The sequence below is a fragment of the Lissotriton vulgaris genome, chromosome 4_1, assembly GCF_964263255.1.
Source record: "Lissotriton vulgaris chromosome 4_1, aLisVul1.2, whole genome shotgun sequence".
NCBI lineage: Eukaryota > Metazoa > Chordata > Amphibia > Caudata > Salamandridae > Lissotriton > Lissotriton vulgaris.
The window spans coordinates 825,330,829-825,402,917 of NC_141691.1; positions in this window are offsets into that span (position 1 = coordinate 825,330,829).

The window sequence follows — 72,089 nt, forward strand, 5'->3', positions numbered from 1 at the left end:
GGACACATTCCTATCTTGGCGCGAATGGCACTGTGATAATCCTACGCTTAAAGACTTTGATAGAAAAACAGACATTTGAGGTGAGTGTTGCTGGTGTTGACGGTGCCCTATACAGGAGCTGCTTTACACCTAAACGTGAGAACTAGCCAGAGTAATCTGCTTCATGTGTGTGTGTGTGTGTGTAAACTCCAACTCCAGTCTCCATCAGACACCGACACAGGGGCACAAACCAATTTTTCGAAATCTCCATATATTTCATCTAGTTGTTATGCCAAAACGCATAACAACTAGATGAAATAAACAGAGATTTTGAAAAATGTGTTTGTGCCCCTGTGTCCGTGTCTGATGGAGACTGGAGTTGGAGTTTATGTTTAAGCCGCTGTTGCTGGAAAGCGGCGAAACCGACATGCCCTTGATCAGGTACTTCCTGGTATCCGGCAAGATGGTGTGATATGTGTGTGTATGTATGTGTATGTGTATATATATATATATATATATATATATATATATATATATATATATATATAGCTCCTGGGCCTTTGCTGTACAACACACACATATATATATATATACACGCACACACATATATATATATATATGTATATATATATATATATATATATATATATATATGATCTCTACATATGTGTGTGCCGCCGGGCATCACCAAATGACACCTTGGGCCCTTTATCCTGCTGAAACTGCAGCTGTACCTTCGCCAACCACCGCCCAACAGCCTCACCCACTGCACGCACAACCGACAAATACAGGACCCCACGACTCAGCTGTATTGTGCTCAGCACACGCTCCCTCCACAAAAACGCAGTGGAAATCTGGGACATACTCTACTCCATCGACTCCAACATCACTTTCCTCATGGAAACCTGGATGAACTCCACCTCTGCCCTGGAAATCACCATCACCATCCCAGATGGCTACAAGATCATTCACAAGGACTGCATCAACAAACTGAGTGGAGGCATCCCCATCGTACACAAAAGTACCCTCCGCCTCAATACCCACTCGGATGACCTCTCGACCAACATGGAGCACCTCCACTTCCAGGTCCAGACCAACCCGAACACCACCCTCTGCAGCACCCTCACCTACAGACCCCCGGGACCGTCCATGCTTTGGCGACTCCATCATCGACTTTATCACACCACACGCTCTGGCCTCCACAGAATACATCCTCCTCGGCGATTTCAACTTTCACCTGGACAACCTCAATGACAAGAACACATCATCCCTGCTGGCGAACCTCCCCACCATCGGATTCAAACAATGGGTCTCTTCCCCCAACCCACTCAGCAGGACACACGCTCAACCCCATCTTCTCTGCCAGCGGCAACATCACCTTCAGCCACACCTCTGAGCTCCTTTGGATCGACCCCCCCTGCGTCCAAACCCACCATACACCACTGCGGCCAACGCTACCCTTGCAGAAGTTGGAACAAGGTCACTGAAGAACACCTCACCACCTCCCTCAGCAAAACCCCACCTCTGACATCTGCAGACACTAATACCTCAGCATGCAACCACCATTGATGGATCTCTAACTGCGCCAACACACTAGCTCCCCTAAAAAAACCCAGGCAAGCTGCATTCCAAAAAAGGCGGCTGGTTTTCTCCCATCCTTCATGAGTTCAGATGCAACTGTAGATGGCTCGAGAAGAGATGGAGGCGCAGCAAGACCCCAGAGGACCACTCAGCCTTCAAAACCCGCTATCATCGCATACCACCATAGAATAAAGACAGCGGCCCTACAAGATAGGATCAACACCAACGTACTCAATAGCAAAGAACTTTTCACCAAACCCAGCACAGAGACAGGAGACAACCCACCCTCCCAAGTCCTCTGCAACAACCGCAGCACCTTCTTCCACTACAAGATTAAGGAGATATATGACAGCTTCAATACACTCTCCCCCATCCGCAACCAACGCACCCAGTGACACTGGACCCCAGCGGACCCTGCTCAATTGGACTCCCCTCATTGCTGACAACACCCTCAAGACCATGAAGAGCATTCTTTCTGGAGCCCCCTCGGGCCCCTGCCCGAACCACATCTTCAACTGAGCCGCCACCTCCATTGCTCCAAACTCTGCTGCACCATCCACTGCTCCATCAACTCCGACACCTTCCTGAAAGACTGGAAACATGCAGAGATCAATCCATTGCTGAGGAAACCCTCTGCCAACCCGAAGGAGCTCAAAAACTTCAGACCCATCTCTCTGCTCCGTTTCCCAGCCAATGTAATCGAGAAGGCAATCAACGTCCAACTTTCTGAGTTCATTGAAGCGAACCACATCCTGGACCTCTCCCAATAATGCTTCTGAAGCAACCACAGCACGAGGCTGCCCTACTTGCAGCCACAGATGACGTCTGCACCCTCCTCGACCGAGGTGAAACTGCAGCCCTCATCCTCCTGTACCTCTCTGCTTCCTTCAACACCATCTCCCACCGCACCCTATGCACAAGACTCCACAGAGCTGACATCCGCGACAAAGCCCTGGAATGGATCCACTCCTTCCTCACTGGCCAAACACAGAGAATCAGACTACCACAGTAGCACTCTGAACCCACAGAGACCACAGAGCTCCTCCCTGAGCCCCACTCTCCCTGAGCCCCACTCAACACATTCAACATCTTCGCCTATGCCAATGATACCCAGCTGATCCTCTCCCTCACCAACAAACCCACTCCGCCTGGGACAACTCCTGGTGGCCCACAGACCTTGGATCCCCCCATACTCACAGACCTTGAAACCACCCACGCCCACAAACCTTGGATCCCCCATACCTACAGACCTTGAATCCCCCCACGCCCACAAACCTTGGATTCCCCCATACTCACAGACCACGCATGAAACCTCGGCATCATTCTGGACTCCAGATCAACGTAGTCTCATCATCCTGCTTCCACATGCTACATTTGCTCTGAAGGATCTTCAAGAGGATCCCCACCGAGTCCAGAAAGATGGTCACTCACACACTCATCAGCAGCAGACTCAACTACGGCAATGCACTCTACGCCGGCATCAATCAGAAACTCCTTTGCAGAACATTCAGAATGCCTCCGCCAGACTCACCCTCAATATCCCCCGCCACGACCACATCACTGGTCACATGAGAACTCCACTGGCTCCCAGTCAACGAAAGAATCTGCTTCAAGCTCCTCCTACAAAGCCCTACACGACATGGGACCTGCGTACCTCAACCACCGCCTCGCATTACACTCACCCACCAGACTCCTCTGCTCTGCCCAACTGGCCCTGGCAACGTTTCCGCAAGACCACGGCCGGAGGACGATCCTTCTACTACCTCGCAGCAAAGACCTGGAACACCCTGCATTTCCACCTCAGGTAATAATCATCACTGCCTCAATTCAGAAAGGACCTCAAGACTTGGGTGTTCGACTGAACTACAGTGCCTTCTACGGATCAGCAGTCCCCCTAAGAGCGACTTGAGACCCTTACGGGTGAGTAGTCGCACTGTACAAGTCACATGAATGATTGATTGACTCATGTGTCAAGGGTTGCTTTTGTTCAATTCAAAGCTGTGATACAGTGCCTGGAATGGTACAACACTTTGGTTATTTTATTTCTTGGCATGGATGGTACTGGCTAATCCTGTGTGTAAAGACTTTGCTGTAAAAATGACAGAAGACTTAGGGCCTGATTACAAATTCCATGTGGCAATGCGTCTACCGGCAGTCCTACTGCCATATTATGAGTTTGATGGTCAGACCGCCGTCGGACCGCTGTTACCACAGGGTAACAAGATCCCTGTCAGTCTTGCAGCGTCTGAGGCCCGCAATATGCTGGTGGTACCTCTGCGGCACCACCAAGCATATAACGGGTTTCCTGACCGCTACAGTTTTCATGGCGGTAAGCCCACTATGAAAAGTGTGGTGGTGAGGAAACTAAGGGGGCCCTATGTGTTTGATTGATTCAGATGCTCCGTCCATCACCACCCCCTTTTGTACCGCTTTTGGCCGCCATAAGTGTGGCAGGGTATGCTCAGACGTGAGTCCCTTGCTCACTTTGCCACTGGATTCAAGCAAGCCGGGCTGAAGACGGCTGGAATGCCAGAAACCGGTCTTCGGAAGCTTGTTTCCGGTCCAGGGAAGACATGGCTTGGCAGTTCGGGCTGGACTGTTCCCATGAGGCACAGGGTCAGACTGATTTGCATATAGCCATGTCTGAACTGGGGTGGCTGAGTGGGCTAAAGAATGGTGATGGATTAAACCCAGATCTTTTGACTGGGTGTGAGTGTTTGATTGATTCAGATGCTCCGTCCATCACCACACCCTTTTGTACAGTTTTCATGGCGTAAAGCCCACTATGAAAAGTGGGGTGGTGAGGAAACTAAGGGGGCCCTACGTGGCCCTCTGTTGCCTCTGGGCCAGGAGACACATGCAGGGGGGCACATGGTTTGCACCCCTGTCTGTATGCACCCCGTGTTCCAGCACAGCATGGACTTCACAGTCCATGCCATGCTGGAAAATGCTGTGGTGGTTGCATGCTGCCTCCTTTCTAAGGCTCACATATGACTCTTTGATAGGCACCGCCATGGGCCGGCTAGCTGCCGAAGGACTGCCTGACATGTATTTCAATCAGAATATGGCGGACTGCTAGACTACATGTTTTGTGGTCTTGGAGTAAGGCGCTGGCGTGGCAGCCCACTCCAAGACCGAAAACTTGTAATGAGGCCCTTAGTCACTTTATAGCTTGGAGTGGATGGAACTGTACAAATCCTATACTTAAAAACTTTGCTAGAAAAATGGACATTTGAGGTGAGCAGATTTGGGGGTGTTATAGAGTGCTCCATAGAAAGGAACTGCACTCCATGTAAACTTGGGAACTACCCAGAGTTCCCTACTTCCTCTTTTGCATAATTTAGACATCCTGAAACCCTAAAGATATATACATATGTGTGCACGTCCATGTATATGGATTTATATGTCTGTGTGTTTTCTTTTTATTTTGTACATGAGAACCCCCTTTTTTATTCCTCCCTCCCTTTACGTCATCTACTCCCTTCCTAAACCCTGAAATCACCATTACCTCCCTTTATCTCTACCCACCTCTTAAACCAAAAATTATTCTTACCTCCCTTTACCTCTAACCACCTTTAAACCCTAAAATCATCCTTACCTCCCTTTATCTCTACACACACATAAAATATTATGTTATTTACAAAAATACTTACCTATGTGATAAGTACGGTGTGACAAATTAGAAATACTTACCTGCATTGCAAATAGATGCATGTAATGGATGCATGATAAAGACTGGTTCCTTGTTTTATATTCTGTTAAATTTCTGTTATTAATTGTAGTTGATTCAATGTAGTCCTCATCATATCATTTCAGGCACTGTAATATTCATTTCAATATGTAATATTAATTTTAAAGCAAATCAACATAAGCTCACTGCAAGCCATATTCATTTGGACAGGGGTCCTATTCATTTAAATATGGCTTGTGTTCATTTCGATATGTGGTTATTAATTCCAAAGCATGTTACATTTATCTCAAATAGTTTCATATTCCTTTTAATGTGGACATATTCATTTTAACAAGTGCCATACTCATTTCAAAGTGGTTCATATTCATCTTAACATGTGTCATATTCCTTTCAACGAATGTCATATTCATTTCATTGGATGTCAGATTCACCTTAACACTTGTCATAATCATTTTAACATAACCCACATCCATTTCAACATAGGTCATATTCATTTCAATACATGAAACATCCATTTTGATGTATATCATATTCATTTCAAAGCATAACATATTCATTTTGACAAGTTTAATTTTATTTTCACTGTTGGTCATATTCATTTTAAGACATTTTAAATCATTTTCAATGGGGCTCATAGTCATCTCAATGCATGTCCTATTCATCTTAGCATATATCATATTGCTTTCAATGGATGTCTCATTCAAAATAACAAATCTTATATTAATTTTAACATGAATGATATCCATTTCAACACATATCATAATCATGTCAATGTGTATGAAATTACTTTTAAAGCAAGCTGTATTCATTTTGATTTTACTCTTATTCATTTTAAAACATGGCAAATTAATTTCAATAGACCTCATATTCATTTCAACGTATTTCATATTCATTTTAACATGTATCATATTCATTTGAATATGTAGCATATTATTTTCAATGTATGTCATGTTAATTTTGACAAAGGTCATGAGAATTTCAGCTTTGATCATACTCATTTTAAGGCATGTTAAATTCAGTTCAATGGAGCTTATATTCATTTCAACACAAGCCATATTCATTTGAAATCATCTCCTTTTCATTTCTGTATATCTCATATTCATTGCAATCTAGGTAATATCCCTTTCAATTTAATTTATATTCATTGCACTATGTGTTACATTCATTTCAGTGTATGTTATTACAATTTCAATATGCATTATATTCTTTTCAGAATATAATATATTCATTTCAGTAACTTATATTCATTTCAATCTGTCATTTTCATTTTATTGTATGTCATATTCCTCTTGGCATATGTTAGGCATTTCAAGGAATGTCCCATTCTTTTTGATGCATATTGTATTTCTTTCACTGTTTGCTATATTGTTTATAGTGAGGGCCATATTGATTAAAGTATCATTGATGTATATTTCAATATATCTCTTATTCATTTCAGAGTGTGTGTTATTCATATTAATCACTAAGTAGTAAATTCACCCTGCAAGGTTTCATATTTATTTTGGTTCAAGTCAGATTCACTCTGCCAGGTGTCATATTTACCTTGACATATTTTATATTCATTCTGGTGTGTGTCATAATCATTTTGCATCACAATAAGCATTTCAGAAGGTGTCGTATATGGGGATCTGTAATTTTGACGTGAACGGCTTCCCATATGTGCACTTATATAAAATATGCATAACGATGCAAATTACAAAACATAGTCAAAACAGAACACGATACAACTACTGCAGTATACTGCAATAAACTCATTCTGCAATAATACAGCACAAAAACAAAACAGAAAAAAAACAACAGACATTATCGTGACTACAACAAAATTCCACACAGCCAAAGTATAAATATTCTTGTCATATATCACCACCTCCAGAATCCTATTTGTATATTACGGTGGTAATATATGTTTGGGGCACGCACTGCTTTAATTTACCTCTAGGGACATGAAAAACACCAATCAAAAATGTTTTGTGATCTAGCACACCAGGGGGCAGATGTACAAGCCCCTTGTATCACTTTTGCGCCGGTGTTGTGCCACTTTTGGGACGCAGCGGTGGCGTAAAAGTTACGGCCCATTTACAACGTGACGCTTCTAGGGAGAGGCGTCACGTTGTAAAGCCCTGCGTGACATTATACCTGCGTCAGGTTTAATGTATGCATGGTGAGCATTCCCACGCAGGAAATCCTCATAAAAGTGATGCCGTGAAATCTACAAGATTTCACTGCGTGACTTTTAGGACGTCACTGCGTCAAAATCTTACGCCTGCTTGATAGGAACATGCATTCCTGACCATTACTGGAGTTGCATTGTGCTTGCGACACGACTCCAGCAATGCGTGACTTTTCTGTCAATCCTTGTGCCATGGTGCGCCGTATTGTAAATACGCCCGCATCCATGGAGACGCAAGGGTTTTGCATGGTGGCACAGGGAAAATGACACATCTCTTCAGATGTGTCACTGTCTTGTAAATCTGCCCCCAAGAACTTTAGGAAGAGTGCTGCACAAGGAAGAAGACACAGAGTTAAGTTGTCTATGCACCTCTGTTTTTTTTCCTACTGAGATTATCGAGGATGAGACACGATTTCGGGGCATTGGAGCAGAATCAACTTGAACAATGTGCAGGCCAGTGTAACTGTAATTTGGCTACAATCGAGAACCAGTGTGGACCTAGAAAAATGGCGTCACTTGATAAAACCTTTTTCTGTTTGGGAGTTCTTTTGTCTATGCATTCAGGTCGCATAAACAATGGTTTCAAATAAAATGAGTTATACACATTAAACTAATTGGCAGGAGACTTTGTACACAATAACAGCTGTGCAAAGAAATAAAGGTTTCGGGAAAGGATAAGCACAAACGACTGCATAAGTTCCCTGAGTGAGGAAGCAGGCAACCTTGCGCTATTGAAAAGGTATAACAAATTGATGTTAAACTTTAAGGTAGCGTTATTGACACCTTGTTTAAATTGCTGGTCGACCGTACATAGAACAGTCCATATTTACATTATGGGGCATATTTACTTTTATTTCATTTATGGGTACTCTCTATTTTATTGATTGATTTAATTACTGTAACCATACTGTGCTCGGGTAATTATTAGGTCAATAATACCTCATGCAATTTAATAGAAATAAAGGTAGGTAGATTTTCAGGATAGAGTTCGTTGATTTTACTGGTATAATTTTGCTATTACATTTCCGGAACATATAAATTGCAGTTATGCAAAAGAAAGTTCAAATCCTCATTTCCTTTATTTTTTTTAACTGATTCATTTTTTAAGAATGTTTCTATTGATTTTAATTGAAATTCAGTGCACGTCTTCCATACAACATATACAGGGCGCTGCACTTAGGTGAGTTTCCTACATGAAAACAGTCAAAGGAAAAGAGAATAGCATACACAAGTCACATGGAAGCTGTCAACGTAAAGTGTGGTGGACAGAGAGTAATACACTGTCTTTGTGTGTTTCCTCATTGAGAACTTTGGGGCATATTATCAAGGGGGTTTATCTCCGCTTTTTTGGCTTTAAAAGCCAAGAAAGCGGAGATAAAATTATCTCCCTATTACCTAGCTGTCGCTAACACCAGTTAGCGACAGCTAGTAGGAGATAGCGACCATCTTGGGCCCCACATTGCATGTCAGTGACATTTATCACTCATGACATGCAAAGTGGGCGTGCCAAGATGTTAGCGACTGGAAACAGTTGCTAACATCGCTATCTCCTATTACGAACTTTTGGAGATATTTGCGCTAAGCGCGAATATCTCCAAGAGCTAACACCTGCCCTGAGCAGTTCTTAGCCATGTTATCCAATAGGAGGTGGATAACATGGCTAAGAGCATTAGCTCGGTAATGCATGAATATCACAGACTTTTCAGCGATGTTCATGCATTGCAGCCGATTTTTATCGCCTTTGCGATAAACCTTGTTAATACCAAGGTTTATTTGCGATAAAAATCGCTGCAGCTTAGTGGTAAATTTTTGTCTCTAACCAAGCAATAGCGATAATTATCGCTATTGCTTGGTAATATGACCCTTTGTCTTATAGCTGTCGCTGTCTGTGACATGCAGAACAGATTTACTCAGGTTCAAATCATGAGTGACCATTAAACAATGGCGGTGTTATCAGGCGGTGTTATCATCAGATTTCAGGGTGACTTCCAACAGTATAGTCTCTTTCCACAGGGCCCATTTTCCTCACATTTCAGTGACTGCTATGTCAGCCTTGCATTACTTTGTATTCACTAAACCATCCAAAGTGGCTTTGTGTGGCTTAGTAAATGCCAAAAATGATTTCGCGTCGGGGCTAAACCGCAAAAGAGACACAACACTTCCGCAAAATCATAGTGATTCTGGGCCCCAGTCAAACTTGAGAGAAGCAATTGAACTGCAGGAAGACCCTGAAGTTCAGCCCAGAAGATCTTCCTTATCTGAGGGACTAAGAGCTGCTCTGCAGCAGCTTTTACATTGTTCAAATGTATAAAAGCAGCTGCCTGGTCGTGGCACATCTCAGCTGTATATATCACAAAAAATAAGAATGTATCATCTATCAGCTAAACCAGAACTCTATGTCCTAATTCTAGCAGTCTTCTTCTGTGATTTTTATTGAAATGTTTGGGTTTTGCCAGTGTGGGACTTCTCTGTTTTATTTTAGCATTGTAAGCCTTTTCCTTAGAATGGTATATGTCTCATACAAACTTTTCAAAGTGTTATTCTTTGTTTAATTTGGCTTTCCGCAAAGTGCTAGTGCCCCCTCATTTATGGATTACATTGATTGCACTTTATCCCTCGCCATTTTGCACCAATATTTAGATCGGGTGATTGATGTAAAATGCTTTTCTTCCTATGATCAGTGCATGGGGCATTTTGTTTTTTTGCACATGTCAAGTGGTGAAAATGTAATTTGGAAACCTAACTACAACGGTGTATTTGCTCAATCCACTTAATTTCACAAACTGTTTTCTTTCATTTACGCTTTAATTCCTTTAATTAATAATTGATGTCTTTTACAAGTACTGTTATATTATATTGCACACCCACCAGATGTTGCTATTTTTCCTTGCTCTTGTATTGCTTTAGCTCAGCCCACAATGGGATGGACTGTTTACTGAAAAGGGGGTAAAAAGTGGTAACAAACATTGGTGTGAAATTAAACTTCCATTGCCAACGTTGTACGGAGTTAACAACTTTGCATATTCCTGTGGTTGAGAAGCCTATTATCATCAATCAAGTTTGCATGAGGGTGATAATTCTGGCAAAATACATGTAGCAGTTGTTTTTTTTCCACCATAAAACACAGTTTTGATGTGCCTTTTAACCTACATATTTTATATATAGAAAGAGCTGTCCACCAGCTCCAACTTTGCATATTCTAATTGACCAGGTCCGTCGCAGGGAGTGGGCATGACGACATTATGACCAAGGCCCTGTGCTTTTAAGGACCCTGTGTTTCTTGCATCAAAATGTATTTAGAGTTTTTTTAAAAAAGCATTCAACCAGAGCCAGTTGGGAGACAAGATTGCCACAGATCTGGTGAGCTCCCGGTCACGCTCTCTTCTTTGGTCTTATTCTCACTCCTTGGGGCACCAAATGCCCATCACTGCCCATGGACTAAAGAACTAGGGTGGAGCCACCCAATCTGTGCATGAGTGGCACTGGGTAACAAGCCAGACTCTAGAGTAATGGTGGGCATCCCTTGGGCCTGCTATGGGAGGTACGTATCACCACGTAGACCAGCAGAAAAATGATGGCAAGCCTCATTGGCTACCCCAATTAAGGTGGCCTGGGTAGTTAGAAGAGAAACATTGGATGACAGAATAAAGTATGCACCTTGACAGTGCTGTGCACCACAGAGTAAATGCTGCGACCTGGTGGGGTGGTAGTACAGGTGGGTGTTCCTGGCCTGAGGCGAGCCAGTGGAATGTTATGACTACCATGAGTGGTGAGGGGAGGCCCTCCGCCATTGGGGTCAATGGTGACTGCTCTAAGTGCCTGTTTGGGACCTAACTCCATCTTTGGAACAGCATGTAAGCCACTTTATTTATTTATTTGTGTATTTATGCGTTTTTATATAGCGCAGTCTTTAGCCAAAGGTGTCAGAGCGCTTCACAAAAGGAACAGTATTGATACATGAGGAGAAGATTACAAGTGAACAAAGTACAACAGCAAACATTGAGTTACATGAGGCAACTGTTTTGGCCAGAAAGGGCCAGACTGACCCCCACAGAAGAAACCACTGAGTTCACATTCCAGCTGCACCACTTGGTGATAATTCGAGGTTTGATGGCGGGTAAAGAGACATAGGACTTCTTTAACTTGAAGGCGTCGTTCTTTAACTTGAAGGCGTCGTTCTTTAACTTGAAGGCGTCGACTGTTAAAGGTGTCAAAAGGATACTACAGTTAAACCTTAAAAAGCATGTTAATCATAACGAGACGGCTTAGAAGGCATACAACTAGATGGTGCCAAATACAATGTTTTCTCTTTTGCTGGAGAATATTTCTTTATAGTTAGAATCAGGTCCTCATGGCACCTGGCAAAAACGGAAGTAGCGTATAGTGTGCCCCACATCAATTTTTCTGACACAGGCTGCCCAAAAACGCCCGACAAACCTGTTTTTTTTCTGTATTATTTTTAAGTTAGTTTAACTCAAATATTTGCCCCTAACCATATTTTTGAGCATGTTGCCTCGAGTTAAATCTGCCACTTAGAAACAAGCGAGTAATTATCATTAGCCTACATTAGTGAGACGATGTAACAAAGTCACCTGTTCTACCAGGAAATTAGTTGCATTGGCTCTCATTTATATGACAACACTTACAGCACTACAAGTAGGAACGCATGTCGACGAATCTAGAAGTATCTCTTAAGAACAAAACAGACACTATTTACAAACATCACAATGTTGAAACCTTACACTGCATTTCCCAGCTAGGCGAGTGTCAGTTTGCCGCATTTCAATCAAATTTACTTGAATAACAACAAAGAGGCATATTCAATAAAAGATGTCAGGCTAATTGAAAAGCCTGTTTAACGGATGATAATAACACACTGAACAGCACAAAGCTTTGAAGCTGTCAGTCATGTTTAATGCTGGCTGTGAGCAGCATTCAAACAAAGCCGGGATACATCAGGGTCCCTTGTTCTGAACGTCACTTCTCTTCTCTCCAAGGAAGTGTGTTGCTTAGGGTGCTGAACAAAATCATTTTAAATTACAGACAAACTGCCTGCTGCCAACTTTCGAGCAAATTTTTTTAAAACTTAGGTTTGCCGTTGGCGCACCGTGGACAAAATACATGATTAAAAAATAAAGAGTAAAAAAAAATATATATATATATATATATATATATATATATATATATATATATATATATATATATATATAAACACGATCTCAGCATTCTCTCACCAGGAGCCCATGTTCTGGATACCAACGGCGCAGAGGAAGAGAGGAAGACCCAGGGTGCAGGTGAGCAGTGATTTTATTTAGTAGCGTGGAAGGCCCACCTATATATATATATATATATATATATATATATATATCAAGACCAAACAGTCCCCCACTTCTTGAGAGACAAGAGCCACACAGGTAAGTAGGAATCCTTTTCGTTTAATTACAGTTTGCAGGAAAAGCGACTGACATAATGCATTTCGGCATCACTGCCTTCCTCAGATGTCTCGTGCCATATATATATATATATATATATATATATATATATATATATATATATATATATATATATATATATATATATATATATATATATATATATATATATATATATATATATATATATATAAACGAAATTAATCATGCAATGGGTTGGTGTAGGATTCTTCAATTATTGTCAGGTCATTCTCAGATATATATAGTTTATACATATGTAGAACACACTTGAACAGTCGTAACACTATGGGGCCTATTTACAAACTGAATTTAGTAGTACATAAAGTAGTACTACAGCAATCCTACTCTAGCCAGTCCTAAACCTATGGGCAGAGACCTCCCTCTTTGCCTCACCTATTTTTTCCATACAGAGATCTTCACCACAGAGTTGGAGACCTCCACACACACATAGGCATAGATTTCAGTAGTACATGTGGGAGGGGAATGCAAAAGTGGCTGGAAAATGGGCACAACTTACTACTAAATGGGATTATTTTAGCAAAAGCTCAGGAGGGGTTTAGAGGGGGGCATGCTAATACAGCCACACACCCACAAAAAAGTCATCCCATTGCTATTCTCAAACTATACTTATAGTCTTACAACAACCTTAAAAGAGAATATATGTCTACATTATGTGGCAGATTACGATCCTGTTCGGAAAGCATATCAACCAAATCGGTTCCAGAATGCGTTCTGGAGAACTCAGATTGGGGGAGTCCGACCGAGCAACTAGGATGGTTCCGGATGGTTCCGGATGGTTCCGGATACAATTTGGTAAGACTCCAATTGTCTTCAATGGGAACCTGTGTTCCGAATGGGAACACAGGCTCCCATTGAAGAAAGGGATGGCTGGGGAAAATTGTGCACCCTGTGGCGGGCACCCCTTGATGCCTGCCACACTGGGCATGGTTAGGGAGAGGGACATATGGGTACCCCCATGGGCCCCATTTGGAGGGCCCCGGGTGAAGGGGGGCCTGCTATGGGCCCCAAAGACTGATTCCGACAGCAGTTTGGTTCTGGGCAAACCGAATCGGAACGGCTGTTTGAATCAATCACCATAATCGCTCACTCATAAACCTAGTCCATAGGGCTGTATGATTCGGCTACAAAAGGCTCGCCCTGTCCAAATGCCTTTCGGAACCGATTTGGACAGCCCTTCTGGTTTCCGGGCATTGTAATCTGTTGTTTGGAACTGTGTACGATTTGGTCAGAAACAAGGGTTCCGAATCAGATTTGGCAAGCCCAAATCCAATTCCGCGGCCTTCTGAAAGAGATCGTAATCAACCCCTAAGATGTAAATCTACACTCAGAAATGGGGAATACCATAAAAATAAAAGAGGTACACTGATGTGTGGGAGTAAATAAGCATATAATTATACATACACCTCTGTGTTCACCCTTGTGAATAGTGCCCATTGGGTTTAATTTAAAAATTAATTTTTTGATTTACAACTGGAAAATATGTCATGGTGAAGATGCACAGTTTAATTCTCACAAGAGCTAAAGGTTTTACTCCTGCTGCATGTGTTTGTGGGACCATGTGAAAATGTGGATTTTCACTGTGCTTTTCATTGAAGGATCCCCACTTTCACCATCTCTCTATGAGAATAAAATATTCCCTCCGGTCTGTCTAATGGCCAAGTTCTGTAAGTTGTGCATTTGACATTGCTAGATCAGTGCAAGGTACTCATTTGGTTTCCCTTTTTTGCAAGACATTTCTGCTTAAACCAATTCACACAATAGAAAACTATAAAACAGGATATTACACGCTCCCCTTAAGGTCAAATATTAGAGTATTCAAATTACATTTGAGTATTAAAGGTTACTCACAGGCCAAGTAAAAGAGTAAATTATCCTCATGAATGTTGCAACATATTGACATTAGAAATGTTAAAGAGCCAGCCATAGTCAGTAAAAATAGAGTGCCTTATGTATATGTGCATAGCTTAAGCACTCAGATTTTCTCTTGAATTTAACTTGTGGACACCCTCAATATTTCTTAGAAGAGGGGACAAGTACCTCCAGGGCAATTGTCGGCCGGTCCCAGTCCCAAGTCCGAGATGGTGTCAGTTGGAGGCAACTCCAACCAACATCATAATAAGCCTCTTGATTTTTCAGTTATAGCTAGATAAAGAAGTTGGATGCTTCTGTATAGAATTTCAGTAAATATACCTTTGTTTAGGTATGCATAGAAATCTATTTCTTTTTCCAGGGAAATCGAAATAAAATCACAATTTACATATGCACGCCTGACCATAGTTCATCAACTTTCATCCCTGTGGAAAATCAGATAGGTTTGCCCCTTTAATACTAACATTATTTTTCTCCACACTGAACATCCCTTCGCCGCTGTTCTGACAAAAGAAGGAACTAAGGATAAAGCTTCTGCCCACTTTGTATACTTACCCCATGTCAAGTTTTTTGCCATTAAATTAGAGGGCATATTCTCAAGAACAGGCGATAAAATTATCGCCCCTTTATCGGCAGAAAACTGCACTAAAGAGGCAATAATGGGCTTGATAATATGTCCTTGTGAATTCCCATTGCAGCCCAGGTTTTAGTGTTAACCTGGGCTGCTATGGGAATTTATATAGACACATCATTGGGGAGGGCCTAAGGGATATTTAGAGACCACGCATAGGTTGCATCCCCTGTATACCAGAATACGATCAACCTCGAAAACCTATGGGTCTAACTTCTGATTCTTGTATCAGGAAAGGAGCTATGGTCTCAAATTAGTGAGAGTACCAGCTCAAGGCGTCAACCAGAAGATGGTTGCCCCTGTGTTAGCAAAATAAACACCCGTGTTGGATTCCCATCAATATCATGTATGACCAATATTCTCATGTGGTCCTCCGTCCTGGGTACAGTGTCTCTAGATCATTGAGACAAAGTAGTACTGTCTGTGGACACATGGTTTACACATGCCAACAAAAGGAACAATCATAAGGATCTGATCAGACGGGTAGGTGCAGGGCAACAAAGAAAAGTGTGTGAAAAGTTAAAATAGGATAGGGAATCTCATTACAACTTTATTCTACCAAGACCTCTTCCTAATTAAAAACTAAGAACAGCGCAAAACTATACTACTGCAGTTTAACAAATATCTGCATAGGGGCCGACATGTTTCTGCCTAAGCGGGAATATGACCCTAGGCTTTCATCAGGGCCTCTGTTCTCTCAATAGTGCGACTGCAAAAAATGTGTTGGTGCAAAACTCAAAACAATAACAATAATTGTGTGATATTTCAGTAAAGGATATGAATCTCCAAATACTGTGGCTTCACTCCTCCATGACACCTGGTAAATTTGTTAGATCTGTGGAGGAAGAGACAAAACATAACACAGGAAAAACCATCTATAAGCAAAGTTATTTGCCTTGAATATATGTCTAAATACAGTACATAAATCACTCACCCAGGGTGCCCGGGGAAGAGACCTCACCTCGTCCTGGTCCTGGCTCAGGCGTAGTGAGACCCCGCTCTGTAAAAGGAAAGCACACCGGAGCTGAATGTAGGCTGCGGGAAAAATTAATCCACTGCAGACCTCATTCATATCTGTACCAGTGAAAGTTGCTCCCCTTCATTAAAAGAACTTGTATTGCTGCTATCCCATTAACTGGGACCTCAACCCACTGAAACCCCCTCAGTTGCTCCCCACATATATGGGTAAGTGGGGTATCTAGGGGATGACTTAACCCCCCAAAACAGTAATCGACATCTATCTGTGTAATTGCCACCGAGCTTTCTCCTGCTGGAGTTTATCAGAAATTACAACATAAAAAGAGAAGAGGAAGCCCCATGTGGAACTTCTTACCTGTCCGGCGTTGTCTCTGGCAATGGCTGAGACAGGGGGAGGCACCGAGCTAGGCTCAAGCCCTCCTTTAGATAGTCACATGGTGGTCTCTCCGCCAATCCGATATGACAGCAAGTTCCCAGCGCTGTCCTTTAGGTCTAGAGCTCAATAGATAAATAGAGCCCAGCATCTCAATTGTGGGAGAACATAAATGCCGAAAGGAGAGTATATTAGATGTGGACACTGAAGCAGAAACTTCTACATGGAGCTCACAATCTGTTTGGCATCGATATCGCGTGATCTCGCGATATTAGGGAACTACAGAATGACGTCATGGCGTCCATGTTTGTGGTCCGTTTATTTCAAAATCGGATTTGACTCCGTAAACTTGTACCCCTGTGTTTAGTGTCAAGGTCGTTGCACATATGTAGAGTGTGCATCTAAAGAGGGGTCCGCTATTTAGGAAAAAAAGGGAATTAGCGGAAACCGGACCGCGCCGAAAAAAACGGGTCGCGCTGGTCTAAATACCATACTGAGTTGCCTCCAACATGTTCCCTACCCGCAGGCGAGCTTAGTTTGCTCCGTGGACCTCAACAGATGTGTCCCAAACAGTAAAGGTACCTGGCAATACTGTGATCTCGTGAGAAGAGGAAGAACTACAGAATGACATCATCGGTGTCATGTCCTGTAGTTCAGAACCTCTTTTTAAAGGGGCAGCCAGTGGAGTTAGAGGCTATTGATATCACTGACACAGAGATCATTCTTAAGGATAATACTGGGGGGGAAGGGGGCATATCACTTCTATCTCTGATCGTTTAGTCCTTTGTGTGGGTATATAAGGACTTGGAAATTCTTCATAATGGTTCGTGAGGACTGAGAAAACTCAGGGGGCAGTAAAGAGGACATAGGAATGAGCCTAGTATATCTCTACCTCCCCTGGTGTCCCTACTAAGGATGTAGATGTGACATCATATCTACATCTTTCTCAAAAGAATTGTGTCACCTTTCCGTGGCATCAAAGTATAGCTGAGAAGACCATTAAGTACTCGGTGTAGTGCATTCCCTGCTCAGAAAACCAAGCGGTTGTAGCTAGAATACGAATAATAGTACGGCTGATGTATAATGCCGGTAGTCTATACAAGTCTGTGTTTCGGCGTTGTAAATGAAAATGTAAGACAGATAACAGATACTCCATACGTTCATTTCAGGCTCAGCCAGGGGATGTCGTCATTCAAACCCTGTACATCTGTGCGTAGTTTAAACACCCATCTTTGCTCCTTTTGAACCAGAAAACTGGTCACGTCAGTGATATGCGATGGTACAAAGGGTTTTTCGAGTACACTCCATGTGAAGTCTGTTTCACCATGGTTCTTCTCCAAAAAGTGTTGTGTCAACTTGGATATGTTCTTCTTGCACCGGAAAGTGCTTTTGTGCTCTAACATGCGTGTCTTGACTTTCCTAGTCGTCATGCCGATGTACTTTTCATTGCAAGGGCATGTGATCTGATAGATTAGATTCTCACTATTGCAATTGGAGAATTGGCGCAATTCCCATGGTCTAGTGGTTCCGATGTCTAGGCTGATGACACTATGAGTCAAAGCACACATTGAACAGGTCCCACATGGGTGGTGCCCTTTGATTGCAGGTAGGTCCCACAACGTTCCTATTTGTCTCTTGACTTGTTCTTGAGGATGAGTGTGTACTAAACGATCTCTCAAACTACTGGCTCTCTTGAACGCAAAAAGGGGATATTCGATCTTCTCCTTTCCGCTGTTGAGTATCCGCCAATGTCGTCTTATAATTTTCTGTACGCTGTTAGACTTGGTGTTGAAGGTGCTAACCAATGTTAACCGGTCTTTCAGAGATTCTCTCGTGCAGGCTTCAAGCAATGCTTCTCTGTTGTTGTTCGCCGCCCGTTTCCAAGAACGCTTTATCAGTTTCTTGGGGTAATGTCTTTGTGTCAGTTGTTGTGAAAGAGCACTGGCATGGGTATTGAAAGTTTCTGTGGTGGAACAGTTACGTCTCAGACGTAAAAACTGGCCCACAGGCAAGTTGTCTCGCAAGGATTTGGGATGTTGGCTTTCGTATAGAAGAAGTGAGTTCCTTGCCATGGGCTTACAATAAAGTTCCGTTTCTAGACCCTGTGGAGTGGTGTAAATGGAGAGATCCAGAAAAGCGATTCTGTCCTTGCTGGTCTCAATGGTGAACCGTAAAAAATCATTTTGTGCATTCAGCCACTGGTGGAATTGGAGCACTGTATCGGTGTTGCCTCTCCAGATTAATAACACATCATCTATATAGCGTTTCCACCACAATATAGATGCAAGGAAAGGGTTGGTTGCTGCCAGTACTGTTTGTTCTTCAAATTTATGGACATATAGGTTCGCCAACGATGGGGCAAAAATACTGCCCATACTTGTCCCTGAGATTTGTAGGTATAGGGTCTCTTCAAATTTGAAAAAGTTTTCTTTCATGACCATAGTGGCCAGGCTCATGATGAAAGGGACCGGAGTAATGGAGTCAATTTCGGATTCCCCCAGGATGGATCTGATGGTATCTAGAGTCTCATCCTGGGGGATAGATGTGTACAGAGACTCAACATCAAGTGAAACCAACAGGTCTGTTTCCCGGTTGAAATCAATTTCTGGGATAAATCTCAAGACATCGGCTGTGTCCCTCAAATAGGTAGGCATAGTGTGTACTATGGGACGTAGAAAGTGATCAACGAATGCAGAGAGTGGCTCTAGAAGAGATCCCTGGCCTGAAATAATTGGTCTCCCTGGAGGTGGTCGTTGTGGCTTGTGCACCTTGGGTAAGGTGTAGAAGTATGGCATAGTGGGTGATTGAGCTTGTAAAAATAAAGCTTCTTTCTGGGTTACCCAGCCTTCTGCCAATGCCTCTTCTACCAATGATTTAATTTCACAGGTCAGTCTCGTGGTTGGATCAGAGGTTAGTACTTGGTATGCGGTCCTGTTGTTGAGTTGTTTCAAACACTCCGTCCTATAGCTATCTACATCTTGTATTACGATGGAGCCCCCTTTATCCGCTGGCTTGATAATGATGGTTCAGTCTTGTGTCAAAGTTCGAAGAGCTTGTCTGTCTTGCCTGGATAAATTATTGAAGCCTTTGTTTTCATTGGACCAAATTTGCTCTATGTCATCCTTCACAGCCTGCTCGAATGTAAGTACTTTGGGTGGGATGGAGTGGATAGGGGGGCAGAAAGTAGATTTTATTCTTAGGCCAGTGTTAGTATCTTTGTCTTGATTGGGATCGTCAGTGTGTTTGTCCTTGAAAAAATAATATAATTTCAATTTGCGAAAGAACTGAGCTAGTTCCATTTGCAAAGAAAAGGGATCTCCCTCCTCGGTAAAGACGAAACCTAGGCCTTTGTTCAAGATGTGTTCCTCTGTATCAGTCAGGATCCGTTTACTCAAGTTCACCACTAGGGTTAATTCAGGAGTTGTGTCTATTCCTGTGCTCCTCTCCTCTTCTGGCTCCTCGTGCCTGCATTTGGGCCCTCTGTCTCGTCCCAGTGTACCTGTGCTTGTACTTGGCCTTGTGCCTGTGCTTGTCCGGATCTTCTTTTTCCCCGAGATCGTCGGGGGCCAAACCGAAAAAGCGGCTGGTTGGGATATTGAGGGTAGCCCTGGAACTGTTGTTGGAAAGGTTGTTGGAAACCGTCAGGTGGCCCCCACGGGGCTGGTGGCCACCAAGGTTGTCCTGGCATCATTTGTGGTACTGAAAAGTTCTGGTATCTTCCAGATCTCCGTTGTCCTCGACCTACAAAAGTGGGGGGCGTTGTTCCTGGGTCGCTACCTGAGTCTGAGCTGGACCCTGAGTAATTAGACCCAAATTTTCTGCCACTGCGATTGTAGTCTGGAGCTTTATAATTGTCACTAGTATATGGGTATACTCTGTCCATCTTAAATTTAACCAAATCTTTCTTAAATTTATCCAGCTTGGACTGGAGGATGGTATCTCCATAGTCCTTGGTATTCTTGTCTGATTCATCCTTCTGTTTCTTGTAAACGGGTGAAGTCAAGGTGGCCTTGATTTGTCCTTCTAGGACTTGTATTTCAATTAATAGAGTATCTGCTACCTGTTTAGATGTGCTGATGATCAGTATCAGCCAGTCGTGGGTGCAGCGCCAGGCTATCAAGGACCAATCTTCCAAAAAGGCTCTGTCACTAAGAAAGAGTCGAGGTGCGTTCGTTACTATAAGCCCAGGTGGTGCGCAGTTCGCTCTTAAGTATTCTGCCATGATAATACCATGGGTCTGAGTCCGGGAATGCACTTTTTTTAAAGAGAGGACTTTGGTCCAATCGTCAGTACTTGTCACTATTGGTGCTGGTAGGGTCTCGAGAATACCCGACATATTGTCTAGGATCGATTGATAGACAGTATCGTCATATGCTATGCCTCTGCGTTCTGACATAATGAATAATGGTAGGAGCAACCGGAGGGGAGAAAGGGGGAAGTCCCTGAAGCAAGGACAACAGCACAAGCAAAAGAGACCACTGTGTTAACTAGTGATCTATCAACAACTATCTCTTTAGGTATAGTTGTATATTGGCCCGCGGCAAAATGCCGCTCAAAACATATATAGACACATCATTGGGGAGGGCCTAAGGGATATTTAGAGACCACGCATAGGTTGTATCCCCTGTATACCAGAATACGATCAACCTCGAAAACCTATGGGTCTAACTTCTGATTCTTGTATCAGGAAAGGAGCTATGGTCTCAAATTAGTGAGAGTACCAGCTCAAGGCGTCATCCAGAAGATGGTTGCCCCTGTGTTAGCAAAATAAACACCCGTGTTGGATTCCCATCAATATCATGTATGACCAATATTCTCATGTGGTCCTCCGTCCTGGGTACAGTGTCTCTAGATCATTGAGACAAAGTAGTACCGTCTGTGGACACATGGTTTACACATGCCAACACAAGGAACAATCATAAGGATCTGATCAGACGGGTAGGTGCAGTGCAACACGGTACTACTTTGTCTCAATGATCTAGAGACACTGTACCCAGGACGGAGGACCACATGAGAATATTGGTCATACATGATATTGATGGGAATCCAACACGGGTGTTTATTTTGCTAACACAGGGGCAACCATCTTCTGGATGACGCCTTGAGCTGGTACTCTCACTAATTTGAGGCCATAGCTCCTTTCCTGATACAAGAATCAGAAGTTAGACCCATAGGTTTTCGAGGCTGCTATGGGAATTCACAAGGGCATATTATCAAGCCCATTATTGCCGCTTTAGCAGCAGTTTCCTGTCGATAAAGTGGCAATAATGTTATCGCCTGTTCTTAATAATATCCCCCTAAGTGCATACATTTAGCATGTACAAATCATTGGAATTATATGTAAATACTCATGAAGTTTGCTATATTTCCAAGGTCCAACTGTTGACCCTCACTCCTTCCCAGAAGCCTACATGTTATCACCCTTTTCCCTACCTAATGGCAACTGAAATCTGCCTTATTGGAAGATTTCCCACAATCATAAGTAGAGTGTAGGGTCAGAAAATCCTTCTAGGTCTGGTTCTGCAAGTCAAGTTGTACATCTGTGAATCAAACACCAAGTCATAAAGGTTCTATACTGAAGAATTCAAGTGAGAAAATGCATCTTCACATATTGCTCCTCTATTTTTATTGACTGGATTTATTCTGTAGCAAATACACTTTTATAGGTAGTCCCACACTATACATGGCCAACCATTGGTAGTGCAACTCCCTCCCATAGAAAATAATGAAGGTACGGACTTGAAATAAAACCTCAGGGAAATGATATTAAATGTAATTAAATTATTCAAAATAGTTCAAGATTATAAATAAATATAAACCAATGTTTAAAAAAATACAAAAATAGTGCATTTTTACTTTGTATTTATAAAACTTTTAAAAACCTATATTGACTTTAACATTCATATTTGTTTAATTTAAAATAGGTTAATAAATATTTCATAATTAAATAATAAATATTTACTATTTTTATACTTTTGTTTTAACATCAAGTTACCATGTATTCATGTTTTAAACTATTTTAAACAACTTAATCAAATATAATTTCCTATGGGGATTTATGTTAAGTTGATACTTCCATTATTTTCAATGGGAGGGTGTTGAAGTACCAGTGCTTGGTCACATGTAATGCCAGACCTGCTACAAATCCATAATTTACTACAAAACTGCAGTTTGTGACTACCAAAAAATAGTGAAATTACCCAAAAGAGTAAACCTACTCAAAAGTGTTGGTTGTAAATCAGGCCCAATGGGTGTAAATATCTCAATAGTTTGGAATGTATGGACTTTCCTTGAGTACAACTTTGGCATGAGGTTGCACACTGCTCCATCTCTCTTGTTACAAATGGCTTACAAAGCGAACAAAAAACTCTATTGAAAAAACTGTAAATAAGAATTTCAGTAGGGATATGTTAAGCTTGTCACAGATAATAGAGTTCATTATGTTATGTCTATTATTCTACATTTATCAAGTTCTTCAGGATCTATAGATGCATAAGGCTTATGTACTCTGTCCAATAATACGTGGATTCAGTTTCATTGATATGTTGAAATGGAAGCAGTGTTTGATTATATGATACAGCAGCTTCTAGATAATGGCATGACAGAGCATCTACAAGAAGATTCTTGGACCCAGGAATGTAAGTTATAAAGAAATCCTACTGTTCAAAGAAATATATGTAATTTGCATGACAACTATTTCTATGCAGCATATTGTGAAGACACTGGACAATTCTATGATCTGTCCTGATTTCAACTTGTTCATTAGTTTAATTAAGGAAATACATGCATGGTGACCAAGGCATTTTCATAGTGAGGAGTCCTCCTCTCTCCAGCACAAAATAGTTCTGCTACAGTCTGCTGGAACAGGTGAGATACAGATTGGTTGTTCACATCTTTAATCATCTTGAAGTTAGAGAAGAACTGCTTCCATTGCCCAGTCAAAGTCATATGTTCCCACTATATATTTCTTGGTTGGGAATTGTGATGTAGGAAAAGAGCCTCAGTAAAGGTCTTCTTCAATGTATACAAGTCTTGCTTAATTGAATGCTTTCTTCATTGTTCAAAAGGTTAGCTTGGAATTTGTATTCCAATAGAATCTTTCATCCATGTTTTCAGCTTCAATATTCATGTCAAACCACAGAATTCCCAATACAGTGATGATAAAAGTCCACAAAGCACAGAAAGCATTTTCTTTACATTAGTGGGACAAGGGCATTGCACATTTGCAAAAATGTTCTTGAGTCCATAGAAAGGCCAGAAGAATTTAACCTGAACCTCAAATGCTCAATTTTGACTTGATCTAATTCACAATATTCAAGTTTATTGAACAATTGGCATTGTTGTAGCCTAAATATTACCTTCAAGACATGTTCTTCAAGTGTTCCAGAATATGTAAGATATATATAATACAACAAACTGGTTGAGTGGGTCTGTAAAAACAAGAGCTATGAACAGTTTAAAGACAGCGTGGTGTTGAACAACTCATAGAGCTTAATACAATATTCAAAATAGCCAACAGGTGTGAGTCTTCCATCTATTGCCATCTATTATTTGCAGAAGGTAACATGCCAATAGATGTACAATTCTTGTTTCTTCATCCAGATTCAGGAACATTTCTTAAAAGCAGTAATGGATTTCTATCTTTAATAGTGTTCTTCCTTAGGCCATGATAATCCATACATGGACTTAATGTCTTGGTTTTTATATAGACAGAGACTATGGGCTACCTGGCATATGAAAAAGAATGGACAATTAGGCAATTTTTCAAGTTTTTCTGTAAATAATGTCATGTTTCCTTTCCAGATTCAGAAAGCAGGTAAACACATCTGTATGGCACTGTAGCACCTGGTTCAATTTAACTAATCCAATCAAATTCCCTAGGTAAAGAGAGGGAAAAACTATTGGTTTGGTAAATGTATCCAAAGACTTGGGATAATCTCAGGAATCATTTCAGGGGTAGCAATAATACCTCTTTTTCAGTATTGGTGACCAATAGCTTCACAAACTAGTGATCGCAGCAAAAATGAGAAGACAGAAAAAAGTCTGTATGACCTATATCAAATTATAACACTTCTTTATGGTTTCCAATAGATACAGTAAGTAGAATAATCTTTTATTTAAGTGGTCTGGAGGCCAGAGGTGAACGATCCACAGTCTGCACATGTTCTGGCATAATTTTTAGAATTCTGAGGTTTGGTTTTCTACAGTCAATTTGTCACCCATGAACATTGAACATTGTACCACAAACTAACAATGCAGGGATATTCAATTCAACCTTCAGTTTGCATATTTATATGAAGCAGAAAATGAGTCAACACATGTAAGCCAGTACCTACTTATTGTATCTTCTTCTACAAGGTTGATTTTATGTCACTTGTATCGTTACAATAAAGACGCAATCCAGATTTACAGCATGATTTTCTTTCTGCTTCTGACAAATGACCTAATGAGCTAATTTGCTTGGGTTCTTCTAAAGGTAAATTGGTTTCACCAGGGACATTTTAAATCTTTCTAGCTGTGTGTAGCCAATGAATACGCACTAATCATAGTAATTAATTTCTACTGTGAGAATGGTATGGTATGGTTCTGTAAAATACCACACAGTCCTCTCAGCCCTTTACTAATCTAATCTAAGGACTGCTGAGACAACCACAGTGAGGAAGAAGGAATAGAAGGGGAGAGTTCTTCAACTCATTAAATGGAGTATTTGGGAAGCAGTAACACTTGCATTCAAGATGGGATACTCACAGGACACTGTAGCAGTGTTTCCACCTTACATAACAGATAGGGTGTGGACCAATATTGACTTTGTTCCTGCCAATTGTCATTGCAAATAAAATAATTCTTCATGACAAGCAAGGCAAACTACATAAGCTTGGATCACGTTTTTGTTCCTTTCTCTGATTTATGTAACTAAATCTGATGTTCAATTAAAAGGACCCTACCAGTGGTTTTAATGAGCACAGTGGGTCAGTAACTACTCACCAGTACACCTTTAATTTCTTTTGTTAAAACTCTTCTAAATAATGTACTCTAAGTTATCCTCACATAGGTGGTTTCCACAATTAATTGGTAAGACCGATTGACATACAAGAGAATATAAGAGTTCCCTTGCTGAATATCAATACCTGGTTATTGAAACAATCATTTACATGCTGTTAGACCTGGCATCCTTGGCATTGTTTCCCCTAACATTTTCCCTTCAGACCTCCTGTACTTGCTGACTTCGTAATTGCTGGCCTTCGGATTCTGCATACTTTACCACTGCTAGCCAGTGCTAAAGTGCTTGCGCTCTTTTCCTAAAACATGGAAACATTTGTTCCTCCACAGCAGGCATATTTAATGTACTTATAAGCACCTAGTAAAGTTTACTAAATGCACCCAAGCCTGTAAATTAAATGTTACTAGTGGACCTGCATCACTGATTGTGCCACCCACTTAAGTAATCCTTTAAATATGTGTCAGGCCTGTCATTGCAGAGCCTGTGTGTGCAGTTTTAAACTGCCATGTCGAACTGGCAAGTTAAACCTCTTGCTAGGCACAAACCTTCCTTTTTAATATATTATAAGTCACCCCTAGAGCAGGCTCTGGGGAACCCAAGGACAGGGTACAGTGTATTTAAAGTGTTGGACATTTTACGGATCACATGTTCTGGTAGTGAAAAACTCTCAAATTAATTTTTCACTAAATAATATTGGGATTACCTTTAATACATTTTATGTGTCATTTCCTTTTGTGAATGGGAGAAGGCCCACAGGTTTGGTGCCTCTGGAATCACAATTTCAAATCTCAACTTATAGTGAAGTCGTATTTTAAATTACAATTCTGTAGCCATTTTCTTGCTTTAACCATTTTGGTGCCTGCTGCCTTCCTCTAATCATGTGTCTGGGATGGGTGACTGTTGGGCTTTGTGTTTTCCCTTGGAGCAGCCACAGACAATGGGAGCTTAGGTGTGACTTGATTGGCAATCCTGGCAGGATGGGAGAGAGGATCTAGACCTAGCCTCACTTACACCTGAATAGACTGTGTCCTGTCCCCACACAAAGGACTGCATACCCCCTGTAGTGATCTGGAGCCAGGGCAGGAAGAGCAGGACATATTTGCCCCACTTCAAAGGCACCACTGGGTATAAGAACTGAATCTCAGACACCACCACTTCAATACACTTCTGGACCTGTGGATACTCTGCTAGGAGGAAGACTGCTGTACTGCTGTACTGCTGTACTGCTGAAAGGACTGCCACTATGCTAGACTGCTACTCTGGTAGACTAAAGCTTTGATGTGCTGTGCTGGCCTGCTGTCTGCTGTCCGCATGCTTAGGTGAGAAGGACCGCATCACTTGAACTGAGGACACAGAGTGACTCCAAGGACTAGTTGGCCGGCCTCCTGATCTGAACTCTCAGCCACATAAAAGATTTCCAACTTATTTGCTTCTACTCCTGGTCTCTGTCATCTGTGAATCTGCCCTGTCAAGTGTTGTCACCCTAGTCCTGGACTTTTGGACGTAAGACCTCAAGTGCTTGCATCCTCTCTCCAACTGGCAGATCCGCACCGTTATGTGGATCAGACCTGGTGGGTAGTGTGGCTTTGAGTGGCCTCATATATCCTGAGTAGGGCAACATAGTGCAAATCGCCTTACTCTGTGCAAGGGAGGAATTCCATGGGCATTGCAGTATGTGTTCCCACGCAACTCCCATGGATTTATGATGCATTCCTTGTTCCAACTGTACAAGGACTTGTAAACCTGTGAATGCATCAAAATCGTATACATTCCAGGGCAGGCATAACAAGGAGAAATATCTTTATTTCTCAGTGCATTCCTGCCTTTTCCCTGTGGCGCAGGGCAGCACAGCAAAGTTACTTGCTGCGCTGCCCTGAGCCACCAATCTGATAAATGAGCACTAAGGGCCTCATTTAGGAGGCTGTGCGTCACTTTTACGCTGCCGGTGCGTCACTTTTTGTGACGCACCAGTGGCGTAAAAAAAGCACATTGTTGCGCCATATTTACAAAGTGACGCATCTAGGTAGATGCGTCACTTTGTAAACCCCTGCGCCACATTATACCTGCACCAGGTATAATGTATGCAAGTGGGCGTTTTGACGCAAGAAAGGGTCATGGAAGTGACGCAGTGAAATCTATAGGATTTCACTGCGCCATTTCTTGGCCGCTAATCCGTCAAATTCTTATGCCTGCTTCATGGCAGGCGTAAAACTGACGCAGGCACTAACAACATGGGACTTGCCCATGTGAAAGTACACATTGCTGGAGTTGCGTCACTTTTGTGACACACTCCAGCAATGCGTTACTTTTGCGCCTACAGATACGTCAGAAATACTGACCTATCTGTAACTCCTTGCGACATGATGCGTCATATTATAAATATGACGCATCAATCATGTCGCAAGGAGTGCGCACTGAGAAGTGACGCATCGCTGCTTTCACGCAGCGATGCGTCATTTCTCATAAATGAGGCCCCAAGTATATAGTCAGTTACACCTGTATGTTACACCTAGAAATATGCGCTTATTGTTACAAAATGGCACAATTTGCTAACCCATACTCCTGACAGTTTTTACTCAGTACACAGTCACTGAGGGGAACTCCCTGCTTAGATAAGGGACTACTCTAAATAAAATGGGCATCTTTGCACAAATGTATGACCTACACTGTTTGTTATCTTTTAAAAACTGAGTAAAGCTCTATTTAAAAAAAAATGCATACGTGAACTGCATTTAGACATCATATGGTCCTTTCATAGTCTCTTTGAACAAACTCGGACTCACATCATTACAAAGAAATAACATGCAATAAGCAATAGGAAATATTTCTATATGAACCAAAGCCCATTTAGGGCTAGTGCAATTTGTTTCTTGTTGAGGTGCTTCGGAATGGAGGAGGAACAAGTCTTTTCAGAAAGCTCCCAACAACATGGACATACAATTTACAGGCTAACAGAGCAATCAATATCAATCCCAAATCTATCATCAACATTCCCAGATTCCCTAATGCTTGGGAATGTACCAACATGCATTGATGATGTAACACAACAGAAAGTTTCAAAAGAAATAGTAAATAATTACAAAAAGTGCATAGACCATTATAGGACTAAAGGATTATCAGTGCTATTTTACCTACCTGTTCTAGAGATCTTCGACAGTTTAACATCAATTATCCCATATATTACATAAAAGGTTATACACAAGGATTGGCAAATTCTTAAACAAATAATATTATCAGCAGCTGATCTGCGATGTTATATTCTTAATAAGCAATGACTGTAAGAACTATCCTGGAGTCAAGCTACAAACTGTACAGTTCATAGTCACGAGATATATCCTTACTTTGAATAACAAATACTGTATAATGTGTTTTCCTAGTCAAGCTCCTGATTACACACTCTATAATTATACCGAGCCCCAAATAACACAGCGTGAATTTCTAGCAGACAGCATCTTAATGCAATGATTTTAGCAACCTAAACAAGATATTTGTTAATTAACAAGCGTGTTCTGTGCTTCCAGAGTTGTGTCAGTAGGCGTTAAAGCAGAGCAGTTATGTTATTTGTCTATGTGCCTTCTGCTAAAGCTGCTAGCACTCATGGGTTTGTGTGTTTATTCATTGGTGTGTGTATATGTTTTTTTTCGTAGAAAGAGCCCCTGGGTGAGATCATAACAAATTTGTGTTTGGTGCTCTTACATGCCCCTAATAATAAATAGTGCAGTGCTTGGTGGAGTGGATTTGTCACAGTGATAAAAGGTGATACATATGTGTGTGAATATTTAAGCAAACCGTCTCCAGCAGTGCTTTAGGAAAAGCACAAGAACATAACAATAACACGAAACATGTCACCACATTACAATAACCCAACACCACAGTAAAACAGCATTAACCCCTTCCCTGCGCCACGAATTCCGCCGCGACACGGGGGGCCAGGGGGTGGGCATGGCGCTTCGGTACTCATGAGGGCTCAACGCCGTCATGAGTCACGGGCGGCATGAGCTCATGACGGTGTGGTGCCGGCGTGGTGCCGTCATGACCCCGCCCGCTCATTAATTTGCACAGGGGGGGAATTAGTGCTGTGTGGCGGCAGCAGCATGACGGCTCCACGCCGCCATGAACACACTCCTAACGTGACTCATGACGGCATGAAGCTGTCATGAGCACCCAAGGGATTGATTACAATGTAACAGAACTCCACACCACATTAATACAACATACGAAAGAAATAACAACCTGACAGCCCAACACGGAGACTGGAAACCCCAATACAACATTCCAATAAAGTACAACACAAAAAGACAACATGAAAACAAGAGAACACAATACAACTTAAGTACACAATTACAGTGCAGCATACCTATGTGCAACTAAACAACATCCTCAAAACATTACAATAACCCATCACACATATGACAACATACAATTATACAGCAATACACAAACAGCATACAAACCTAACACAATTCAACAGCAACACAAAGTTACATTTTACAAACACAACAAAACAGCAAAATAATACAGCAACAAAGCAATACAAGCAGAACAACAATACATGTGTTTGTGTTGACCAGTTATGGTGTGTGCTGCTTTTGATCCGGGAGCCCCTCTCTAATAAGCAAATCCGTAATATCTAAAAATAATCTGCTGAAATAGTCTAGTCGTATGGGTTAAGAAATGAAAAGACACATGATAATAGCCTGATCATTAGACAGGGGACCCTCAGATCAATAAAAGTGCATACTGAGATTGTCCAACAGAAACTGACCCCCAATCAAAAAGGTGATGAGCAATTAGATAAAAAGAAACATATAAAGAGTTATCTCTTACTGAACTGTTGTATATTGCTAGTGCATTTGGTGTCCAATGAGAAAAACCTTTGGGTTGGTGTAGGGAAATGCCTATTTTTGCATGATCACCACTAAAGCTTTGGGCGGATGCTGCTGATTTCTTGAGTCTGCATGTGCACTGAGGCTTGCTAGCAAGACCTCACTGCCAGTGTTCGCCTGCTCAAAATAGATTATTGAGTTTTATAATACAATACTAAGAAGACAATAAAAAATAACAGCAAAATAGTAATTCATTGATGAATATATCTGAAACAATAACAATAGCAAATAAAATGCTTATCTATTCCAGTATTCATCAAAAACATCTAGAGTCTTCCAATGAATGATGTGATGAAGAGTGGAGTCCTATTCTTAGTAAACAAGAATTCAATTCCAGTTCTTATGTATAATAGTAATACCTAATCTCACCAGGCATTTGAAGATATATCATTATCAGATGTTTTATTCATAGGAATAGATTGGTAGCAGAAGAAATAATACATCAAATAAGTTAACATCAGCCGCTGCGGGCAGTGGGAGTACCTGCAGGGCGGTGACATGGGGATTGGAGGGGCAGGAAGGGGGGTAGTAATGTATGGATTACTGAGTTTTACAGGTAAGTAAACAGTTAAATAAATAAAATGAATTTCTTTGAGTGCACTGCATCCCCTAATGTGATGCAGTGCGTGCAACGAAATTCGTTTTATTTATTTAAATGTTTACTTACCTGTAAAACTCTGTAATCCATACATTACTACCCCCACCCTGCCCCTCCCCCTCCCCACGTCACCGTCCTGCAGGTACTCCCACTGCGGGCTGTGGCTGGTTAACATCCATATAAGGAAGTGGAAATGTAATAATTGAATATTTACCAATGCGAATTTCACATGTAATTTGAAGGAATGGAACTATTGTAAGCACTGAGAAAGGAATTGTGCAAAATAACATGTCTATGATATTCAAAAGCAGGAATCTGAAATGTTACTTGTAAATCAGAAAAAAAGAAAAACATTTCAGTATGAGGAATATCTGAACCATAAAATATACCATCATGGATCAATTTTCCCAACAATAAAATGGGGTATTCAGCTTAATCATGGGATCATTTATGAAAGATACCTTTTTAGAAGATATACACAGCTTTAATTGTACTGAGGATTGGAGAATAAAACCTAGATTTTTTTAAGGTCCATAGTAAGAATTGTTGGTAAATGAAACAGCGCTACAATATTTCTGTTGAGTAAAACCCAGAAGGGTGTTATGTGGGGATCCAGATTTGTAAAACTAAGAGAAATTTTGCACAGCTAAAAAGTAAAAAATTATACATCTAAAAATTTGGGATAACTAACCCCCCTTCTAATTTTGAAGTTTGTATATTTCTATATTAATCCATGAGGCCTTAATATTACAAATACATTTTGCAAGGAGTTTAATAATATTGGCAGAGAAAGGTGAAGGAAATGTAACAGGGATAATTGATAGAAGACACATCACTTGTGAAGTTAGTACCATTTAAATTGCATCAATTTTACCCAACCATGGTAAGTCAAGTCAAGAAAATTTGTTCAATTTTTCCAGACGTTTAGTTAACAAGCTTTTATTTAAATTTCTTTTAGGGATTTGATAGTGTGACATATTAATCTAGTACTGTGGGAGGATAATTTGCCTTTTTGGAAAACGCTACGGGGTGAATAATATGGATCAGAATTGGATAAGGTCTAGGTGCTAGAATTTTAGTGTAAATTTGCAGTTTTGATTAATGAGTGAGATGGGGAGATAAGTAGGGATTAATGTAGAATCTTTATCTGGATTATGAAGAAGAATAATTGTTCCTTTTTAAACAATCCTTCATTGGAAGCTTCATGCGCGAATTCCTGAAACATTGATATTAGGAGAGGAGAAAGTTGGTCCGTAAAGGCTTTGTAAAATTCTCTGGAGTACCATCAGGACCTGGGAATTTTGGGCATTTAGAGATCAAATGCCATTGCAAACCTCTTCCGTAGTAAAATATGGATAAAAAAACTTCTGTTAGTGTGTGATAAGGACAGTAAGGTGCAATTGATCAGATATTTATTTATCAAATATGGTGTCTGGAATATCTTGATGTTTACTATAAAGGTGTGAATAACATTTCTAAAATTGCGTGACAATTTCAGTGGCAAAGAAAAGTAAAAGTTAATCTGGAATTCAGAGAGCTTGCATCTGGTATGAGAAAGTGCCCTCTTTCTGCATAGTTGCCCCCTCTTTTTGCTGAACTGCTGATGTACTTTGACTGAGTGTGTTCTGGGCTCCTGCCAATCAGGTACCCAGGGCCTATGTTCTTTCCCTAAAACTGCATTGGAGACCAAACCTAATTGGCACGCTTTGGCCACAGGTCAGTCCCTGGTAAATGGTACCACAGGTACCCAGGGTACTGTGATCCCGGAAGGTCCATTAGGGGTTGCAGCACTTATTGTGCCACTCTTAGAGGCCCTGTACCTTTATACTCACACACTGCCTTTGCGGGCTGCATGTTCTCGTACAGAACAAAGTGAAGAGTCAACATGGCACACATCCTTGTGTGCCATGCCTACAACCCACTGCCCTGACATAGATCAGTCACCCCCCTAGCTGGGTGCACTATACCAGTGGTGAGGGTACAGGTGCATGAGCCCTGTACCTCTACAGTGTCAAAGTCAATTCTTAGATATTGTAAGTGGAGTGCTGCCATTCAGAGTATATAGAGCTGGAAGTTTGTCATCACAGACTTTATAGTACCATAATGGCTGCACTGAAAACTGAGAGGTTTGGTATCAAACTTCTCGGCACATTAAACCCACACTGATGCCAGTGTGGGATTTAAAGGAAAATGCACACAGATGGCATCTTAGAGATGCCCCCTGAAAAATGACCAACCACTAGTGTCCAGGCTGAGTGGTTGCTTTCAGCTGCCACCACCAGACATGTTTCTGGCCCCCTGGGTCGAGAGCCTGCCACTCTCGGGGACCTGAAACAATGCACATCCTGGGATAAGGTACCAAGCCTCCTGCCCCAGGATGGGCAGGGTCCACGACGGGGAAGCTTCAAAGGCTTGCTGCATTTGTGAATTTCTCCAGCCCTTTTTCTGCCTTCAGCAACTGGTACCCACCGGTTGTGACTCACACTTTGGGCGGGAGAGCCAGCGGGAAAATCAAGTGAAGAAGCGAGGTGTGCCCACCTCTGCCAACTCTACCCCTCAGGTGGGGCAGGTGAGGTAAAGCACAACTCTCAGTTCCTCCCATCTTGCAAATGGAGGATCCAGCCAACCAGGGTGAGGTATATGCCCCCTAAAACTGGAGGGTGGCATAATAGGGGGTGCTGCCATTCAGAGTATATAGAGCTGGAAGTTTGTCATCACAAACTTTAAAGTACCATAATGGCTGCACTGAAAACTGGAGGGTGGCATAATAGGGGGTTTACCAACCGTAGGCAATGGACCCATTGGCCCCAACACTTTACCTACCTGAAACACCTCTAAGTCTAGTATTTAGGGGCACCCCTGAATCTTGCTTCCTCAGACAAGAAACCAGAAGAATAAGGATCGAACAGCCATGCCGAAGCTATGAAGAGGAGGACACCCACTGAATTGGCCACAGCCCTGCCGGCCTGTCCCAACCTCTAACCTGTAGAAGCGGAACTCCGGTGTGTCCTGCAGCCCGCAGCCTCATGAACAAAGCAGACCTGCTCTGCCTTCAAAAGTAAAGACTCTGTCTCCGGTGAACCCCAGATTTGTTCACCCACCGACTCCAGGTCCGGCAAAATCTGTGAGTCTGTACCACTCTGCACTTCACGCCATGGCTTGAGTTTGAGGTCTCCCCGGCGATCCTGACCTGAGATCAGCTAACCCCTGACCTCCCTAAAGATTCCAGCCGATGCCTGCAGCCTCCAACTGGGAGGTTCCCCCAACCAAAACCAAAAGCTGGTAAGGAGGTCCGACCCTAAAAAACACACCTGCACCCAATGACCCACGGCCTTGGGTGACCCAACCAAAAGTGCCTAACCAACCCCCAGCATCCAAACGTACCTCTCCAAGTGGTGGTCGCACCAAAAAGATCTTTGTTCCTGAGCCTGCAGTGTGTTTGCAAACCGGAGACTCCCCATTGAAATCTAAAGGGCGCCTGACTCCAAGACAGCACTCTGCACCTGGCCGCCCGATGCCGCTGAGGGTGCACCTTTTGTGCTGGCTTGAACCCCCATTTGCCCTGAGCTTAAGTCCAGGAGCTTTGTTCCAACACCCTTGTGGCCTGCCCAAAATCAGCCACCAACTGGAGGCCCCCTATCCCCTATTGGATAACATTGGTCCTCAGCACTCCGCACCTGGCCGCCCTAGTGCTGCTGAGGGTGTAAAAAGAGTGCATCCTTCACCCTGGGGGAGCCCTGAGTCTGCCCCCAGAATACCAACTAACACAACTGAATACTTACCTTTGAATCGATAAAACTATTTTCCTACATAGGATATCATTGACTGTTCTTCTGTGAAAAGTTTCAAAGTGTGGAGTTGAAAAATCTATCAAAACCGTAACCAAATAACTAAAACACTTTTACTTACCTGTTCACAGGAAATGTCCCAAGTAATCTGTAAAGTAATCTACTTCAAAATTATAATCTATTAAAAAGCCAATACAAAGTATTTGTACAATCTTTCAAAGCATCGCATTACTAGTAGTCCTACTGTGATCAAACCAAAATGTATATATACAACTGTAATACAAACTGTTTACAAACTGTATTATTACTGCAAAGTACACTGGCACACTCTACACTTACCTCTGCCAGACATGCTTGGTTCTAGGAAATAAAACAACTAAAAGTATATTTTTCTACAAACAAAGTTTGTCTGAGTTCAGACTTTGGGTGTGTGACATAATTTGCTGATTGAGTGTGTAAAATAAATGAAATGCTTAACACTATCCTCTGATAATGTCTTGCTGCTCACCCACACTGCCACAAATCAAGAGTAAGGAGCTATCTACTTTTACCTCTGCCTACCATTGGGGTTCCACTGGACTCTGTGCACACTATACCTAACTTTGGTATAGTATATACAGAGCCAGCTTCTTACATTGGTGGATCAGCGGTGGGATATTCAACTTTGGATTTGCTGGACTAACTTGATTACCACCTGATTACACCACAGTACTCTTGAATTCTCTTTACAATTCTGATTTTTGAATTGACACCGTTTTCCAAATTACGAACAGTCTTGTTAGGGCCTTGGTTAATGCCCTTTAGAATTTTAGAAAAATAAAAAGTCACATTAGCTAGGGATAAGAGGGTTTAGATGTTTTCTTAACAATGTCTCCTAACAAGAACCCAGCTGTTAGTGAAAATAACCACAATGACATAGAGGACCAGGTTGAGGAACTTGAACTCACCCCCTACCTTCACTTGTCTTTCAAGGAGGTAAGGTCCCTATGCAAAATTAAAAACATAACCATGAGGCCCCATCCCACCAAACAAAAGCTAAAGGAGCTGTTGGCTAGGTATGCTAAGGATCATCCCTCTGAAAATGGTGATTACCTCTTAGATGAGGATGAAGATGGAGGGGATAAGGAGGTAGACCAACCCCCCCCCCCCCCACTTCATAGGGAGAAAAGGGCCCCAGGGGCCCTGACTCCAAGAATCAACCTTTCAGTACCTAGAGCCCACACAGGTGGATCAAGCACTACTGAGGATATTGAGGAGGACAGCCTCCTATAAAAGGCTGAGCAAACGATTGGATCTAGATACCAGACTCCTGACTCTAGAGAGAGAGAGAGTTTAGATGGGGTTAGCACTAATCAATAGTGGCAGTAATTTACTTAATAAGAATAAAGAGCAATCTTATGATCCCAAAATCCTGAAAGGGATTGACCCTATATATGAAGTGAGTGATGATATCACAAAATGGTTCACAGCCTTTGAGAGGGTCTGTGAAATGAGAAAAGTGAAGAAGTCACACTTAGGGGGGGCACTCTTTTGGGAACTGTTATTTGCTAACTGCAGAGGCAGACTCCTAACCCTTTCAGGGGCAGATGCTGGGTCTGTTGACCTCATGAAGAGAACTCTGATTGAGGGCGATGGACTCACAACTGAGGAATACAGATTTAGATTCAGGGGGGCTCACAAAACCCCAAACCAATCTTGGATTAACTTCGTTGACTACTCAGTTAAAAAACTAGATGGTTGATTAACTGGACACAATGTGCATGATTTCAATTAACTTTGCAATTTGTTTATAAAAGAACATATTTTAAGTGGTTGCACTAACTTAAAGTTATTTGAAAGGTTTTACATAGCGCTGGTTAGACCCGGAGGTATCAGAGCGCTTTATATGAGTTAGGACATTGTTTCAGAACAATGTTACATAGTTACATCAGTTGCTGGAGCGTAGCATAAAATAGAAAGGGAAACAGTATAACATAGTTACATGAGTTACTAAAGCATAGCATAACATAGAAAAAAATGGCAAGGGTGAAAAAACTTCAGGGGACACAGAAAAGTCAGGCTGGAAAAGGGGAGGCAGTCAAGGAGTTACAGAGGGAGGAGGCAGTGCAGGGAAAAGAAACACAACAGGGAGACAAGGAAAACAATGTCCAATGTCCGGCTGGGTAGGTGACAGCCGAGGGGTCAACCAGAGCCAAACTCCTCTATAGCTGCATCGGACAGCTCCACCGGGAATCGTCAAGGTTGCTCCGCACCACGGTAAGTACAGACAGTTATGGTTTCTGCCCAGGGGGCATCGCCAAAAGTTCTATCGAGAGCACCAGTCACAGTGTCACTGGGATGCGCCATCCCCCTCATCCAAAAGTTACATCAGCATTTGATAGACCTAGGTCTAATTTCTCACCAAAAATTGGGAAAGAAGGCAGACCATTGGGTCAAGACAAGGTTGACAGAAACAACCACTGGGGGTGACCAAAACAAAGGGGTTACAAAACCTCCCCTGGGGAAAGGTGGTGAGAATCCCCAAGATAAAAAGGCTAAGTCTTCAAAAGGGCCCCAAAAACCTACAAGTTAAGTTTGTCACTTCAGCTATGTGGCCACCCAACTTAAAGAAATACTTGCAATACCCTTGGATCAATGGGACTAGAATAGAAGCCCGGAGGGATACAAGTGCTAATGTCACTATGGTGAGAGATACACTGGCTTTCCCACAGGAATACTTGATTGTGAGAACTTACCCAGTCACTAATGCTTACAGTGTTACCACTAACTATGCAATGGTGACATTAGACTGGGGGGGCTAACTGGCCTGATACAGGTAGTGGTCTCTCCAAAGCATCCAGCTATAAGTCTGCTTGGTAATGACCTGGAAACCTCAGCATCGGCTGAGGTAAGATTGAAAACCCATGCAGCAATGCTGGACAACCCTGAGATGGTGTATGTAAAAACAAGAGCACAGAGCCGAAAACCGGGTGAAAAAGAAGTGTTGGAGCCTGAAAGTATGGCCCAACCTTCTAAGAGAAAAGGTAAGAAGACTGGTAAACCAGCTTCTGTACAGCAAGAGGATCAGGACCTCTCTCCTCAGGGAGAGAACTTGGACACCCTAGAGGGAACTGAGCCCATGGAGCTTGACCATTACCAGGTTGAACTTTTGGGCTCAGGGGCAACCTCTATGGAAGAGCTGTGCTTTGGAAAGCAGGACTGTCCAACTCTTGAAAACCTGAGGCAGCAAGGAGATGTCAGTGGTACCCACAGAGTCTATTGGGAGGAAGGGCTATTGTACACTGAGACCAGAGACCCCAACCCTGGAGCTACTGGAAGAGTGGTAGTGCCTCAGACGTACAGGGTGTTCCTACTAACTTTAGCTCATGACATCCCCATAGCTGGACATCTGGGCCAAACCAAAACCTGGGAAAGGCTAGATAGCCACGTGTACTGGCCCCAGATGTCTCAGAAAGTAAAGGAGTTTTTCAGCTCTTGTTTCATCTGTCAAACCTTTGGTACCACTACCAGTGGTTGGGTTTCCCTTTGAAAGGGTAGCTGTGGACATAGTGGGTCCACTTAAACCTCCCACAGCATCAGGAAATAAATTCATACTAGTGGTAGTAGATAATGCCACTTGGTATCCTGAGGCAATTCCCCTTAGGACTACTACAGCTGCTGCAGTAGCCAAGGCCCTCCTTGGTGTCTTCACCAAGGTAGGGTTACCTATTTAGGTGGTTTCAGACAGAGGCTCAAACTTCATGTCTGCTTACGTAAAACACATGTGGAAAGAGTGTGGAGTGCAGTGTAAGTTTACTACACCCTAGCACCCACAAACCAATGGCCTTGTTGAGAGATTCAACAAGACATTGGAAGGCATGATTATGGTGTTCCCTCAAAAACTCAAAAGGAGATGGGATGTCCTCTTACCATGCTTGCCTTTCGTCTAGAGAGAGGTGCCTCAGAAGGGAGTAGAAATTCATTCCTTTGAACTTCTGTTTGGTCATCCTGTTAGGGAACCACTCTGACTTATAATAAAGGGTTGGGAGAAGCTTCTCCTAGAAACAAAACATGACATTGTGGACTATGTACTAGGCTTAAGGTCCAGAATGGCTGAGTACATGGAAGAGGCATTCAAGAATCTTGAGGCCAGCCATGAGCTTCAGAAGCACTGGTATGACCAAAATGCTGCACTGGTAGAATTTCAACCAGGGCAAAAGGTGTGGGTTTTGGAGCCACTGACATCAAGGGCTCTTCAGGACAGATGGAAAAGAAAAGTGAGGTCACCTACTTGGCTGACCTGGGCACAAGCAGGACACCCATAAGAGTGATTCATGATAATTGCCTCAAGCTTTTGCATGACAGGGCTGACATCACCATGCTGATGGTGACTGATGAGGATGAGGAGGCAGAGAGTGAACCTCTCCCTGACCTCCTCTCATACAGCCCCAAAGATGGGTCAGTGGATGAAGTTGTCTTTTCAGACACCCTCACTGCCCAACAGCAGACTGATTGCAAGCAAGCACCTTTCCTTAACCACTGGTCAGACAAACTGATGTACCCATGATGTGGACACTGGCGACAGTACACCTGTCAAGAACAAAAATCTATTGACAGTCTGATCAAGTCAAGGAGCGCATCAGAGCTGAAGTCAGCAAGATGCATGAGTTAGGGGTTATTGAACCCTCTGAGAGTCCTTGGGCCTGCACAGTGGTTCTAATCCCCAAACTTCATTCACAGGGTGGAAAGAGAGAAACGAGGTTCTATGTGGACTATAGAGGGCTCAACTTTGTCACCAAGACAGATGATCACCCTATCCCAAGAGCAGATATGTTTTTTTCGTTTAAATTTGTTTATTAGACTTTAATAATTCAGATACAGAGAAGCACAGTTTCATACGTGAAGTACAGAATTAAGTACACTGACATGGGTTTGGCAGTTGATTGTACATTGGTGGTAATCTCCATACATAATAGCCACTGATCATCTGTAATGACCTTGGAGTATTGGCATATTAAGGTAATCTACATTGGTTGTGTGTTTTAGGTAAAATGCTTCTAAACATGGTCCCTGGTACAGGTGCTGCACCTGCCTTTGGTGTGATTAGAAGCCATGATTTTCTGTCCTCTCGATTGGGCTATTTCCTCTACCAACTAATGTTGATGCCAAACTGCTGGCCAGTATCTCTAACTGGTAATCTTAGTGGTGGACTGGGGTATAGATACAGGGTCAGCGGGGGGTCCAGTCGGGTGTGGGAAGCAGGTCTTCTATTCAAGTTTGCCAAGTAATCTGGTGATCTACAGCTGTGGATGCGGTGGGGGGTGATTATTTCCCTTGAACTATTCAAGGGTCGTGTTCATATGTAAGATTTGCTATGGGGCGTCCCTGGTTCGTATGCATACCACCTCGGTATGCTCTTCAAGGGTTCTTATTGGTGTGATACTTGTTGCCTGGGTTTGGGGGTACTTCGTCCGGTTCGTCCCGTGTGGTTTGTTGGCTAAATTGGTATAGTAGTTGCGCCCATTCCATGGAAATATAACGTTTGCGTGTTCACTTCCTCGTCCTGTATCTCTTCTTCTTCTGCTGCACCCCATTTCTTTTAACAGTTTTCTGAAGCACAAGACAAATAATATATGAATTGATAATACAAAAATATACAGATCGATCTCCAAATTATTGTGCTTGTCTTGTGTCTTTATTTCTTTTCACTTGATCACAATCTTCCACTCCCTTATGCCAACGCGTTTCGTCGTCATTGGGTGTGAACCCCACGACTTCCTCAGGGCTGGAAGTAATACAAAAATCTCTATATTGTATTCATCTATTACAATAACATCAGTCACCAAAACCAGACGAGCACCCTCTAAGAATGTAAGGGGAGTACTAACACAAGTGCAACATTACCACATTATATTGCATACATTCTCTCCAGGTTAGTAACATTTTATATACATGTAGTTTTATACCAACTTCATTATGTTGATTGAACTCCTGAACCTTAAGATCCACCTTGTGAGTAAGTGATTGCACATATCAACTAATCAGTGTACAGTTAATACTAATAAACCTCCCATGAACATTATCTAAAAAACAAATCATGAAGGAAAACAGCACTGATACCTTATGTATCCTGTGAATGCCAGATTACTGTGGATAATAAATCAATAACAACACTGTTTTCGGACTTGAAACCACGGAGGAATGAGACCACAATTTTCATCCTTTGTCTACAATTTATAATGACCTAATGCATGAGACAGTATCTTACCTGTCCCTCGCCATTGCATGAAGTAGGTTGCCTTTCCCAGGGTAAAATTCCCTTTCCTACTTAGAAATGTTCGTAAATCCGATTTTTCACCCTACAAGAAAACCTATGTATTAGTTACCTTGTAGTCCACTAAACTCTCTAATATGGGCACTGTGTAGCTATATCTACTTACATATAAATCCGCCATTCAATTCGATCAATATGCGTAATATCCTTCTCCAAATTGTCTCCCAAGGTTCGAATAGTTATATAGTATCTGGAAAACATATACGCAGAATTGCTATCTTGTATTTTCATCTACCCGGTACAACCTCAAAATATTAGCTTCTCCACAACCAAAGCACTAAATCAACTTACAATTTGCAATGATCCGATTCTCTCAATTCTTAAAAAATGACAAAAATGAGAAACCAAGGTCCACAGGTCCCTGCAGTACAGACAAAACCTGAAAAAATATAGATAATTCTTACTTATTTAGAGAGTCCTCTAACCAGCTTAGAATCATGCTCGAATCACTGAGCTACACGAGCCCACATACCTGTAACTCTCCTCGCTCAGTGTCTTATGATATCCAAAGACGCCGTAGTCTTGTGTGTTTGCAAGGATAAAGATAGAATCATGGAAATAGAGAGGGTGACCACTCCATCCCCGGTAGCGACGCCATCTTGGAATGGCTATTTACTAACTTGACTATAATATACGAGCTAAATAATGCACAGTACAACCTTGCAATTATTTCCTAGTGCCGACGTGCCGATACAATGTGACCTCTGTGTGAATACAAATGATAATTCGACAGTCATCCAGCATGTGTATCTCAAACCAGGTTAGTTACATAACAACCCAGTTAATACATTTAGTGTCAAATGTCTGTGACAACGTTCAGGCTTCCTATTATATAAGTGTTTGCTATAATAACACTGCACAGATTCAAAATTACAAAGAAACAACAATTTTTCGATAGATCTCATGCTACACAATTGTCTCAAGTAGTCAGATTAACATTATATTTATTGCCTGAGTTACAATAACACCACATGCCAGAGCTCCATCAATCTCCTAAAAAGTATTGTAGTTCCTGATCGTAATTAAGTCCTTCCTCCACTACTCGCAAGCGCATAATCCACCGGGCCTCATGCCTCTGCAATTTCAGCTCCCTGTCACCACCACGTAGATCAGGCTTGATGTGTTCTATGCCATAAAATTAAAATGTTTTTATTGGTCCTTGATCCTTACATGTATGTACATGTTCAGCAATAGGGTATCTACAATCATTATGTTTGATCGCTCGCATGTGTTCCCCTACACGATCTTTTAATGCCCTAATTGTGCTTCCCACATATTTTCTAGAGCATTTACATTCAATAATGTATATCACATATTTAGTTCCACAATTGATATTGGTCAATATAGTGTACATTTTTCCCTTGTTGTCTTTGAATGTCTTTGTTGTACATTGATTCTTCTTGTAATATGGCTGACTGTAGTCTTTAGTCCTTCCTTAGTGTTTTCACCTTCTCAGCCTTCCTGTATACCTGTGAGTGTTCTAACCTGTACCACAGTGTTCTACCAGTGTCAGTTGATGGTCTGGTCATCCCACCCTCGTCGCCAAAATGTTGTAAGTAGGATGGTGATAGATGACAAGATACTTCTAGTTGATTACATGTAGATTTATTGTAGGACACAGCTGAGTACAAAACCTCTCCAGCTGACCAGACCTTCAACTGACAATCATAGAACACCCTGGTACAAGTTAGAACACTCACATGTATTCTGGGAGACTAAGGAGGTAAGAACACTAAGGAAGGGCTAAAGACTTCTGTCAGCCATATTACAAGAAGAATCAATATACAACAGTCTTGATCTTATGTTCCGCAAACTATTACATCCCACAGTGTCCACATTAAAAAAAAAAACTTTAGATACCTCAGATAACCAGGATGGTGTCATTGGCATAGTGGGGTAACATGGACTAAGTAAAGTCCCTAAGGTTCTCCCCCTTCTGAATGTGATCTGTGGTTTATCTGTTAAGAACTCCTTCAGGGTTCTATCATCCTGCAAGATATGCCAATGCTTAGTAAGGCTTTTACGTAGTGACGTAAATATCTCAGTGTATTCTGTGATCAATCTGACCTGACCAGCTTCCTGTTTGTTTTTCTGCTTAGGTTTTAATGTTGAACTTCTCTTAATTCTCATAACTCTATTTTTAGCTGACACAATATCCCTACGATCATAGCCTCTTTGAATAAAATGTTTCTCCATATCCATAATGCATGACCGAAAATGTATTTCATCGCTACAATTGCGTTTGGCCCTCAGCATCTCCTCATATGGGATAGTTCTGATCTGATGTTTAGGTTGTGCACTTTGTGCATGTAGCAAGGAATTACATGCTGTAGGCTTGCGAAACATATTACTTAGAATCTGACCATCTTTAATGTATAATTCCACATCCAAGAATACTACTTTCTCTGTACTAGCATGCATGGTAAACTTGATGTTCATATCGTTGTGATTTAGACATTCTATGAAATCATTAAATAACTCTGTGGATCCCGTCCATATCATCAGACAATCATCTATAAAGCACCCCCAATAGAGGATATGTTCATTCCATTTTTTTGCTGCAGTTCCCCAAATGATAAATTCTTCTACCCAGCCCATAAAGGTATTCGCATAGGCAGGAGAGAATTTCGAACCACTTGCGATGCCCTGGGATTGTCTGAACCAATTGTCCTTAAAAAGAAAAAACCCAATTTCTTAACTGCTCCCACCCAGGTCTCCACTGGGGGTCCCTCTCGGGCTCGCCAATGCATATTTATTCTTCTTTTCACCAGGAGGAGGGAGAGTGACATGAATCGGACCTGTACTTTATCAGTTTTTTGTCTTCTAAACACACCTAGTGCGCACGCCTCCCATGACGTGACTCCTGGGACGTCTGTAGTTGCATGGAGCATCTCATGAATGTAATCCTAGTACTGCTGTAGTGTGAAACCTCTGAGATTTATAAGCCTATTGTTTGAGCTTTCACACAATCGTCTTTCTAGTCCACGCCCATCCTGAGATCCATTCCATGTTTTTCTGTTACCGTTCTACCAAGCCCGCCTGCACACCAAACTACAAGTCCCATAACCACCTGGGACAGTCTGTAACCAGGAAGTACCAGCTACGCTTTCCCAGCTAGCCAGGGCGAATCATTCCACACCCGAGAGAAGGACGGATGCCTTCCCTTTGCCGGTGCGTTCTCTCACCAGTGTCACTTGCGCTACAACTTTCATGTTGGCTTTGCCATACCGATTCACTCACGACTTCCTTCCATTTACTTTACAGCGGCGGAACAGCCCCTCCCTTTCAACAAGGAGAGAATCGAGAATGTCTGCGAACCACTAGCTAACAGTATAGCGGGTAAGCTTCACCTCCCTAACTAGGGCAGTCTGAGTGAATGATTGCAAGTATGCTCGAATTTATGTAACGCGCGTTTCTTGCCTTTCTGTCTGTTCCATCTACAGCCCCCGTGAGCACTCCAATCTTTGGAAATACTTGGTGACTTCGCGTCTGCTATCTATTATACACGTTTTTTTGAGCAGCCAGGTGGTTTAAGGTAGGGAGCGGCAGTTGTTTTACACTGGAGTCAGTTTCTTAATTGCACTTCTCTTAAGCAGTTTCTCTGTTATTCTTTTAGAACCCTTTGGTCCTGAGGAGAGCCCCACCATTTCATAGGGGTTCGAAACGCGTCGACCGACCCAGTCCCGTATCTGGTTCACAACTGATGTTTCACATAGACTTTTCAACTATATACAAGAGATGTGGATACTCTCTTTGAACTTTTGATCTATTGAGACTCTAAAAATTGGAAATCACGAAAGGATTGCTTCCATTGATTTACAACCAATACGTGGACCCATTGTGTCTGTTTTGTTTTATTTTGTTCCATTTAGGTCTTTTTGTGTGAATGTGTGTTGTATGACTGAATGGCCAAACATGTATAAAGTGTGTTAATGTTTCACTGTGATTCATGTTTTTTCATGTACATATTGTATATAAATCTGTTTGTATTTCCATGCACTAAAAAGTGTTATAATAAGTGAAAAATTCAAAAAAACTAAAAGAGAATAAATCTCGTATATTGCTATATCTCTAGCAGGTTGTTTTTGCTCTATTCAAAACAACGATTCTCGTAAAGTATTGATTGGTAAATTGAACCTCTCAGCATTGGTGTTTGTTTTGGTATACAGTAGTGTGGGACACCCCCAGAACATGTGTTTGAAGTCCGCTGCTGGAGCCGAGCATCGGGGCAGAGGAATTGTATACCTGGATAGAAGCGGTGCAGGCGCTCTGGTGTTAAGTATGCCCTGTGTAAGATGTTAAATTGTGTATTCTTGAAGCATGTGTTTCTGGTAACCTTTTTGAGGTATTCTTTAGCCTGTTCCCACTCCTTGTCGTGTAACGGCCGACCCGTGTCCTCTCCCATGCTTGTTACAGTGCAGTCAGGGGCTTGAGTAGCAGTTCCCGAACGGCTTTATACAGCCATGTGAATACGTTTCTGCCCGCCCCCATAAGAAGTATGGTATGTATTACTGGGTGTGTCAGTGGTTCTCCTGCATTCGGATCCCAAAACCGGCGACTGCTGGCTACAATGCGTCTATGTAACAGGAATTGCCCTGGGCGAGGTCATATTCTTCAACCAGCTGAATATAGGGTCACAGTTGAGCATCCTCGAAGAGGGGTTCCAGCTCTGCCAGTGAGCTGTCGGTCCACACCCTTAGGGTTTGGGGCTGTGTGATATTTCTCATTGTTGGGGAACCCTACCAAAGGAAGCAGTGGGGCCTACAGAGATTTCTCCCCGGACATGTGATGTATTCGCAGCATACAGGTCCAAACTATTGACACATGTAGTGGGTAGGAGCATTGGATCTTAGTGCCAAGTAATAGCATGGGTTGAAGCTTTGGCAGGGGTATATGTCCCACATCAGAGGTTGCCTTTCCCATGTGATGCTCCACAGTCCAGTGTGAGAATCATTGCAGCTGCGATGCTAAAAAATATGCTTCAATGGCTGGAGCGCTCTGGTCCCCTATCCAGACAGTCGAAGTTCAGTGGTTTCTGGTTCAGAATCTTGTCCACGTCGAATCTAGGTTCCTTCAGCCAGGTAAGCCCTTAAGACCCACAGGAGAGGGTTGGTCAGATTCAGGTGACCCTCCAGGGGGAGGATCTGGACAATGGGGAGGATACTTCCCTGTCCTTTGTCCAGTTTAGCGTCAGAGCAGGAGCCAAGGGCTCCCAGGACTGGTTTGAACTGGACTATGCACAGGGACACCAAGTGTGCCCCAGTTGCAGACTTTCAAGCACTTTGGAAGTGCACCCACCAAGCACCAATACACTATAATCTGTCTGGGATGTGGTCACACCTTCCTGTGACAGGATGCCTATTGTCCTGCCTTCCCCTGCTCAAGCTTAGGTCAGCAGCAGGAGGGCAGAAATGAACAAGGACTCCTGAGGTGGAAGCCGGGAGTCAGGGCACTCTGATCTTTTAATTGTATACATTTGTGGTGCTTCTGCTGCAATTTTTAATTCACGCATTTCTTTGTGCTTTTTTGTTTATTTTACTCGTGCACTTACTGTGCATCACTCACTGTCGTGACTGCCCCCCAGGGATCTCTTACACCTGCACCGAGCCGAGTTTGGGCTTGTGACATCCACCGGCCTTATTCCCCCTGGCGCAGACTTCGGGCGCCATCTTGCGGGAGGACCAGGTCAGCGGTCTAGTGCTCAGGCCGATTTGGGTCCTAGGCACTATAAATTGGACTCTTGCAAACGGAAACACATCTATAGAACAAGGACTCCTGAGGCGGAAGCTGGGAGTCAGGGCACTCTGACCTTTTAATTGTATACATTTGTGGTGCTTCTGCTGCAATTTTTAATTCACACATTTCTTTGTGCTTTTTTGTTTATTTTACTCGTGCACTTACTGCGCATCACTCACTGTTGTGACTGCCCCCCAGGGATCTCTTACACCTGCACCGAGCCGAGTTTGGGCTCGTGACATCCACCGGCCTTATTCCCCCCGGCGCAGACTTCGGGCGCCATCTTGCGGGAGGACCAGGTCAGCAGCGGTCTAGTGCTCAGGCCGATTTGGGGCCTAGGCACTATAGAATGCACGTCACCTCCCGTCCGCGCAGAGGACGGGCTTGCCTCTGGCACGCCAGAGGCAAGCCCGTCTGGGCCTGTCCGGGACGGTCCGGGTCTAGGGCCTGAAACCTTGGCCGTTTCATCTGAGCACAAGATAAACATCTTGTGGGAAATGCTTCTTCAATTAACCCCTTCGAGGCGGATGACGAGCTCAGCTCGACATGAGTGTAACCTGCCGTGCCCTCATGACGAGCTGAGCTCGTCATGAACCGCGGGGTTTTTAAAACTTCAGTGCGCAGCGGGAAAATCTGCCGCGCGCATGCGGTTAAGACCCAGAACGACCTCCTCAGAGCAACTGATATTCAGCCCAGATGGCCGCCTCCCGAAAGGTAATCGTCCTGTTAAATCTATCTCAGAAAAGAGTACCATGGAACAGACTAAGAGACACCTTAATTTGGCCCTGCTAAATTGCAGATCTGTACCGAAGTATTCTGTAGAAATTAACCTACTGATCCAGGACCTTAAACTGGACATATTGTTTCTAACAGAAACATGGCTGTCCCCAAATTCAGAGGCAGATATTGTCAGTGCGCTGCCTGAGGGATTTCTTATGCAGTACCACAATAGAACCCATAGGAAGGGAGGTGGGCTGGCCATGGTGTATAGGGATAGGTTTGTTTGCAGAATACTTGAGGGTTGAATCGCTGATTGTGAAAGTGTTAATTTTAGTTTGCAGATCACCCCCAACAAATTTTATCTGGCCGTCTCATATATCGCTCTCCTGGCTGCCCAGGGCAATTTGTGGGATCTATATTAGAAACTACAATCGCTCTTACCTCTGTATCATCTAATTTTATGGTACTAGGGGACTTAAATTTCCATTTTGACGATTTATCCGATAAGGTGGCAACAGACCTCAAATGGGAGTTAAAATCATTTGAGCTACTTCTGAAAAACAAGGACGCTACGCATATCATGGGGCATCTCCTTGACCCGATATTTTTGAACATTTTACATTTTGAATCAAGCCCCAACAGTCCTGTACCCTGGTCTCACCATTTTCTGGTCCCATTCACCTGGCAAACTAATACTAACCAACCGCGGTCACAGGCGCCACGGACCTTAGAGAGAGTATGGTCTAAGCTCGCCCTCGATGACTGGACCCTCAGACTGGAGCAGACTGCTCCCCTTTCTGACCCGGATACACGGGAGGCGGATAAAAATTTCACCAACTGGTTGAATAGCTCTCTCGACTTTGTCCTACCTAAGAAAAAAATTGAAAAGAAGAGCAGGATTTTTAAATCACCATGGTACTCCCAAGAGCTTAGAAACCTAAGGAAAACTTGTAAAAAATTGGAACAAACGTGGAGGAGAGAATGGGCCTCCCATAATGAAGCCGAATATAAAGCGGCCATGAGGACCTACAAGTTAGCCCGGAAAACGGCCCAGGCCGCCTTTTTTGAGGAAAAAATTAGAATGTCCTCTAATTCATCCAGTGAGACATTCAAGATTGTGAAAGATCTCCTCAAAATCCCGAGTCCTCCGATGGTGCAGGATGCGTCGGAAGCCAAATGCAACCAATTGGCGGTATTTTTTGATAGCAAAATACAAAACATACTAAAATCCTTGCCAGAATGTGCTCAAACATCAGACTCTGTGGAATTCACTGCCTATACTTGTGGCCCTGTTTTAGACTCTTTAGCTCGGGTCTCAAGGGAAGACTTCCAAGCTGCCCTGTCCTCCATGAAAAGCGGATCTCCCAATGACCCTGCGCCTATGCGTATTTTGAAACGCGTGGCTCCCACCAGCTCCCCTTAGCCACGGACCTGATTAATGCCTCTTTCGCTCAGGGTTCTGTTCCCCCTAGTTGGAAGCAGGCTATAGTAAAAGCGCTATTAAGAAAGCCAGAACTTGACCCTGTGGAGATGGCCAATTTTCGACCAATTTCATTGCTGCCAGGTCTCAGCAAGATTGCGGAGAAGATCGCTAATCAGCAGCTCTCCTCCTTCAAGGAAACTAATAGGCTACTCCGCAACTCCCAAACGGGTTTTCGCCCAGGTCAGGGCACTGAGACCGCTATGATAGCAGTGGTCGAGGAGGCAAGGTGCATCTTGGATTCAGGAGGATCAGTGATGGTGATCCTCCTGGATCTAAGTGCAGCCTTTGACACTGTGGACCATAAGATCTTAATCCAACGCCTGTCTAATCTAGGAGTAGCTGGTACAGTGCTGATGTGGTTCACTTCCTTCCTGAGGAATAGAACCTTTCAAGTCTGGGAAGGCTGTGCACGCTCCAAATTAATCCTCCTCCAGTGTGGAGTCCCACAGGGCTCGTCTCTGAGCCCTACCTTGTTTAATGTGTACATGACCCCACTGGAGGATGTGGTCACCCCTTTGGGATTAAAGTTATTACTTACGCAGACGACACCCAACTTGTCGTCTCGCTTTCCCAAGAGAAAGTCTGCTCAGAAAACTTGTATGGCTGCCTTTCAGAATTTCATTCATGGATGAGCAGCTCGCGCCTTAAATTGAATGGCACAAAAACAGAGCTTATGCTTCTAGGCCATCAGGTAACATCTCTTCCGGATTCAAATTAGCCCTCATGTTTGGGGGCTCCCCCCACTCCTAAGAATGAACTTAAACGTTTGGGAGTACGGCTTGAGCAAGACCTTTCTTCTAGGACACAAGCTAAAAAGACAGCTGGTATCTGCGTGGGCCTGCTCCGGTCAGCTCGTAAGATCCTCCCTTTATTACCAGCTCAGTCTAGGAAGTTGCTTATTCAAGGGCTAATTATGTCTAGATTAGACTATTGCAATCCCCTTTTTTTGGCTGCCCCAGAATCGACCATTAACACCCTCCAACGCGTTCAGAACTCGGCGGCTAGGCTGCTTACTGGCACATCTCATAGAGTATCGGCCAAACCTGCACTCAATGCCCTCCACTGGCTGCCAATACGGGAAAGGATTAAATTCAAGTCCCTGTGCATTGCCTATAAAACTCTTCAGAACAAGGGGTCCCCTATTCTAGGGAGCTTGGTCCAGCCGTATAAAGCTATCAGGGCCTTGCGTTCGGACCATGGAAATTTGACCATAGTTCAAAGAGTCAAGAAGGTTCGACTGGAGGGCGTTGATTCTCGGTCAATACGGCGACCCTGTGGAATGCCCTCCCGGTTAGGCTGCGAACCAAACCAAGTTACTTGAAATTCCGAAAGCTCCTAAAAACGTTTCTCTTTCCTCAGGATGTGTAAGACCTAGGCCCTTTCTCAGTTGTCCTCTGTTCTATAGCGCTGGGACGCTCCCGGGCAGCCATGCGCTTTATAAATCAAATTTCATTTCATTTAATTTCATTCTGGTTGGCAGCAACCATTTTGTGCACCCACCCAGCACCAATACACTAAATTCTGTCTGGGATGTGGCCACACCTTCCTGTGACAGGATGCCTATTGTCCTGCCTTCCCCTGCTCAAGCTTGGGTCAGCAGCAGGAGGGCATAAATGTGTCTCTTGTCGGCAGCAACCATTTTGTGCTGCCTTGATCAAGAAGGCTGGTACCGCTTCAGAAGGGTGGAATCATAACTCCCACACCAGTTACCGATGTGGAGGTATGATTCCAAGGTGTTTTGTTGTAGTCATTTTTGAGATAGCATTTTACAAGAGAATATAATTCACCTCTACCTATATATCTGGCTGCGTCACCAACAACCCGGGATAATGGTCTCCAAAGGCTGCAGTGGTGCTCTGCTCATGCAACGGGCACCCTTTGACTGAAAACCCAGCACCCTGCCTTCAGGATTGTCAAGGCCTGCTAGAAGGGTGACTCATAGGTTTTAAGTGTGGTGACCTATAGATATAGAAAACCTATATCTCAAGTAAGGGGTGCATGCACCATCTTACACAGGCTGCAATGGCAGACCTGTAGTTCCATTGAGTAGAAAGGGGGACCCCCTCTAACAGGTAATTTCAGGTCAGGGAGTAGAGGGGAAAAGACAATACAGAACAAACTAGAACACTCCCTCTTGACCTATAAATACTTTTCACAGAGTTAATCGCACCAACCCAGGGCGTATACACACATATAACACTTGTATTTAAATTTTTAGTTATTTTATTTCATTTTTTCATATCCAACTTTTTTATCTCATTGCTTTTATAAATACATTGATTGTAACAAAATCTCCAAGAAACATACTTTCAATACATTGGAGCCATCACTGTTTTTCATAAGTTATCCAAAATTTATATGTAAATACAAAATAAATAAGACCAAACCATGTAGAGAACCATGCATACACTCACATACATACTTACTAAACATCCATTACATTACAATCAAACATAGACATCCTATAACATTGCATCTGTTGTCCAGTGTAAGACCAGATTCAATAGATCTACAAAATGAAAACATAGGTCTAAAGTTGGTCGACGCGTTTCGGTGGAAAAACAGCAGTAAGGACCACCTTCATCAGGACCATCCAGAGACAAATTACTACAGGATCTCTACACCTGGGATTCAAGTCTGAGAACTTTTACTCATCATGGCCAGTATAAGGGACTATTGCATATTCTAATCAGAGCGCAAGATGGAAATTTCCTGTAACATTTATACCAGCGTAGAACGAGGCTCAAGTCGGCTTATCCAATCAATGATTCGTCATTTCTATTGACATGTGGAGGGGACGCCACATTTTTAATTTATCTTTTCTTGATATACTTCGTATGTTCGTTACACCAACTTTTATTTAAGTCACATAATGTGTGGGACCTTCTCTATTTGTGAGAAACTTCCTCGTCCCCTTCTCAAGCCGCCTCCGCCTACGACCGCAGTTCCTTCCACGACCTGTAGTTCCATTCTGCATGACCTCTAATGGGTGGCATAATACATGTTTCAGCCCATGGGAGGTCTCTGGGGTGCCTATGCCCTAGGTACATGTGTACCATATACTAGGGACTGACAAGGGTACCCTGAGGTTCCGTGAATCCTGAACCCGTTTGATAAAGGTTATCGTATTATGATGAATTTGGTATTAGCGAACCGCAAATGACGAGTGTGGTATGCACAAGTGTTTTCGTCATGTTACACTAATGGATTCACTATGCATTCGACGATTTCGTCTTGAACCCTTGGGTTCCATTTTGTGTACGGCCGCCATTTTGTGGGTTGCCCTCACATTAGACTGATGACTGTAGGATGACTGTGGCCATGCAATTCTCTAAGGACACGTACACCTTTGCTGACTCCCCTGTGACCTGGGCAAGCTGACTCCACCGCCTGAAGCCAAAACTTGTTCGGCCAGTTCCTTTCCCAGTGGCCGAATGAGATTAGCATCCAGGTGCACATATCGTAAACCTTTCATGGCACACAAACTATGCCTAATCTTACACACACCTGTCTCTGTTTCTTCCTTTATGACTTGCTTTACGATGAGGAGGTGCCCGTTCTTATTGGGGGTCAGGCGATATCTGATGGAAATACTGGACCTTACCGGGTAATTGATTATGGGCTGGACAAACTGAAATATGGGCTTGTCATCATGACTCTGCTTTTTCTTTGTAGCGAAAATATGTGAATGATCAACTGTAAAATAAGGAATGTTTGCCTGAAGCATGATATTTTGTATAAAAAGGAAAGGCTGGCTTTGTAAGATTGAGCAGTCTCCTGAGAACCTACATGCTGTTGTACTTCTAGGACCTCTGTTACTGGCTGCAGCTAATAAACTTGATCTTTGAAGTCACCAAGAAGTATCCCGTGTCTCTGTACTCTAAGACAGGTGAATCCGGAAGACTAAGGGCGTTTTCCCTGGCGCCGCTGGGTTTAAATACCCGGTTCTTCAGTTGGCGCCCAACTCGGGGCCGACTTCAGCGGTACCGGTCCAAGCCTGAAGATCGTGAGGAGCTTCGTGTGAAAATTCTAGAGGAAGGCCTGCCACTTCATCGACCCCTGTATGTCGTCGTGGTCCGAAAGTCTTTGCTGCAAAGTTCCCCGCTTTCCAACGGCTACGACGGACTGCTGCCCTGACTGTCGCCCTGTCTTGGAGCCTTTTGATGATTTGTAAAGCGAGACGATAGACGGGTCTTCTGGCGACGTCATCGATACCTCAGTTAAGTATGAGTGGAGCGTCTTCCAGTCCTTAGTTTGTTTTTGGTATCCTTCGGGATCGCTTTGATTTGGTACCTGCAGGCCCCAAAGCTGAGGGACTCGTGTTTTCACGAGGCTATCGTATTCGATAATCCTTTGAAGTTTGAAGCTAGACTAGTGAGCGAAGATGCCTGGTTTTAGCAGACTTGGAAATTTGTTTTGCCTTGGTTATAACAGGGATTCCCGATTTGGAGGATTCGTGTCCGGTTCCTCCGATTGGAACTCCTACGTATGAATTGTATGTGAAACATGGAGTGGGCCCCATTCCTTATAATGACATCTGGGTAAAATATACCAGGAAAGATGGCGTCCTACAGTGGCCCCGTTATGGTAGTTTTGAAACTGAGATTTTAGATAATCTCGAAGTTAGATTGTTCAAAAAGAAAGCCCGGCCGGCAATGTTTGACTCTTTCCGCCTATGGCGCAAGGAAGCCAAACAGAAAGAAATTAAATTAGCAAAGAAGAATAAAAGAGAGCGAGGTTTGTCAATGGTACAAGCTGCTATAGTGTTTAGGGATAATGAGGAAGAGCAAGAGAGCGAACAGATGATTAGGGTCAGGAAGTTAGCGGTGGACAAGTGCTACCCAGCTTTACCGCCTCAACAGCAAGTTGCGAAGAAAGACGCTGAGAAAGATCCTTTAATGTCACATCTATTGAGTTCGCCACCCCCTTATGCACAGAGTGCTACGGCACCACCACCACCTTTAGCTGTGCAACATCCAGTTGTTGTGCCACCTGCGATTTCTCCACAGCCAGCTCCTCTTCCGTTGGCTACTGTTCCTTTGGCACAGCCTTCTCAAGGGCCGCCAAATTTGCCTCCTACTTCGTCTGCTACTCCTACGCCTCTTTTCACTACTCCTTCTGTTCCGACCTTGGATTCCTCTACTATTGTTCCGTCTTCCCTTATTCTTTCATCTTCTCCTTCTACAAGACAGAAAATTACTACTGCCTTGTCTGGTCTTCTTTCTCCTTTATGGGGACATTTGAGTATGTCTCCAGTTAGTGAGCGTAGACAGTCACACAGTCAGTTGCCTGACACGAATGAACGTACAGTTTTGGATCATTTGGCGCGTAAGTGGATTATGTATGCTTCTCAGTATGATCTGGAGGGTGTTATGGATGTCTTCCTTCAATGGGAAGAACCGAAGCAACAGTACGTTTTTGAGACGATGTGTGGATTCCTCCACGAACAATGGTTTGCAGAATTAGGTAACGGTCCTGAAGAGGTGTATCATGTGCGTTCTGAGTTTGCAAAAGGGACCATTGTGGGTCCCCAGGATGTTGGAAGAGCAGTTGCGACTATTTTTTCGTTTCGTAGTGACACTCCTTCTGAGCGATTGTTTGAGTCTGACTCGTCAGATAGGAGAAAAGCGCATCAATATCCGATGCGTGAGGTTCCTCCAGTTTGGAGACCTCAAGATGGAAATATTGCAGCGCACTTTCAACAAGTTTGGGTACATGTTCCTTGGAAGCATGTTGAAGTTTTAGCTATTAAGCAGTCTTTGCCTGATCCGCGCAAGAATCCAGCAGGATATTATAAAGAGCTCACCCAGACTGTGAGTTCGTGCATTATGAATCTGGCTGATATAGATATGTTGTTTGGAAATGTTGTCCCACAGCCTATTTGGAGTAAGATTCGACATGCGGATCATGAGCAAGAATTGGGTGCTACGTGGGTTAATCTTCGCGCTGCGAATGATAGACAAGTTGGTGGTGCTAAGCCTGAAGATCTAATTACTGAACTTCCAAATAGGATTATTGATTATATGAAAACTTTGATGCCTGAAGTGCGCGTTAATTGGGATAAGTTGTCTGCGTGTAAGCAGAAGAAAGACGAAACGGTGTCTGACTTTTTCACGCGGTTTGAAGAAACTTTTGTAGATCATATTGGTCAGGACATGGCTACTGAGGGTGGCCAGAGATTGTTCGTTGACAAATTTGTACATAATTTGCTTCCTGAGTTGTGTAATAAGTTGAAAGACTCTGAGAGTGCTTGGGCTGTTTCTACGTCAGTGCAGATTTTGGCTACTGCCCAGTACTATGAGAATAGAAGTAAAGATGAGAAAGAGAAAGAAGATAAGAAGACTAAAGAATTGAAGACTAAGATTCTGTTGCAGCAAGCTTATCTGCCTCGTAATAATCAGCGCGATTATCAGCAACCTCAGCAATATCAGAGAAACTCGCAAAGGTTCGAGTCTTCTCAACAGTGTTTTCCTGTAGGCCCTAATCAGTGTGCGTATTGTAAAGAAGAGGGTCATTTCAAGAATAGTTGTCCGGCTCTGCTGCAACGCACGAATGGTGCTTCTGGTGTAAGAGGTCGAGGTGTTCAACAAGCTCCTAGAGGTAGAGGTCGTGGTCAGAATACGCGTTCTTTGCCTCCACAGACTTCTATGAATAGCTTTGATCAGCAGAATGGTGCATCTGGTAGGACGGCACAGTACTATGCGGACGACTACTATGTCGAAGGTGAGGATACAGATGGTAATGATTGCTAGGACAGCCATAAACAAAGAGAGGGAGTTGTTTCAGTTCCAGTAGATCAGAGTGGACCCTATGTTGAAGTGATTGCATCAGGTGTGTCAGAACCTTTTCTGTTGGATACTGGTGCTGCAAAGAGTTCTATTATGCAACCTAAACTCCCTGGCGGACCTTTGTCTGGCTTAAAGAATGTTTCAGTAGGTTTTTCTGGCGCCCCGGTTACGAATCCGATTTCTAGTCCGTTGTCCATTTCTGTTGGACCTCGTGAATTTGAAGCACCCCTCATTCTTACAACAGGTTGTGGTGAGAACTTGTTGGGACTGGATTTGATGAAAAGATTGTATACGACGCTATATTGTTCTCCGTCAGTGTGGGTCTTTTGGAGATTCCGCCAGTTGTGACACTGAAAGCGAATGCTAGGTTGCCACGTATTCCACAGTACCGCATTTCTAGCGATGGTGAAAGAGCACTTTTGGCGATCATTTATGATCTGATTGACAAGGGTGTGATTGAGGAAACGAGAGGTAATGTGTGCAATAGTCCTGTTTTGCCTGTTCTAAAGAGAACTGATTCTTCACAGCCTCCTGTATATAGGTTTGTGATCGATCTTCGCGAGGTGAATAAGATTGTTGTTCCGTAATTCCCTGTTGTACCAGATATCACCGCTTTGTTGACTTTGATTCCGGCTACAACCACGTGGTTTTTGGTGATTTACTTGAAGAATGCTTTCTTCAGCATTCCGATTGCCGAGGAGAGTAGGGATATCTTTGGCTTCTCTTTAGGAGGCCGAAGTTTCCGGTTTAAGCGCTCTCCTCAAGGCTATTGCGCGAGTCCATCAGGCTTTGAAAACGCAACTTGATCTGTTTGTTTTACCTGATGGTGCTGCTCTTATTCAGTATGTTGATGATTTGTTAGTTGCTGCTGATAACGAAGAGATTTGTAAAGAGGCTACTTTGTCGTTGTTACGCCACTTGTCTGATTTTCATCATAAGGTTTCTCTTTCAAAGTTACAATATTGTCGACAAGAAGTAACCTACTTAGGTCACCTCTTATCGAAGGAGGGAAGGAAACTGACCCCGGAAAGAATCCAAGCTATTGCGAAAATGAGTGTGCCAACGACACAGAGAGAAGTACGTGCCTTTTTAGGTATTACATCGTATTGCAGACAGTGGATTCCTAATTTCTCTTTGCTAGCGAAACCTTTGATAGCTCTTACTGTTAAGGATACTCCAAATCCTATTCCTTGGTCTGACGAATGTCATCAGAGTTTTTCAGAATTGCGTGGTGCGTTGTGTTCGGCTTCTGTGTTGGGTACTCCCGACTACAGTAAGCCTTTCACATTGTATGTCCACGAGAGAGAGGGATGTGCATTGTCAGTTTTGGCTCAACAGTTTGGCGATAAGCAGCATCCATGTGCTTACTTTTCATCGACTCTGGATCCGGTAGCTAGAGCGTTGCCGAGTTGTTTGAGAGCTACAGCGGCAGCGGCTGTTTCAATTCGACAGTCTGCTGGTTTGGTTATGGACAATACCTTAATCGTAATGGTTCCACATGCAGTGGATACCTTGTTGAAGCGTACCAAGACACAGCACTTAACTAGTGCTCGGTTGTCGGGTTATGAGCTGACCTTGTTAGCGAGTCACGTACATATAAAAAGATGCAACACGTTGAACCCAGCCACGTTGTTGCTGATTTCAGCTGAGACAGATAATGTTGATGAGCAACATGACTGTTTTCTTAGTTTTAAGGAAGAAACGAAAGGGAGGATACACCTTAGGGATACTCCTCTTCCAGAGTGAGATGGTACATTGTGGGTTGATGGTTCGTGCTTCAAGTTGCCGAATGGTGATACGACTGCGGCATATGCTGTTACGACTTTGCATACAATTGTTGAAACTGCACGTATCCCATATAATTCAGCGCAAGCGGCAGAGTTGATTGCATTAACGAGAGCGTGTGTGTTGGCGAAAGGAAAACGAGTGACTGTGTACACTGACAGTCAGTATGCATTTGGTGTGGCTCATAGTTTTGGACGTTTGTGGAGTGAACGTGGGTTTCTGACTTCTCATGGTACAAAGATCCAGCATGGTCAGTTGGTGAATGAACTCCTTGAATCACTCACTTTGCCATTGCAAGTAGCGATTGTGAAATGCAGTGCGCATAAGAAAGTTACTGATGATGTTGGCCGTGGTAACGCGTTTGCCGATGAAGTTGTGAAAGAAACTGCGAGAGATGTGATGAGTCGAATGTATGTTGCGGTTTCGGCGAGATGGGTTCCAGATACAAGTATGTGTGAAGATACGATTGAGAGTGTGAAATCCATCCAAGCTGAAGCTACAGAGAAAGAGTTGAATGAATGGAGAGAAAGCAAGGGTAAATTGGACTCGAATGGTTGTTGGATTGAATTGTCAGAGCATCAGCGATGGTTGCTACCCGATGCGTATGTGCTTCCAGTGGTTACAATGGCGCATGGAATGGCACATATCAGCGTGAAAGGGATTTGCAAGTTGTTGGCTCCAGTATGGCAGAATGTGGGCATTCCCAAGTGTGCAGAAAATCTGGTCAAGAATTGTATGGTGTGTTTGATGTACAATCCTGGTAAGGGAACTCCAACTCCAGCTGGTCATTTTGCCCCTCCAACGTATCCGTTCGAGGCTCTGCAGCTAGATTTCATCCACATGGAGAGATGCAACAACCTGAAGTATGTGTTGGTGGTTGTTTGCTCTTTTTCTAGATGGGTGGAAGCTTACCCTTTGAAGGACAATACTGCCTTGTCCACAGCTAAAGTCCTTATCAAAGAATTTTTCCCGAGGTTTGGTTTGCCGAGAATTATCTGGAGTGACAATGGGAGTGAATTCGTGGGTCAAGTGATGAAGAGAGTGTGTGAGGGACTAGGGATTCGGCAAAAGTTCCACGCTGCAAATCACCCCCAATCAGCTGGTTTAGTAGAATGCTATAACGGCACCCTTAAATTAAAGTTGGCCAAAATTCAAGCGAGCTCTGGTTTACAATGGCCAGATGCTTTGCCCCTAGCTCTCCTGTCCACAAGAATGACTGTACATTCGCGAATGGGTTTGAGTCCGTATGAGGTTGTTTTTGGCCGCCCGGCAAATATTTGGGGCGTGCCAAGACCAACAAGATTTAGCGAACTTGAACTCCCTGTGTTGCTTGATTACCTTTATGATTTGACGGCTAAACTGCGTGTCTTACACCAACAGGTTCATGACACTCTGCCACAAGCTTCTGACGATCCAGGACACGCTATTGAACCTGGAAGCTGGGTGCTGGTGAAGAACTTCCAGCGAACCAAGAATGAGCAGCCTCGCTGGACGGGACCCTATCAAGTCTTGTTAGCAACCTGTTCTGCAGTCCGAGTGCACGGCAAGAAAAACTGGGTTCACGGTGCCCATTGTAAACGGGTTCCGTTGTCCTTGCCGCACGACCGGTGGGTCCAGGAGGGACTTGCTGATTCTGAGACTGAGACCGTGCCCCGGTTTTTGCCATTCAGCGATGCTTGTTTGACTGACACGAACACTGAGAAGGAAAGTGATAACATTTTGCAAGAAGCTGTGCCACCGTCAAGTTGATTGAACACTATTGAACCTGAGCCTCTATTCAAAGATCAAGAATTGTCAGGACGAAACCGCTATAATTTGAGACCGATATCTATGGACAAATAAAAATTCTTTTTATTTTTGAATGTGCAGCTCTCTTATCTGAGAAACTTGCTTATTTCAGTTTTTTGAACTGCCATCTGGTTCAGCTGCTAGGGTCGCGGTTGCCTAAGACTTTGGAGTGCAGCTGGAAACGTTAGGTTGACAGTTCTGGTTGGTCTAAGGGAGTTGCCCTGGACTAACAGAAGCATTCCTTAGCAGAATCAACCTACCGCCGCGGGCAGCTACTTAGAGAGGATGGAGTTTTTCAAGATGGAGAGACCTGCAGAAATTGTGAATTTTAAAAGCCAGATACAAAAATGGATCGTTCGGAAAAGATTTTTAATATTGTGTGTATTTTTGCTACTGAGTTTGATGATGTTCTTAATTGGCTATATGACATTCTCTTTTCAAGTAACGTTTATGCCTACTGTACAGCCTACACCTCCTCCTACTGTTTCTTCGCATTCTTTTCACCCTCTGCCTGAACATGAGTCCATTAGGAGAATGGAATTCGCTAATAATTCCTTTGTTCAGCTTCTGCACCAACACCAGCTAGTAGTGAATACGACTAATTGTTGGGTGTGTGGCCTTATGCCCCATACTACCGATAAAGGTATTCCTTACCTGGTCCTGCCATTTAGCTATAATGGTTCTTTGTGGGAATTTCAGACGATGTTCATATATGCTATTGAACCGTATCCCCCACGTTCTACGAGAAGTAATTCGAGCAACAAGGCATTAGTAGTAGGGATCACAAACATGAGCAGAAACATTAATTCGTATAGAACGATTCCCAGAGATGAGTTGCAATCTTACGATAGATGGAACGTTACTGGATATGGAGTTAGTCTGAGTGTTAACCAGCGAGCTAAGAGATCCTCTCCGATTTGGATAGTACCCCATCAGGGTCACCTATGTCTGCAAGGTAATGGCAAGAATCCGAGAGCTCAGTTAGGGAAAAGGGTTTGCACTGAAACGTATGTCTTTGCATCTCGGACTTCCCCGTCGTTTCTAGAAGATAAGGGTACATATTTCATCTGTTATGACAAAGCATATACATGGTTGCCCCCTGACTTCTCGGGCACATGTTTTGTTTCTTTTCTGTTGCCTCCCACTTTTACAGCTCCGGCAGACTACCATAATATGAGAGTTGCTAGAGGTGTCTTCAGTAAGGAAGATACCGCAGGGCAAGAGTTGGGAGATTTCTTTAAGGGTTTTCTGCCGTTCTGGGGACCGATGGCAAACAGCAGAAACCTTCGCCAATTGACGAGAGTGGTTGAGTCCACCATAGTCAAAACTGCCGGTGCCCTTAGTAACTTGACTGCTGAGCTCCAGTCGGATAGACTTATGACACTTCAGAATCGAGTTGCTCTTGACGTCATACTTGCAGATAGAGGTGGGGTATGTAAAGTGATCCAATCGAGCTGCTGCGTTTTCATTCCAGATAATGCTCCGACAGTTTTTCAGGCCATTTCCAAGTTACATAAGATCTTCGAGTCTGTACATATGGCTGAAGGAGATTGGTCGTTGATGGGATGGTTCTGGGAACTGTTATCCACGTGGGGATGGAAGATTCTGATGGTCATTGGGATGGGATTGGCTATCCTTTTCTTGTTCTGTCTCTGTGTACAGTGTGCTCCGGCTATATGTGGCCTTTGTGCTACTTCGTGTTCAAGGAGACCTGCCCAGAGAGAGTTACTAAGTACTAGGATGATGTTACAGCAACATCTTGATGATCTGATGAATATAGACCTGGATTCAGATTGAAGTGAGTTTAGGTTATTGCCTAATGTAAGGGCAAAAGGAGGGTCTGAGGTTCCGTGAATCCTGAACCCGTTTGATAAAGGTTATCGTATCATGACGAATTTGGTATCAGCGAACCGCAAATGACGAGTGCGGTATGCACAAGTGTTTTCGTCATGTTACACTGATGGATTCACTATGCATGCGACGATTTCGTCTTGAACCCTTGGGTTCCATTTTGTGTACGGCAGCCATTTTGTGGGTTGCCTTCACATTAGACTGATGACTGTAGTTGGTAGTTTAGTCTGCCCTGTTCCCATGATGCACTGGGCCAGGGACAGACTGATTTGCATATAGCCAGGTTCTGAGCTGGGATGGGGCAGTGAGATAAATAACGGTGATGGATCAAGCCCTGATCTTTGGACTGGGTAAGAGTGGTCTGCTTAATTCAGACACTCTGTTCATCACCACCCCCTTTTCTGAATCGTAGGATGACTGTGGCCATGCAATTCTCTAAGGACACGTATACCTTTGCTGACTCCCCTGTGACCTGGGCAAGCTGACTCCACCGCCTGAAGCCAAAACTTGTTTGGCCAGTTCCTTTCCCAGTGGCCGAATGAGATTAGTATCCAGGTGCACATATCGTAAACCTTTCATGGCACACAAACTATGCCTAATCTTACACACACCTGTCTCTGTTTCTTCCTTTATGACTTGCTTTACGATGAGGAGGTGCCCGTTCTTATTGGGGGTCTGTCGATATCTGATGGAAATACTGGACCTTACCGGGTAATTGATTTTGGGCTGGACGAACTGAAATATGGGCTTGTCATCATGACTCTGCTTTTTCTTTGTAGCGAAAATATGTGAATGATCAACTGTAAAATAAGGAATGTTTGCCTGAAGCATGATATTTTGTATAAAAAGGAAAGGCTGGCTTTGTAAGATTGAGCAGTCTCCTGAGAACCTACATGCTGTTGTACTTCTAGGACCTCTGTTACTGGCTGCAGCCAATAAACTTGATCTTTGAAGTCACCAAGAAGTATCCCGTGTCTCTGTACTCTAAGACAGGTGAATCCGGAAGAGTAAGGGCGTTTTCCCTGGCGCCGCTGGGTTTAAATACCCGGTTCTTCAACCCCGGTATCCAATCGGAAGTGTACCTAAGTACAAGGCATAACATTTTAGGGAGAAAGCAGATAGATTGGGGTCCTGATTAGCTGGATCTCAGTCAGACTAAAAAAAAACAGTTTAACAAGCAAAAAGTGGGGGTAACCATAAGAAGCAGATCCTACTTTCCTACAGTGACTTTCTACTTCATAGGGCAGTAACAGCAGCAATACGTAAACATTAGAAGTTGGGCTGGTTGGAGCCCCATTCTCGTTAAGCCTGTCAGTATATTTCAACATCATCGGGCACTGACAAAGCAGTTTATGCCTTTATAGATCAATGTGGGAAGACATGCTCCAACTCATAGACGGCTTGAGAATCTGTTGGTGAGGAGACTTGGGGATTCCCATACCAGACGGAGACTCAGAGACAATTCTACAGAGAATTCCAAAAGTATCTTTAAACTAATCAATGTTGTTATCCTGCATAGGGCATATTTAACTTCAGGGTGCATCATCAAATATTTTAATCTGCTCAGCGTGCCCTGTGCGACATGTGTGGAGGTCGGTGATGAACACATACACATGTTGTGGACCTGTCCCTCTCTGACTACTTAATGGGAAGAGGTAACAAGAGTGGTGGCGAAAGGCATATGGAAGGAGGTTCCATGCTCACCTGGCCATTGTCCCCTGCACTGGTTCCTGCACACTTCTAGGGTGAAGGTCCAAGTAGATTCCAAGTCTTGGTTTACATAATGGTGAAGAGGGAAATCCCTAGACACTGGAAGAGCCATGGGGGGCCCTGAACTATAACTTGGCGCAGCGAGATTGAAAGATGGGTTGGCTATGAGGGGCAGGTACCGCTGCGAGAGGGTATGCAGGGACTAGGTTCAAGGGCATGGGAAACTCTGGTAGATTATCTTAGAGACCCAGAACATCAGTCACCAACTAACACAACAGGGGGCTCACCTACTGCTGCACCCCCTTGAACATCGTTGCTGTGTGCACTGGCATCATTTAGGATCATAAACATTACACTGACAACAACTAGGGTGTGAATAGTCAGATTAAGTAGACAGTATTGCTTATACGTTTTCAATTGCTATCTGTATCATTTAGGGGCACGGCTCATGGACGGAAGGGGAGGTGGGGAGTTTGGGATATTTGAAGACTGAAGTATTGAGGACAACTATATAGTTGTGATTTAATGTATGTATTGTAACGTGTTATTGATGTGGATAAGGCTGGAGTCGGTAATTGTTCATGTATTAATCCTCAATTAAATTTGATTTTAAAAAAGGGCACCAAAGTCAAGACATCAGGAGAACTTTGCTCCTTGGATGCAGCAAATGTTTGCAGATATTTTCTCCACAAGTTTCAAGCTAAGATGTCTTTCATCTGCAACAAAAGTAATCCTCCTCTTGGTGAAGTTACAGATTACTTTTGGAGGAAAGAGTACCAAGCAAGAGGTGCATATAAAAATTCACATGCTGTTATAGATCAAGGATGCACTACATTTGGAACAGACAGTAATCAGGCAGTGATGTCTTTCAGACAACAGTTTGTGAAATGTTGGCAGTCGGGGAAAACATGGCGGCCGGCTAGGTAGCGGGTCGCGGATGTCCGGAGCAGTGGCGGTGTCGATGTGAGATAACGGTCGGCTTTGTGTTGGCTTTGTGATTCCAGGAAGGTGTCGACTTACTTGGGGAACCGGGTTTATCCTGTACCCGATCTTAAGACGAGTTACCGGGCGATCTTGGAGGCCGTTTGTCGGCCGTTCGCTGGTACCTCGCAGCGTATGGCGGAGACCTCGGCTGTGCAGGCTGCTGAGAGCGAAGGGGAGGAGTCGCGTAATTCACCGGCCGGGAGCTGGGGGAGAGCGGCTCAAGGCATCGGCAGAGGACGCCGAATACTGGCGAAAATCGGGACACCGACGTGTGGAGGTCGAGGGCGAGGAGAGGAAAATCTAGCCAACTCCCCCCCTGCCCCCCCACTAGTGAGAAGCGCTGCTGAATTACTGGCGTCTACGCGGGAAAAGGAGGTCGGATCAAAACAAGTAAGCAGAGGGGCAGAAGTAAAGGGAAAAACAAGATACCAATTAAGGAGCAACAAACTTGGGGATTTGAATAAACCAGACAATAGTGAGTTTGCTTTGGGGAAACCAAAAACATTGCAACTGCAAAAAGGCATTAAAAAGGGTGCTGACAAAGAAGTAAATTCTAATAAATTTAAAGAATCCCCCTCAAGAAAAGGAAAAAAAAAGAGGCAAAAAGGGGCTGGACATAATTTTTCAACAACTCCTTCGCTTAATTCATACTTTAAACCAGTCCCAAAAGTTTTGGTTCTGAAACCATATCCCACATCTCAAGCCCAAACCTTTACCTGTGAGTCGGTGCACCTCCTGCCTGAGTCCATAGAAGAAGAGCAGGATTGGTCTACTCTTTCGACTCCAAACCCTTTTCAGGTACTCGCAGTTGAGATGGATTCAGATAAAGGTGGAAACCTTACCACTACAGATGCAGATATAACAGGAGAGGGTTCTTTAGTAGTTCCAGATGAATTGACGGTTATAGAAAATGATGAGAGAGACATGAGAGACGATATATCTACAATGCCAACAATGCCAAACGACACAATAAATAGTGGAAAAATGCTGATTCCCTCGGAAGGACCCGGAGTAGGACAGTTTTTGGCACAGCAAGATAATCTAGGTACATCAGATTTGTCAGTTTTGGCATTGCTAAGGAAACCGGAAAAAGATATTCATCTAGGATTCGAAGCCTCTAGAAGACCCCAGGAACGTATAAGCGCTACATGCACACTACTAGAAGATAAAATTGATAAATTAAGTACTCGTACAGGAGAAATTGAGTCAGAGATGAAAGTTATGCAAGGGAAAATACTGGATAATCGCAAGGAAATTGAGAATTTAATTTTCAGAGACAGAGAATCTGACGAAAGAATAGAGAGGTTGGAGAATATGCAAAGACGCAATAACTTAAAAATTCTAAAAGTACCCGAAGGGAAGGAGGGGTCGGATATAAAAAGTTTGTAGTACAACTACTAAAGAAAGAATTGCCGTTAGTAGAGACAGAAGAGATGTTGTTACGGGACATCCAGAGAGTACATCGAGATCCCTTCAGGCTAAATCCAAATCGTTCTAAACCAAGGAAAATCTTGATTAACTTCTTGACATATTCTCTAAAAGAAAAGATCCTGACAGCTGCTCTTAAGAAAAAGGGCATATTGATTGATGGAATTGCAGTTGATATTAGGTCTGATTTGTCCCCTGCTACAGCAAATAGACAGTGGGAATTAGGAAAACGATTGATACCTTTAAGAGAAATAGGGGCTACAGCCCAGTTGAAATTTCCTGCTTTCCTGAAAGTTATGTGGCAAAATAAGATGTATACCTTCCGCACAGTGGAAGATGTAGACGCCTTTCTGGATAGTTCTCAGGAAGAGTAGATTACCGACTATATATAGTTAAACAAATAGAAAGATGCACCGCCATTGCGACATCCACCGGCCTAGGCCATGGGAGTTTTGGTTGGGTTTTCCAGGGAGGGAAGAGGAGGGGGGGATAGGGAAAGCAGGCTGTGGGGGAAGGGGAGGGGTAGGGGTAGGGGGGGTAGGGAGGGGGTGGGTAAAGGGAGAAAACAAGAAAAATATTCCTCAGGAGCTACCTCACTGTCAAATAAGTAGAAGGGAAACATCGGCAAACTATTATGAGTGGGATTACTAACAAGGAGCTAAGGTTCCTCACATGGAATGTGAATGGTCTTCGGGTTAAAATGAGGAGATTATCAATATTGAAATACTTAGAAGACTCTCCTGCTCATGTGATCATTATACAAGAGACGCACTTAACTGAGAATGAAAGTAAGGAGATTTTCGGTACTCAAAAGTGGATTGCTAATGCTATTTTTACATCTCAAGATTTAGTAACAAAAGGGGTGGCTATTTTGATTAGGAAAGGAGTTGACATTGTAGTTGAAAATAAATCAGTAGATAAAAGAGGAAGATGGGTGATTGTCAAGTTAAGATTGGCAGGGGAAGCCTTTGTAATAGTTGGATATTATGGCCCGAACGTTGATGATCCAACAATATTAGACAAAATTGAGGTGGAATTAATGGAATTCTCGGGTAAAATAATTATGGCTGGAGACTTCAATACAGTTTTAGATCGTAAGTTGGACAGAACTGGGAATGACAGGGCAATAGTAAACAGCAAAATGACAGCTAAGTTAAAGATGATTATGGCACAGCAAGGTCTGTGCGATATATGGAGATGGAAAGCTGCACAACAGATAGGATTTACCTTTCACAATAAGAAATATAAACATAGTTCACGGATAGATTTTTTTTGGTAGATACTAGGTTAAAAGAACGGGTTACGAAAGTGGAACATATAGGGGCACATCTATCAGATCATTCAGCTGTAAGTTTGAATTTAGGTTTAGTCACAGATGAAGTGAGCTCTGTCTGGAAATTAGATAGAACCATTTTAGCGGATGAAGAATTTCTTGAAGCTTTAAAAGATGAGTTACGAGTTTTCCTAGATGTGAACGCTGGATCAGCTAAGGAGGACATAGTTTGGGAAACTTGTAAAGCTTTTATGAGAGGGAGATTGGGAGCTCAGGGGGCTAAGAAGCGGAGGTTGTATCATAACTTGATCACTAACTTGGAGAAAGAAATTCGAGAATGTGAGAGCAGTCTAATCGCACAGGCAGGAAACATCTCCGAAGAGGGAGTCAATAATAAACTTTTAGATCTAAAAATAGAACTTACGGCAGTACTTGCTCGAAGAGTTAAAGAAAGATGGGAAGCTAGTCAGTTGGTACATTTTTCATATGGAGAGGGGTGTGGCAAGTTACTAGCGTGGAAAGCCAAGAAAGACTTCATACGTAATCAAATAAAAGAGATTAAGAAGTCGGACTCAGGAGAAATTATAACAGAGAGGAAGCAAATTGTAGAAGCATTCTTTGATTATTTTGTGAATGTTTATACAGAGGACCTCTGCCCGAGTAAAGTAGAGATAGAAAGATGGCTACCCTTGGTGAAACCACTTTCTGATGATTATATGGAGGAGCTAAATAAGGAAATCACCCAAGATGAAGTGTTGAAAGTGATCAAGGAGAGTAAAAGAGGGAAAGCTCCTGGTCCGGATGGCCTCCAAGGGGAGGTATATCAAGTGTTAGGAGATATAATTGCTCCCACATTATGTCAACTATATAACAAAATCTTCAGAGGGGAGGTAACAATACCTAGCTCGTGGAATGAGGCAACAATCACCCTTATACTTAAACCAGGGAAATCTCCTAGGAGTTTAGATGCCTACAGACCTATTTCGCTTTTAAATTGCGACTATAAATTCTTCTCAAAAATTTTGGCTGATAGACTCGGTAAAGTTATACATAAATTGATTCACGAAGACCAAAGGGGCTTTATTAAGGTGAGGTATCTAAAAGAATTAACATATTCATTGATAGGTATGATAGATATGGCTTCTAATTTTGAGTACCCCTTGGCAGTGAGAGCAGTCTAATCGCACAGGCAGGAATCATCTCCGAAGAGGGAGTCAATAATAAACTTTTAGATCTAAAAATAGAACTTACGGCAGTACTTGCTCGAAGAGTTAAAGAAAGATGGGAAGCTAGTCAGTTGGCACATTTTTCATATGGAGAGGGGTGTGGCAAGTTACTAGCGTGGAAAGCCAAGAAAGACTTCATACGTAATCAAATAAAAGGTTAGACGCTGCCAAGGCTTTTGATCGAGTCAACTTTACTTATCTAAAAATTCTCTTGCAATATCTTAACTTAGGAGATAAATTCACGCAATCTCTTTTTGCTTTGTACTGTTCACCGACATCGCGCGTTTTGGTTAACGGCATTCTCACACATCCTATTAAAGTAATGCGGGGCACCAGACAAGGGTGTCCTTTATCACCCTTGCGTTAGACGCTGCCAAGGCTTTTGATCGAGTCAACTTTACTTATCTAAAAACTCTCTTGCAATATCTTAACTTAGGAGATAAATTCACGCAATCTCTTTTTGCTTTGTACTGTTCACCGACATCGCACGTTTTGGTTAACGGCATTCTCACACATCCTATTAAAGTAATGCGGGGCACCAGACAAGGGTGTCCTTTATCACCCTTGCTTTTTAATTTGTACATTGAGCCTCTTGCTTCCAAAATTAGAGCCACAGAAGAGATACCCCCTTTTGTGGCTATGGATTGGACAAAGAAACTAGGATTATATGCAGACAATATTATTGTCTATTCTTCTAATTTGTTGTTTTCTTTGGAGAATCTGGTTAAAATAACGAAGGAATTTGGAAAGATCTCAGGTTATCAGATAAATCAAGACAAGACTGAAATAATGGCCTGGAATCTCAATACAGGGGGGTTAAAACAACAGCAGAAATGAGATACCTGGGGGTGAGGATAACACAAAAGATTGAAGATCTAGCAAAAACTAATTTTGATAGGATTAAAAAAGAAGTCGCTGCTACATTAAAAGGATGGATGAATCTACCACTTTCTATATATGGACGATCTAATCTTGTAAAAATGGTGATAATACCGAAAATTACTTTTTTGTTTGAGACTATCCCACTTGGCTTCAAAAAGGAATGGCTGGTCAAATTACAGAGCGCGATAACATCTTTTATCTGGGCGTCAAAGGGTTCTCGGATTTCATGGAAAAAACTAAGGAGGAGAATTAATAAAGGAGGGTTGGCGGCCCCAGATATTCAAATTTATGCATGGGCTTTCTGTTTAAAAAACTGTAGGATGTTGTTGGGTACCCTACTCAAATCTCCGATTGGAGAAATGTTTGGTTTTTTGCTGAAAAGGTCTGGATATCATGATTTTGGTTTTTTATATAAGTTCTCAGACCCTAAATTTTTTTAAAAAGTGAGACTCAAGATTTTGCAGGACTTGGCTGAGATATGGCATAAAATCAGAAAGGTAGTAAAATTGCCTTATTTTAGCTATATGGCTCCAATATGGGAGTCTCCTGGCGCTCCTTCTTGGACAAAAGATGCGTTGGCACTACATTTGAAAAAGGAACCTGCTCTGCAAAGGTGGAAAGATTTGTTTCCAGATGGCAAACTTATATCATGGAGTTTATGCCAACAAATGTGGGGACCGGTTTTCTCAAAATATAAATACTTACAGATCCAAAGCTGGGTTAATGACTTGGAAACAGAGATTGGAATTGAAAATGATTTTGAGTTGAAGTTGGAGACAGGGATCTTTAAGAAGGAAGTGGCCTTTTGGTATTGGGCGATATTAGAAATGGAGGATGGACCATTCGTCTTGCCAGAGACCCTGTGGATGGATAGCTTGCCAAGGATCGCGACAGAAAACCAATGGCAAGTAACTATGTCTATGCTCTATAGTATTGTTAAACCTGCAAACCTAAGGCGAAATATTTTGTTTACCATCCACAGGGCATATTGGTCTCCTTATAGACTTTCCAAATTCAAAGCCGGTGGAATTGTTGGGTGTCCGAAATGTAAAGCCCCAAATGTGGATGACTTGCATATGTTTGTGTCCTGTCCAAAAATAATGCAATTCTGGATAGATGTAAGTAATTCTCTCTCCAAATCTCTGAACCAACGCATTGAGGTAAGCCCTGAATTAATTATTACGGGGAGATACGATTTAGAAAATAGATTTATGAATAATAATGTTAGACTTATTTTTTATGCCATGTTGCTAGCATGCAGAGAGATATGCAAGTTATGGGTCTCACCGCTTAGTCCTAGTTTAATGGATTGGATTTTAGCCATGAGGTATATGGCTAAGCTTGATATTTTAGACCATTCTAAGAGAAATCGAGGATTTTGGATACCTTTCCTTTTATGTTTTGGTTGAACAATTTTGTGTTGAATTCCGATGATTAAGCCCGTGCCTATCTCGCTGGTACATGGTACTCCAGGACGAAAAATAGAGTTGGAGGAAGACACACCTGTTGAGTCAGGTGGCCAAGAGGGGCAGTCCAGAGAAAGGCCAGACTCAAGAATAGGTGATGTTTACGCCCCATTACTCTAAACCAGACTATGAGATAAAAAGCCCAGTGGTGGTCTAAGATAGAAGTTATGGGTGGCGAGGTGGCAAATGAGGATAAAAAAAAAAAAAAAAAACAGTATGTGAAATGTTCCATCCCAAGAGACTGTGGTGAAACAGGGCTGAGACAAGAATTTCTACAGTTTCAAAAACATAGATGTAGGAAATACTGTCATCAGAACTAGAGATACAAAGGGAAATTTTACACAAGATGTCGATTTAGATTCCCATGACCTGTGATTTTAAAAGGAAGAGTGAAGTTTTATGTGTGCAGTCAGACATACATTACCACAGAAATCACTCAAAAACACATTCAACCTGTGAAGAACAGAGGCCACGAAACACATAAATGACTACAGCTCTGTGATTCTAAAGTTGAGGAATACAAATTTCGATCTGCAGTGTGTTGCTGACAACTCTATTGTTGTTGCACAGTACGTCACTGCATACATTTCAAAATCAGAGAAGACAGAGATAAAGGAGATGCAGGAGGAGATTTTTGCAAAAAGAGTCTATCTAAAAGATTGTACACCTTCAGCTTGAAAACACTTTCCTATAGAGAGATTGGTTTATATGAGCGCTGTAACTGGTGAGCTTAACTAGTTTGTTTGTAAAGTCAAAGGGAATTGTTTGTGTAAGTCTAGGCCTGCCAACTAGAAGGAAAATAGTGTTAAATTCTTACCAGAGATTCAGTATCTCGGGGAGTTTGAGCCACAAAGCACGGACATTATGAAGACAAACATGTTGGATATGTACTATCCAAGAAGAAATCCACTTCTAGAACCCACGTGCTTTTATGTAGTTCTTCAACCCTACAGATACAAAAGGAATGAGACGGAAAACATAGAAATAAGAAAATATGCAGTACTTGGATGTGACGGTTGTTTGGTGAGACACTGCAAAGGAAACCTCATTAACAAAAGGAAACAGAGTTGCCAAAATGCAGAGAAAAGAGAGTTTTTCTATTTGGCACTTCTGCAACTGTTCAAGCCTTGCTGAGTCCGAACTTATTTAAGTCTATGAATGCGACGAAGACTCTTTCACTGCTGTAAAAGACAGCATTTAGTGTCCAGTCTTTTCAAACTACTAGCAAATTTGTAAAGATGAGTTCGAACAAGAATAAGCCATTGCTGCTGAAGTAGCTAAGGAAAATTCAAAAAGCAGTCAAAAGTCTGCACCACCAAGTCAAAAACCACTTGAACAACCAATTATCAAAAATGAAGCAGCCATGGCCATAAGTGAATTGGAAACTGCAATGCAACAAGCAAGAGATGAAAGTGTGGATTTTGAACACTTAGTAGCACAACTAAATGACAAAAAGAATGAAATGTACATCGAAGTGATATATTAAATATAGCATGAATTTCTGCATGACAAACAAAAGAATGTGATTGTTCCTCATTTAAACCAATTCTACTGTACATCAGTGGTCAAGCAGGGACTGGGAAACGCTTTTTAATGAAATTACGCACTGCCTATCTACAGCTGACTAAAGAATCAAA